Genomic DNA, 72,089 nt, shown 5'->3' on the forward strand with positions numbered 1-72,089 from the left:
AACAACAAAAAATCAATATGAACAAAAAAGATTGATACCCCCCTTGTCTTATTATAAATACTAGTATTAAATGATGTGAATACATTTGGAATTATTTCTACTAAGACAAGGGGAGTGTCAACCTTTTTTGTTTAGAAAGATAGATAGATAGATAGCTATACACACACAACATATATATACATTTTTCTTTTTGTAGCAGAAAGCATCGTTTAAAAGCAGGGCTTCCCAAATCTGTCCAAGGGACCCCAGAACCAGTCGGGTTTTCAGGATATCCACAAGCAATATGCATGTGATAAATTTGCATATCATGGAAACCCAGCATATGCAAATGTATCTCATGCATATTCATTGAGGATATCCTGAAAAACCAACTGGCTGTGGGGTCCCCAGGACAGGTTTGGGAAGCCCTGATGAAAAGGCTGCTAAACTGCCAAACTGGGAATACTTTCCTTTCAAAGGTATGGGTCTTGCAAGAAAATCATTATGGTGCCAACCACCTGATATTATATTTTAGTTTATATCTTTCTGTAGGGCATAAGACCTTTGATCACAATAGGTCATTAGAGCTGCTTGTTTGATTGTTCTGAACCTCCTAATTGGCCTTTCTTGTCTGTTTCAGACTGCAAATCCAAAGCAATTTCTCCCAGCTGTGACCATTCCAGAACTTGTGCAACCAATTACTGAGTCTGTCTAATTATCTGAAGCTGAATCACACGCAGTGACAGCAGTATAGCGGCAGTAGCTAGGCCAAATCACGTCATAGCACTGTTCTCTCCTATAGGAGACAGTTTGCCAGAATTTGAGCAGTTAATTACTGAATCAAACTGCTTATTGAAGCTGTCTAATTGGCAATTGGGCAGCAAAGCAAACAAATGTGTGCCAGAACAGCACACTGAGTCAGCCCTGTGTCCTGTGTACCATAATACTGCCTTCCCTCCCAAGGTCCAGGACTTTGAACTGGGGATCCCACCCAGTCTTGGGATAGTGTGCCCAACTGATTCGCTGGTGCTCCAGGTGAGGTCTGAAGCTCTGCACAAGGCACAGTCAGTATTACTGTGTAAGTGCCACAAGCTAACCAGTTGTACCACTGAGCCTTACCTGCGGTGTTCCTTCTGCTTGCTCATCTTCTGCCCTCCCAGGGAAACAGAACTCCTTGTCTGGGCTGTTGCTCTGGGAGGTTGCTCTACCAGGGAAATCAGTACCACTTGTCTGGACTGTTGCCCAAGGAACCTTGTCCACAGCTCCTGTTGCTGAATACACCAAGGGTGAAAAAGCTTCTGGGGAGTTCCCCTCTGCTGCTTGACCCCTTGGTGCAGGAACTCAGACCATATGGAGTTGGTTCCTAGAAGGGGGGGGGGCGGGGTTGTAGAGTCAATTCATCAGTATAGCCACCCAGAGCACTTCAGAACTTGGCTTTTACTCCACCTGGAATCTAGGCCCAAGGCCTTCATGGAAGCAGTCTACTTGTAGCTACAACACATTCCACATGTCTACACATCTGCTTAGGCAGAGACAAATACTGAAGAGCTGAGGGCAGGATCAAACTTTTATAGGGGGAGTGAGGTCAGCTTTGACCTTTTGTCTCTGCTTCCATCTGCTGGCCAGAGGACATATCCCACTTGTCTGGACTGGTCTGGCATGGATAATATGGAAAAGAAAAATGTAAGCCCTAGCTGAGGCTGGGAGAGCCACTGACTCAAAGGAGCACTTCTACAGATGGAATCCTACTATTCCATGAGGAGTCAATGCAACCAGGCCTGGTGTAAGGGTATTCAACACCATAGGTGAACCTTACAACTTACAAATTCATTATGTCTTCCCCTACATAATAATCTTAGATTCATTTACAATCTCCTCCTTTCCACAATCGACCACTTGTTACATGATTGAATCTAGTCTACTATATTTATGTTAGTTAAAACTATGTATTTCATAATGTGTTATTTAATTTATTTATTACCAAGTTCCTCATTTCCTGTTCTCTGTAAGACAAAAGTGTTAAGTCATTTCAATGTTATATGTAAACCGAAGTGATTAGTAACCTTGTTACCAGAACCTCGGTATATAAAAAAATGTTAAATAAATAAATAAATAAATAGCTTTTCACTTTCCTGGCCCTCCCCCCACAAAACACACATAATTAAAATTTATGCAAGATTAATAATAGATTTTACTTGAAAAATGCCTTATGAGGTAAAAATATGATTTACAACAACATGAATATTATACTTATATGCACTGATGTGATGACAACCAGAAAACCTTGCAAAACCAAAAAGACATTTGGAACTTATATGGCATTAGGCATATTATAACTCATCTTATAACTCATATTATAACTCATATTATAACTCATATTATAACTCATCTTATAACTCATATTATAACTCATCTTAATTCTACTGGACCTATCAGCCGCCTTTGATACGGTCAATCATTCCATTCTCACTTCCATTCTGGCTTCTATAGGTATCTCAGGCACTGCTCTCTCATGGTTTAAATCTTTTCTCTCCAACAGAGGCTTCAAGGTTAAGATACAGAACAAAGAATCTTCACGAATGGACGCATCCATAGGAGTCCCTCAGGGCTCCTCACTGTCACCTACACTCTTTAACATTTATCTTTTACCTATCTGCCAACTCCTCTCCAACCTTAACCTCAAACATTTTCTCTACGCCGACGACATCCAGATCGTGATACCCATTAAAGAATCTTACACAAAAACATTGGTTCACTGGGAAAACTGTCTCTTCGAAATTAAACATCTCCTGGCTAACCTAAACCTAGTTTTAAACTCCTCTAAAACAGAACTGCTTCTCATCTCCCCAGATAACAATGCCATCTCTAATCCTCCAACTATCCCAACTACTACACAGGTGAGAGATCTAGGAGTATTAATTGATAACCGGATGAACCTTAAAGCTTACATCAACAGAACCACCAAGGACTGTTTCCAACAACAGAACCACCAAGGACTGTTTCCAACAACAGAACCACCAAGGACTGTTTCCACAAACTCCAAGTTCTGAAAAGAATTAGACCACTCTTCCACACTCAGGACTTCAGAACCATTCTACAAGCTATCATTTTTTCTAAGATCGATTACTGTAACTCTATCCTACTGGGCCTACCTTCCTCCTATACTAGACCCCTCCAGATGTTACAAAACGCTGCGGCAAGATTACTGACAAACTCCAGGAGGAGGGACCATATATCTCCAATCCTAAAAGATCTCCACTGGTTGCCTGTTCACTTTAGAATCCTCTACAAATCTCTTTCCATAATATACAAAACCATCCATCAACACACCCCACTCGACTTACTATTCCCATTCCAAATTTATAACTCCGCCAGACCAACAAGAGACACACTCAGAGGATCTCTTCAAGTGCCCCCAGCCAGATCTACCAAACACATTACCTTGAGAGATCGGGCCTTTTCAACAGCCGGCCCCCTTCTATGGAACTCCATCCCACCGGACCTTAGACAGGAGCCCAGCCTCCCAACCTTCAGGAAGAGACTTAAGACCTGGCTGTTTAAAAAAGCTTTCCCGGACACCGATTAATTCTATTCAGCCAGATTCTACCACTTCCACATGTAAAAATGTTATTACTAATGTAAATACCTATACCTAATGTTATTCTCTCCCTTTTCTTCTCTCCTCCCAGTTCTTTTACCTTGTTATTTGTAACTGCTTCCTTCTACACAAATAGGTTATTGAATTGTTCACTGTACACCCCTGTTATATGTAAACCGGCATGATGTGTTTGCAACATGAATGCCGGTATATAAAAATTTTAAATAAATAAATAAATAAATCTTGGGTGTGGGCTTGGCTCTCAGAAAGCCAGGAGTAAACTGAATTACAATTGCAATATAGGAAATGTCCCATACCAAAACAGTTCTCACTGTCAGCATTCAAAAAATAACAACCCTATCTATAAAAAGGCAACACTGCAAATATTCACAAGACCCTAAAACATCAATTCACCTCCTATTAGAAAAACAGAACATAAGAACATAAGAAAATGCCATACTGGGACAGACCAAGGGTCCATCAAGCCCAGCATCCTGTTTCCAACAGTGGCCAATCCAGGCCATAAGAACCTGGCAAGTACCCAAAAACTAAGTCTATTCCATGTAACCATTGCTAATGGCAGTGGCTATTCTCTAAGTGAACTTAATAGCAGGTAATGGACTTCTCCTCCAAGAACTTATCCAATCCTTTTTTAAACACAGCTATATTAACTGCACTAACCACATCCTCTGGCAACAAATTCCAGAGTTTAACATACCAAGCTACTATAGATTCCTACATAGAAGCCACTCGCTAGGAGAATATCTCACCTTGGTCACACATGCAGAACATAAAACATATACAGAATAAAGAGACCATAATTTATGAATAGAAACAAACAAAAACTGAACTGGAAACTGCAAGGAACCAGACTCTATATGCAGGGAAACAATGGAAAAACAGAAACATCATCATTTCTCATAAACCATCAAATAATAAAATCAAGAAATATAAGAACATAAGACTTGTCATACTGGGTCAGACCAAAGGTCCATCAAGCTCACTATTCTGTTTCTAACAGTGACCAATCCAGATTACAGGTACCTGGCAGGATCCCAAGGGGTAGATTGATTCCCAGCTGCTTATCCCAAGAATAAACAGTGGATTTCTGCAACTCTACTATAATAATGATTAATGGACTTTTCCTCCAAGAACTTATCCAAACCTTTTTTTAAATGTAGCTACACTAATAGCTTTCACCACATCCTCTGGCAACAAATTCCAGTGCTTAATTATACATTGAGAAAAAAATATTTTCTCTTATGAGTTTTAAATGTATTACCCGGTAACTTCATTGTGTGTCCCCTGGTCTTTGTACTTTTTAAATGAGTAATCAACTGATTAACGTCTACTCGTTCCATTCCACTCATTATTTTATAGACCTCTATCATATCATCCCTCATACTAATAAAAAGAATATTTCAAAACAGGTGGCAAATAAAACATCCAATAATTAAAAACTCATAAAATCTTTAAAAATTTTCCAAACAGCAATAAAATATTTAAAACAGCAGACATCAAATAACAAGCAATAATTAAAATTAGTAAGGACAACCCCCCCCCCCCCCCCATACTGGAGAACTTTTGATTCCAGTCACCCTGAGATTGTTGTGAATAAGTTGGGGGTGGGAGGGTCTGCACAAACCTTCTCCTCTTTCTCTCTCTTATACACACAGTCTCTAACATACATATTCATTTTCACAAACACTCGCTCACTGAATCACTCACATGCTCAGTCACATACACTCCCTTACTCACCTTCTCACTGACTCACACACAGGCTCCCTCACACATATGCTCACTGATGCACATGCACAGCATCCAACGTTTATAGTAGATAATCCTACAGGTGGCATCAATGTATACCTTCATACTAAGTTTGGAGTTCAACAGTACTTCTAGACTGCTCACATAGCTCTTCAACAGAAGAATGACATCACCTAGAACAAACTGTATGGTAGAATTCTCAGCTCGCAAAGTACTTATCGACAATATCTCAATCTTGAGGAGATTTAAGCACAGATCATTGGCTCTTATCTATTCTGCAATGGACTGATGGCACTGATTACGGACCACAGCTCACAGTGCCTAATCAGGCCCTACAAGGCAATAGAATTGGAAAATCATCCACAGAACAGTAAAATGAATTTCCAAATGAGTGGATGATATTGCACAGTGGTCGCACATAAATATTTAAAAGTGTCACGGAGGGGTAAGAGCCCTGCAGAAACCTATGCCATAAAGATCTAGGGCTAGGACAAGAATTACCCCAATGAGCCATTTGAAATCTGGCTGTCAAAAAAAAGACCAGAACCAACTTACCACTGTATCAGCACCCCCAATCTCTAACAGTCTTTGAAGCAATATCTCAGGATCAATCATATCAAAGGCTTCTGAGAGATGAAGGCGCACAAGAACCAGTGGTACCTCTGGGTCTGCTCTAAATCCTGAGTGAATCTAAGATCTTCTTGACCTCCAAGTCAGCATTTAATTATGAATGTACAATATGCTTTATTAGTTTACTTATGGGCCGATACAGTACAGTGCACTCCAACGGAGCGCACTGTTAACTTGCCATTGGACACGCGTTTTCCCTTACCCCTTATTCAGTAAGGGGCCGAAAACGCGCGTCCAATCCGCTGAACCTAATAGCGCCCTCAACATGCAAATGCATGTTGATGGCCGTATTAGGTATTCCCACGCGATACAGAAAGTAAAATGTGCAGCCAAGCCGCACATTTTACTTTCAGAAATTAGCGTCTACCCAAAGGTAGGCGCTAATTTCTTCAGGCACCGGGAAAGTGCACAAAAAAGCAGTAAAAACTGCTTTTCTGTGCACCCTCCGACTTAATATCAATGCGATATTAAGCCGGAGGTCCCAAAGGGTAAAAAAAAAAAGAAAAATTTTTTTAAATGGGCTGGCGGCTGTCGGGTCGAAAACTGGACGCTCAATTTTGCCGGTGTCCGGTTTCTGAGCCCGTGGCTGTCAGCGGGCTTGAGAACTGACGCCGGCAAAATTGAGCATTGGCTGTCAAACCCGTTGACAGCCGCCGCTCCAGGCCAAAAGGAGGCGCTAGGGACGTGCTAGTGTCCCTAGTGCCTCCTTTTGCCCGTTTCTACCGCCGGGCCTCATTTAAATACTGAATCGCGTGCACAGGCGAGTGGCCTGTGCGCGCACCGGGAGAGCGGGTGTTTGCCCGCTCTCCAGCGGACTTTACTGAATCAGCCGATTAGAAATTACAAGGTGAATACAGGGCAAAGGGTCTCCAACTTTTATCCATGGAAGGGCGCACCATAGCCCTTTTTAACTCAACTGGCAACAGTCCTTCCCGTAGTAAGGTTTTGACAGTGTTAACAAGGGGCTCTCCTCCTTATTTTAAAAAACAGGAGAGGCAAGGATCTAAAATAACCAGGTTCCACTTTACCCAGTGCTCGTTGTATATCTTCCAGATTAATCATGAGTATGCTTTGTTTAACACAGGGTCTGACTACCTCGTCTGGATTTGTTTAAGTCCATCATGTGTACGTTCAGAAGTTTTTCCTAAAAAAAAATCTGGAGAAATAATTACCATTTAGAGATGGAGAAATATTATAAGTCATGGGTCCAGAGGGACTTGTTAGTTTTTTGACAAAGCTAAAGAGCTCTTTAGATCGATTACCAAAAGCTAGCATCATCACGAAGAAATAGGCGTGGGCTGCATACTCCACCCTGATTCCAATTACGATTTCCTCCAACGCTTTTCAAGACACCTATTAAATTTGCTTCATTTGTTGAAGCTCATCTGTAAACAAAAGTGTGTTCTGACAAGAGACCACTAATCCTGACCCTACAAGGAGCAACAGCATTCAGAGCCTATCTTAGACCTGATCCTGAACAATCTTCCATGGATTTTGAAGCATTGCCCAGACTATTCACTAAAGACCTAGTAACAATTTGACTGCTAGACTTCAGCTTGCTAAGAGGCCGTTGTCCATCAACTGGAAATGGAAAACCAATGATATGACCACCATCTTAATCAGCCAGTGATCAGGCCAGGGCACTAGAGAGACATTAATATTCTCTTCCCTTAGGCTATCTTGATTGGTAAGGCTATCAACAAGGTAAAAACAAAAATGTGCCCAGCCGCCTGCTTTGGAACAGAAATCATTCTAGGGATATTCTATTAGAGCCACTGCTGACAGTAATTCCCGTGTTTTTCTTTCATAAGCAAGCTCACTGAGAATGCTGAAAGCCTTCATGACTAACAGCTTGAGCGATCTAAAAATCCTGAATGTCTAGCTGAGAGGTGTCAGTGAAGCAGGCAAATTCCCAGTGGATCTCTTCTTCCTGGGTTGACAGACAGCTCCTTCAGCTGTTGGACAGAGCAGTTCCTGAACTGGATAATATCACCATAAATACAAAAAAGCAAACAGCCAACCCCTCCTTCCCCTCTTTTACCAGTCCTAGGCTGATGAAGAGATGAGTAGCCAGGTGGGAAAAATTTCACTAAAATTACTGGATCCCCACCAGATCCAGTTACTCATCCGCAATCAAACTGGGAAGATGACCGCAGATATGTGTTGTATTGATCTCACATTAATTCATGCAATAGTAGGCTGGGAAACACTTTCCAAACATCTGTGAAGTAAAATTCTCTCAGCCTAAACACTGAATGTCTGCTACAACCTAAGGGGCAGATTTTCAAAGGGTTACGCGCTTAACATATGTGCGTAACCCCCAAAAAGCTGCCCCAAGCTGCCCCTACGCACGCCGAGCCTATCTTGCATAGGCTCGTGGGGTGCGCGCAAGCCCCGGGATGCATGTATGTCCCGGGGCTTCGAAAAAGGGGTGGGAAGGGGCGGGTCCAGGGGCGGGACTGAAGCCTCCTTCGTTGCGGCCGTGCCGGGGAATGGTGTGCCAGCAGCCGGCTGGCGTAACTTCTGCAACAAAGGTCAGGATGGGGGTTTAGGTAGGGCTGGGAGGCGGGTTAGGTAGGGGAAGGGAGGGGAAGGTGAGGGGTGGCGGAGGGAACTGGGAAAGCCATCGGGGCTCTCTTAGGGCTTGGCGCGCGCAAGGTGCACAAGTGTGCACCCCCTTGTGCGCACTGACCCCGGATTTTATAACATATGCGCGGCAGCGTGCCCATGTTATAAAATCGGGCGTAGATTTGTTCGCACCAGGTTGCGCGAACAAATCTACGTCCGCGCATATCTTTTAAGGTCTGGCCCTAAGGTTTTTTGGGGGGTTTTTTGCTCCCAACTCTTTTTCTATCCTCCCTGACTTAAAATGGTCAAAAAGGGGGAACACTCAGCTTGAGTGCTAATCCTAAAAGAGCCAGATAATAACCCCCTGCCTGACATGAAGAAAGGGGGCAAAATTCACTAACAACCCTAAATAAAATAATAATTATAATTAAAAAAAAACACAGAAGTGCAGGACAGCCCCACAGCTCACTTACAGCAAACAAAACCATAAATAGCTCATGAACCTCAAACTTGTTTTCTGCCACCCTGTGCTTAGGTGAGAGTACTTGGTGGGTGCATGGAATCCAGCATTATAATTCAGAATGTAATCCAGCGCTGGAAACCCCCAGACGTCTTACAGGTGACCTCAAACAAGATAGTTCCAGTACCAGGGGACAGGGGCACCTTGTTATCTCTGAACTGACTGGGCTCCAAAAGAAGCAAACAGGAAAATAAACTGGCCTTTGGAGAAAAGGGAAGCCAGAAAAAGGGTTAACATGCTCAGCAGGTCACCCTTGTTCCAGTGGAATCCTTTAATCACATTTGAGAAGTGAAGTATCAGTCCCAGAGAGGGGGGTCTTTGTGCAGGAAAAGCTCCTGCTGGCTGCCCTGGCTGAGCCAGGGGTAATTTTCTCAGCGCTCATTAAATGTGGCCTTTGTTTTCTTGTCTGTATCAGATACGATTAAAGGAATTGGAGACTGCAGGCCAACTCCAGTGCCCGCAAGATCATTTAACCCCCCAATGACTACTATGGCCTAGGGCCATTCTCTAGGGGGAAGGGAAGGCAATTCCTGTGGATGGGGCTGGGAGGGAGAGGAAAGGGGACTGAGGAGTTTGGTGTCACAAGACCCAAGCCAAAGTTTAAAGAATACACCCCCACTGCCCCACCTCCCCCCCCAAAAAAAAGAACAGCCACAATAGTTGCCCTTTGGGGCAGTCCTCATCGTCACTTTTTCTAAGGTGGACCTTTACATTGGGTCTGTTTTTCCAAATCTCTTCTTCGTGCTTGTGTTGGGATCAAAACTGGGAACTTTGTGCAAGTGGAACCATCCCAAGGGAAGGAATAACAGTGCTTTCACCCATATTATCAGGGAGCTCCGTGCTACACGCTGAGAGCAGCTGGCAGGGTTGCTACCTGCTGCCTGCATCTTAGCAGGTGACCCCCTAGTATCAGTGTGGAATCTGGGCTGGAAGTTGAAGTTAGCTGATTTTTTTTAGGTACACCCCCCCCCCCTTATTCTTTTTTCAGCATTGGCTCAAAAACCACCGCTGATGAGGTTAGAAAGTAAAGACATCAAATTGCTTAACCCCGCACCCCAGTGGCTATTGAAGGCAGTCTTAGTGATTTTTGAGCAGTTTTTTTTCCAAGTGTGATCTTTTGTTGGGAGGAAGTTTTGTCCACCTTTCTGGATCCCTCTAACAAAGAGATCCCTGTGCCAGTCAAGAGAATTATGGACGCGGAGGAGTGGATGCCAACTGGGAAAACAGAGCCAGGAGGCGAGAGAGGAAACCAGAGGCTCCACCAAGCTGATGAAACCTTGATAGGTTGCCTATACTTACTGCATCTTATGAATTCCAGAAGGAAGCTTTTTTTGACACGATGCAAGTATGGAGGAGAGCATTGACAGTAAATGTGAGAGGCTTGAGATCATTCACCACGTTCCCTGGCTTGTGAAGGAGGGTTCGTTCTTGTTTGGAGACACTACCCCTGAGCTTCAGCAAAGGAAGTTGAAGGAGAGGATTGAAGGTTTTGGGATCAAGTAGTGGACCCCCAGATATTTCGCAAAGGAGATCTTCCAAGGGATAAGACAATGCATCCAGTGCCCTCTGAGTAGCCTTACATTCATCCCCGAGAAGAGGACCCCAGAAGGGGACTAAAGAACCACAGACACAAATCAGATTGGACTTGGTTTAATGCTGTGATTATGGCTGTGACAAGAAGAAAAGGTATTTGGTGCCGATTAATTTCTATTGAATAAGCTGAACAGTAAACTTTTATTTTCGAAACTCCAATATGTGTTTAGCCTATTTCTTAGCACTGGGAAATTGTAGAGACACTGAGTTTGAGCTTACACCCACAGATAAAAGACATACTAGCCCCCTTCCCCCAGCCTTTTTTGGACAGTCCAAGCTAGGGTTTGGTAGGTCTGGGCATGGAACAAGTGTGCCCCTGCCTTCATAATCACATCCAGAAGAAGGGGCTACATGAATATCTAGGGATCCAGGTTTCAACCACAGTATGGCTGCTTACATGATCTTAGGCATGGCTCTTAACTTCCCTGTGGCAATGAGATTAGTGAGCAGAGCAGAAAGTCAAGAAACAACCTTGAAGGGCGCCCAGGATCGGCTAAGTGAAGAATCAGATGCTGCTGCTTGTATTTGGGACTGTTGTTTTCACCACTGTTTCTCAGGTCTCCAGCAACACGGCCTCGTGGGTAGAAGACAGAATTTGGAAATCTGGAGGCAGAGCTTTGAATTCTACCTTCAGTACTTCCCCACTGGGAGCAGTGCCACCAGATACTTTCAGCAAGCCACACGTGGCGGTAAGTGTGCGTGTGTTCCAGAGTCACTGCAGCCTGCACCCACAATAGAAAAGACTGGAGAGTGAGTTTCACATTAATCTTGTAATAACTAATCCCAGCCAGAAATGTGGTTTCATGCCTGGATTAATTACTTCAGGACTAACCGATACTGAATTAAATATATGTGCACAGAGCTTTGGAGTCAAAAGGAAGCTAATCCATATTTAATCCTAGAGTATATCCCCAGTATAAATGGAACAGGGAGTGAAACCAGATTAATTAATCCAGAACTGAAAATAGGAGTTCTAATCCATAAGTAAACAGGCTTTTGTGTGTGAAAGCACTACTAACCCCATCTCTATACTTAAATCTCATCTCTTTCCCATTATGTTCTCAGGTTCACCGCTAACCGTTGTGAACTTTACATGGAACAACGATATATAAATAAATAGCTGGACTGCAAGTGGCACAGAATTGCAAGGTTTTTAAAAAAATATCCAATTATTCAGGTTTTGTTGATGATGTGGTTTTTTTTTACCCAGCAGTTTATTTTTTCATCTGCTTCTCTACTTGCTGCTTAATTGGAAGCAGCCTCTATTGGGCTATGGTACCATAAGCTTTCATTTGCAACAACCCCTAGGGTGTTTCCCCGACTACTTATAACTTCCCACCTAGCCCAGCCATTGCAGTGACAGTCCTCCCTCTGGAACCCAGCACGCGTGCACTCTAAGTCCGGTCTGTAGGTGTCCCCGTTGAGCAATAACTGAGACTCCGCCCCCTCCCCCCAGCCCCAGCCAGCCCAGGGGGCAGAAGACAGGTCTTCCACGGAGCAGTGCACAGCACCTGCCACTGAGCCAATGGGTCAGCCCACCAGAACCTTGTAATTAGTGATATTCAAGAATAACATAACTGATTTTTTTTCTATCCTAGTAATTAAGAACTTAATTTACTAAGGCTTTTCCCCCCATTCTGTGTCTATGGGATAAAAGCTTAGCAAATCAAGTCCTAAATGGAACTAACTGCTTTTTGTCATAATATTCTACTTTTTAGGACCTATGACTTACTTTTTTACCATCATACATCCATACTTTCTCTGGACAACTCTGAATCTTACAGACCAATCTGGGCTTTTCTGGAGAATAAATTGGCAATGGCCATGCAAAAGGATTTAATGTCAGTTCCTTCTTCATCTGCTATTTCTGAAAGTGACAACACATTTGAAGACAGACTAGTTCTATGTAGAAGTGTAGCACTTTAACAGTTTAAGGTCAAGTTTAACACCCAAAAGACTGGAAGTGAACTTGTTCCTTCTGTTCAGTGTACTCCACTCATGCATAATGCCCTGAGTGCTCTTTCCATGCCAAAGAAAGGCTACAATGAACCCTCAGAACGCAAGACTGAAAATAATAAATAATCCAGCAGCCAATGATAATTGAAAACCTTAATTTTATTATTCAATAACTTTATGCATAGTTAAAGGAGTTCGAACAATAACAACATGTAAGATAGGCTATTTACAAAGATAATTGATGATGTTACATCATAAAGAAGATGGGACAATGGTGAAAGAGACTAAACAGGAAAACAGGGCTCTCCACTTGTCCAAAAGAATGCACCACTTGCCATTCATTGGCCAGTGTTTCAGACATTCATACCGGGATTAGTAATTAAAAAGTAAAGTCTATTATGGTTGAAGTTCTCTGACCAGCTCCCTTGCAATCAGTCTTGCAGGGATCTTGTGGAGGTGCCATGTTAATAAGAGCATCACAAATGACATCAGACATCTTGGAATCCAGCTGTTCTATATGGTGTGTATGATGCCATTTGTGCCACTTTTGCCAAGATGGCTGATCCTTAAGACTCCATGGAACTGTAAGGGAAGCTGATTAAATAAATTCACAAATGTACAAAACACGTTGTCAGTTTAATACAGAGTACTGCTGCATGCCCTGTATGCTTTTTCAAATATTATACAGTGCATCTTGAGCAGATTTTTGTATGCACAGTTGTACTCAAACTAAAGGCTAGGGTCCATTGATAAATCACCTACAGGAACCAGATGGCTCATGAAACACTAGGACATTTGTTCTTCAGTTCTGTTTCTGGGCATTCTGAAATGTGTGGTCATCTTTTTGATGGGAAAAGGAGGATTACAAATTGCACAATACAAATGATTTATAGAATGAAATTAAAATGCCCTAATGAACATTGGAACTATCCAGTCACCCAAGGGTCATGGAAGATTTGAAGATAAATATTTAACTGGGACTAATCTGGACTGCTAAGTAGGACAACCAGACTAGAGATTTTCCATTATTTTTTGTTAAAATTTACAGCAAAAATTCAACTTAGATGAAAATTTTATTTTAGTAAACTTAGAGTGCTTTACTTTAGGAGTATAATGCTAGTAGGCAGAATTGTACACCCTTGTGAGGTGGGGTTGGTTTAGAAATCACTTTCACAAACAAAAAACTTCAGTAGATCATTTTTTGGCAATATATTATAGTACTGACTCTGTCTTCACAGTAGCTCATGCTGAATTAGAGCGGCTGAGCTTCTGGGAGGTTGTATTCCACTGGACCTAGTGGTGTCCTGCAGTGAGCAGACAGGTTTGGGAGTGCAGAAGACAGCAAGATAATAATAACAACAGTAATATTGTATTTATGTTTATAAAGCCCTTTGGACAAAAACACCACATAACACATAATTATTATTCCTCGGCTACTATCAGCATTACTTTTATTTCGGCTGGAAGGATGAAAGGCTGAGTTGATCACCTCAAGGTCTGAAATTGTGAACTCAGGATTAATACAGATTCTAAAGACAGAGATCTTAGGCAGCAGATCTAATCTTCCAGGTAGATTTCATTTTGTCTTTAATTTCCCAAAATATAAATGAAGAGATCCTGTGGGATCTCCACTAGATGGCCTTCATCAGAGACCGGGCTGGTCAGTATAGGAGGGAGCAAACCGCTTGCTACGTCACTCCTGTATGGTGACAGCAGTGGGAGGCTCTTAACTTGCTCAAGGGCAAGCGGCGTCACAGATCTGTGTGGCATTTTGAATTGGCAGTTGGAGGAGAAGGATCTGTTTTGCTCAAGTTGAGTTTCCTTTATTCTAGGTGTGCTAGGCCTCATGGCTTGGGTTTTACACTGAATGGGAAAGGGACAGTTATGTTGCTGGTACACAACCTGTCTAGTAAAGGTGTCCCAGGTTTTGAGTAAGAGACTTTTGGACTTGGTTTTTTTTTTTTGGAAGAGTTTCCTGTGAAATCAATGGTCTTTGGCTTGGGCTAGGGAATTTCGGGGAAGGCCAGGAGTAGAGAAGGCTTTGCCGCTCTCCATCTCACAACCCTGTGAATAGATCGGTGGTGAATCACTGCAGGGGAGTTCTGGTTTTTATATTTTTGTGGTATTTTGTTATGGGGAAAATTTTACCACTGAGGAGAACTGTGAGTAAGAAAGTTTTATTCCTCTGGAGACTCCACAGATTCTTCAGCCTGGGAGAAGAATTACATTTGGGAATTGTGGCATGTGTGATTCCTTCTGGACCTCCAGTATTTTTGGGAACAGAATTCCACCCACAACTAGCATATCCCTGCCCACCTGGTATCCTCACTTTTCTATGCCCTGGAGATATTCCTGCAGCCTTAATACAGAGGGACACCTGCATACACAAAGATGTTTGGAGAAATGAGATAATTACTGGCTGTCTCAAGAACAAGAATGTATATTACCAAATATTTGTTACTGAAAATCTGAAGCAGTAAACATTTGTTTTTGAACACCCAACTAGAGTGTCCTGCCTATTTATTTGGCCCTCACATCCCCTCTACATAAACAGGAGAGAGGGAGAGAGATACCACATGCACCTTGGGGTCTTGGATATATATATATCCTTCCCCCCCCCATCGGAAGAATCCTGATTCCCAGGCTATGGGACATTGAGTGGACAATGCCCCAGTGTCCCTGTGTGACCCCTGCCTTCCCAAATCAAAACCAGAAGAAGGGCTGCCTATATTTTTTAGTTGAAAGGTAGTTAATACCCTAACTGCAAAATAGCAGTTAAGCAGAGCTAGCGTTTTGATGTAAGGTGACCTGGTTTTGTGGTGAGTCACGTGAACTCCCTCCTTTCTCACAAGCACTTCCTGGAGATAAAATCCTTTTAGAAAGCACAAGTGAGCTTTTAGGGGAGCCTTACTATGCTCCTAGATGACAGTATAACGTGTTTGACCTCACCTCCCACATACACACAGTGAAACCGGAGAAGTTGTCAGTTATGAACCAATAAACCTACAGAAGACAATGCAGTGTCTTCATAAATGGTGATATACAGGCTAGTATGCGTATAAATAACTGCTTGTGTCATCAGGAATTCCTTAAGACAGCTTTTTTTGTCTTATCCCAGGACCCATACTAGTCATGCATGTTGTCAACTGGTCAGAACAGAAGGGGAAGATGAAGAAGAAAATGGTCATACAAAATCAGGAACCATAGTAATAATAAAAAAAGTCACACTCGGACCCTCATCTCTTCTCTTAGTTCTAGTCTTCCACCAAGATAATAATGGAGATCACAAGCATTAAGTCTTCTTGTCTGCAGGCCATGCAGAAGTGATGGCAATGTCATGTGCCGGGATATTGTAGCCAACAGGAATCCAGGCCTAAATTGATCTTCAGGGATTCAAGTGAAACTGAATAAAACATACGAGAGATATCAAGAATGTCTTGCCATGGGAGTTACATTGAAGTCATGCTCAACCATTAGGGGAGACCAATTTCATTATAAGCCCTTTGGTGCAACTACTGAGCATCCAGGGCAGAGTGATAGCTCCCCGGCAGTCTTGGTATACCAACAATGTTTGAAGATTTCTTTTCTTTTCATCTAGAAAACCATTTTTACCATGGCATGCATCTTAACCGTTGAATCTTTGCGATTTTACTAGGTGATTAAATTCTGCAAAGTCAGGGGAGATAAAATATCAATGAGATCGCATTGTTGGCTACAGATTTTAGAGCTCTGAGTTTCCTAGCTGGCACTGGACTTTCATGGCCTTGTCAGAGTTGTATAAACAGGTTGTTCCCAGTGTGTGGGGCTATGCGATTGAGCCACTGTTGGAGGATCAGATATGGTGGTGTAAAGTGGACGCTGCGAGGGCCCCATGTAAGAAAATGCTGAGTAGAGGCTTGAAGCTTGGCTGGTGTGACCATAGTAAGATCCAGAGGGCTGGTGATCAGAGTAGTCAAATTGGGGCCTGGAGATGGATGGGAAGGCTGATCCATAGTGTGGGAGACCCAGTGATGTGTAGGAGATTTGGGACGTGGAAGGCTGTTCAGAGTAGTGGCTGGGAGCTGAACTTTCGGTTTTTACTTGTGTTTTGGAGTCCACTGATGACGTAGACAAAGAGACACCCTGTTGCTTGGAAATCCAAGCTGAATGTCCACTGGCTGCTGCCAAAGCACTCCCAATGCCATAACCGGCTGCATAACCCCCAACATGACTAGGGTGACCTGCATGGCCATTGGGTGGCAAGTACTGATCAAACTCATTAACATCAAAAGTCTCCATGTTGGACATTACTTCATGGCTGATCTCCCCAATATCCACATTGCCAAAATCAATATGGGGTTTGCCCCCTTCCCCTAAGGCTCGGCCTTCCCGCTTGGACTCGGCTTTTCCTGCCTGGAGTTCTGTCTTTGGAGTGGTGGGTGGTGTTGGAGGTCCATGACTTTGACCTGCAAGTGGAAAATCATTTCAGTAGGGCTTGAGGACCAGATTGTACTTGAACAATGTTTTTAAATGGTGCCTTCATTCTGACTACCAAACAAAACAGTATAAGTTAGTTCCACAAAATAAGCATACCCTGAACATGGAAAATTAAACACCAGCAAGCAATGTCAGAGGCTCTGAGGGCCTGATACACTAAGGCTTGACTCTCATTCTGTGTCTGTGAGAGTAAAAACTTACGGCAGGATTTTAAATCCCCCCACACGCATAAATTCCGGCCTTTATGTATATGGCCAGGCCTTGCACGCGCTGAGCCTATTTTCAAAAAGGCCCGGCCACGCATGTAAAGGCCGGTACGTGCAAACGTGCCGACCTTCCTGCAAGGGGCGGGCCTGGGGGTGTGTTCGGGGCGGGGCGGGCCGGGACAGTGGCATTGATCGCTGTCCTGGAGCCTCGCACGTCAGCCAGCTGCCGGCGTGGACAACTTACTTCGCCTCGGGCTCTGAAGGAAGCTGGGAGAAAAAAAAATAAACGAAAAAAGGTAGGAATTAGGGGTTGAGGAGGAGAGGGGAAGGAAGGTTAGGGTAGGGGATAGGGAAGTTCCCTTCCAGTCCACTCCTTAATTGGAGCGGCACGTTTGCAGTCCACTCCTTAATTGGAGTGGACTGGGAGGGAACTGGGGAAGGCCGGGATGCATCGCTGTGCAAAATTTGCAGAACTGTAACCCCCCCTTGCGCACGCGGATTACAAAATCTGGCTCGCGCGTGCGGCCCAGCGATTTTATAACACGCAGGTGCATCCATGGACGCGCGTGTGCACCTTTCAAAATCTACCCATTGGTGGATCTGAACCAGTTTTCTGTTTCTTCCTGGAGTACAGATTGAGAACAGAGCCTGGAAGAAGAATCTGAACTGAATTCCTGTGCTACCCTGCAATGGATACTGGATACAGCTCCTGGGAGGACAAGAATAATCAGACATGGATTTCCGAATGCTTATTGGAATAGCCTTTGGGCTCAGAACTGAAACTTCATGACCTGCTTTTAGACACAATAACTTTCTTTCTTGGAGCCTGTCTGTCCCCCCCCACACACACATAAATACTCCATGGAGTTACCCACCTGTTGAGTGCTCGGGGTGTCCATCCGACATGGGAGACCCGGTTCCTGCGTGCCGGGGATCTAAATGGGTGTTTTTGTAATGCGCTTGAATTGTGGTGGCTCCTCCCTCATTCTCTGCCTGGCCCTCCCCCTCCCCTGTGGTGGCCTTGCCGTTCTTTCTTCTGCGGGGCTGGTACTTGTAGTCGGGATGGTCTTTCTTGTGCTGCATTCGCAGGCGCTCAGCTTCCTCAATGAAAGGGCGTTTGTCACTTTCGTTCAGTAGTCTGGGAGCAAGAAAAAAAAACAGAAGAAAGAATCCTTAAAATGACAGGCTGAAGTGTTAAAACTTAGCATGGTTAGTAGGGGGGCAGCAGGGAGTGTTTTAATCATGACAAAGTGTTACCCACCATTTCCTCATCATTTATCCCTCCGGTGATACGCTATAAAAATGGGAACTTTGGGTCACGTCCGTGTGCACTTGCACTATGATTTGCAGCTCACACAGCCACCGTCGTTGCTGGTGAAAAAATCTCTTCACAATCCCAATTATGTATGGAGGCTTTCACGGGCAAAAAAATCAGCTCAAGAAATGTAAGCTCCGGGGGCTCAGTGTCTTTGGTAAATTTGATGATGTCATGAGATGAAAAGGGATTCCAACCCATTCTTACCTCAACATTGCCCAGAATCATATAGAATAATGGTTCTTTGATTTTTAACCATATATCAAGAGAGTTTTTGCAAAAGCTATATGTAACCTGGAAATAAAGGTCAACAGACAAACAAATATAAGGTGATGGTTTTTTTTTATTGGTTAGCTTTTGGAACTGATATTCCCTTCATCAGGCCAAAACACAATGAGCAAGTCTTGCTGTGTTGCTCATTTTGTTTTGACCTGATGAAGGGAGTAAAACTCCCGAAAGCTAGTTAAGAAATATATATACTTAGTCCAATATAAAGGTATCATCTTATATATATATATATATATATTTTTTTTTTTTTTTGTTTGCTGATCTGAATTTCCATGCATTCAAGCGACTAACACGGCAACCACACTACTTTACTGCAGAAGCTGCAAATTTATTCTATACTCTATACGCCTTCTTCATTTCCTGTTGTGAACAGCGTGCCACCCAATACAATGGATTTTTCTTCCTCTGTATACAACAGGCTTGTGCAGTCCTGCATGGTACTTTTTTCATCTGTCAGAGTTGTTTTGGTCATGGCTGTGAGCGGGCTCTCTCTCTGCTTTGCAATGTGCGTACTTTGTGAGGTGCACATACCAAACTAAATTCTTGTAGCAGGTATTTATTTATTTCAAGTTTTTTTCTAGACCGACATTCGTTGGGGACATCATATCGGTTTACAGATAACCCTAACAATAGCAAGGAGCTTTACAGTAGACCCTCCACTGGGAAGAACGTGTTGGGACTTTAAAGCGGAATAGGCAGAAATAATCTTCTGCATGTGGGTTTCCTGTACTATTGTCTTGGTAGGTAAGGCAGAACAGGCAGCGCATTGTTCTTAATATGGGATCACTTTGAGTAGGCTGTAGGGCAAAAGGCCAGAGACTGTGTAGCCTGAGAAGTTCTGATATTTAGGTTATAACAAAGTACTGTTTTAAGGAATGAATTTCTGCAACAGTTGTTAAAGATGAGTGTGTGTTTATATCTATATTTACCAAAATAATTGTAAAAGTTCCTCTCTCCCCCACAAGTACACTTGTGTGTGGGTAGTAGAACTCTCTCTCAAAACCCATAAGGTATTTCATATCCCAGTCAAGCAAAGAAGTGCCATATACTTTGATGGAAGACCCAAGACCTAACCATAAGTATGAATATTTTCCCTGCAATCCATTCTTGGAATAAACTAAAAATGTCAATGGTAAATCTCCTCGGCCTACCCCTAGCCCATGGCCTGCACAGGCAGGGCCGCTGCAGCGGCAGTGCAGGGATTTTAATCCTCCACGGCAGGTCCCGGAGCTTTTTGTGTGGCTGCAAGGTGCTCTCTCCCCCTCCCCCCCTCTTTTAATCTCCCCCCCCCCATTCCCCTGTAAAATGAGCAGACAAAAAAAGTTGAAAATCCCCTTGAAACCAGACTAATGCTGGCCTGCGATCAAAAGTGGGAGTGTGTGTGGAGATTTACATTTCGCTCACTTTCTGGCATGTGGAGATTTAAGAGGAAGATAACGTGGGAAGGAAAGAACCCTGGACCGTTTCAGCAAGCAAAGTCCAGAGACAAAACATCCGGTGACTGATCCTTGCAGGGCAATGTCCTTCTAGTGGGTGACAGAAGAGCCAGCGCAACAGAAATGAAGCAGGAACACCGCAAGGAGCTCTAGAACAAGGGGGGGGGGGGGGGGGGTCATAATAACTCACCTGGTTCTGTGCTTCCTAATCAAGCCCTTGTTGATTTTAAACCAGAATTTCTCATTTGTTCTGTTGATGTGTCCTCTACTCTCTTTTACAAGGGCCTTTCCTGAACTGCAAGAGTGGTTAAAGGCCTTTTTAAAAAACAGATCTGTCCTATTTTGTTCCCTCCCTAGCTCCTCCACTCCCACCCATCCCAGTGCTTGTCTTTCATACATACACTTCTAGATGGTGGGGATCTTTGCTCAGTTAAAGCAGCCCTGTCCTCTGTGTTATAAAACTACATTCTGTTCTTTCAAAATGATTAAGGGGTGAAATCTTAATTTATTTGATTTTATTTGCCATCCTCTCCATCTCTTGGTTTCCTTGTACCAGCTTTGAGAGAGAGGTCTTTTTCAAATAGCTACACCCAAAGCGTAGCTCTGAGATTCACTTTACTATGGCCAGAATGCTGCAGTAGCCTCAACTTGGGTGGTAGGGAAAGTCATTTCCTTCTGTTTTCTGGTTTACTGTTTGTTTTTAAAAAATGCTTAACTTGCTGTGAAAGGAGGAATGGCTGGAGACTGAAAGCTATTTTTCAGTTTTAGATCTGTCTCACTTAGAAATTCACCCTCCCCACTGGCTGTTTTTCTTATATAGACTTTTAAAAAGCCTCATTCATTGCAGTTTTACTCAATTAAAAGTTGCCTCTTCCTCAGTTAATCCCACTTATAAGCCACCTAGTTTAGTTCTCCCCAATCATAGCCTTGCTGTTTTAATTCAAAGACTATGTGTGTGTGTGGAAGTGGGAGTCTGCATGTGAGAAACATCATGTGAGAGTGGCAGCCTCATTTGTGTGTGTGTGTATATGAGCCTGCATGTGAGAAAGAACATTTGAGAGTGGGAGCCTGTATATGAGAGAGAATATGTGAGAGTGGGAGCCTACATGTGTGTGTGTGTGAATGGGAGCTTGCATGTGAGAGAGAGCATGTGAGAGTGAGAGCCTGTGTGTGGGAGCCTGTATATGAGAGAGAATATGAGAGTGGGAGCCTACATGTGTGTGTGAATGGGAGCTTGCATGTGAGAGAGAGCATGTGAGAGTGAGAGCCTGTGGGGGGAGGTGGGGGATGGGAGCCTGCATGTGAGAATGGTAACTTGTGTAGGTGGGGGGAGGGGGGGAGTGGGAGCCTGCAAGTGGAAGAGAGCATGTGAGAGTGGGAGCCTCAGGGAGGAGAATGGAAATCTGTGTATGAGAGAAAGCATGTGAAAACTCCCACTTTCACCTGCAGCCTCCCATTCCCCACTACATACACAGGCTCCTACTCTTACCAGTGGTGTAGCAAGAATAGATTTTCAGGGGAGGAGGTCCCACCATTAACACGGGTGGGCAGTGGTCATAAAGGTCTGCGCCCTACTTGTTGTACTTTTATTGATAAATAATGCCTTGGGGTAAATTTTAAAAGATACGCGCGGGCGTCCATGTGCGCACGCTACCCGGCACGCATGTTATTAAATCGGGGGTCTGCACGCGCAAGGGGGTGCAGCGATGCGCGCGGCCTTCACCCGTTCCCCCTACTCTATCCTTCCTACCCCTTCCCCTAACCTTCCCACCCCCTAGCACTGTTCTAACCCTCCCCCTGACCTTTATCTTACCTCTTGAGCCTGGTCTCTGTGCCGGAGGCCTCTGGCCCCGCTCCACCCCCGGACCACTCAGCCCCTTTTCCGAAGCCCCGGGACTAAGACGTGTCCCGGGGCTTTATGCGCGTCACTGGGCCTTTATAAAATAGGCCTGGCGCGTGTAAGCCCCCTATGCATATACGCGCGTAGGGCTTTGAAAATCTGCCCCTTACAGTGCACCTAACATTGGATTTCTAAGTAGTCTGCAATAACCCTCACTCATCATGAGTGACACTTTAAAATATTTTACCTCCATGATTTCAAATATTTACCAACATTAAAAATGCCTTGTTAGAATGCATACTTCTGAACCCCACTCTGGGACACCCGTAGACAGTCCCTTTTTTTCTATGTTCACATTTACACCATGATATTGCCAGTACATGCATACTCTCAAGGTTTATAAAGTAATACATTGTGGGCCGGATTTTAAAAGGTACGCCCGATTTTATAACATGTGTGCGCAGCTGCGCGCATGTTATAAAATCCAGGGTCGGCGTGCGCAAGGGGGTGCACAATTGTGCAACTTGCTCGCGCCAAACCGCGCAGCCTTCCTCCACAGCCTCGGAGGGACCTTTCCTTCCGCCCCCCCACCTTCCCCTCCCTAACCCGCCCCCCCCAGCCCTACCTAAACCCCCCCTTACCTTTTTCCAATAAGTTGCGCCTGCCTCTGGGCAGGCTTAGGTTGCGTGCGCCGTCCAACGGCCGGCCCGCGATCCCGGGCACAGCGGCAAATGGCCGCTCTGCCTGGAGGCTCTGGCCCCACCCACGCCCCGCCCCTTTTTTCAAGCCCCAGGACATACACACGTCCCGGGGCTTTTGCGCGTCTCCGAGCCTATGCAAAATAGGCTCGGCACGCGCAGGAGGGGTTTTAAAGTGTTACGTGCGTATATTACGCACGTAACCTAGAACCTTGTCATACCATACCATAACAGCACTAACTCTTAGAACTCAAACCTTATGCATGAAAAGACATGGAAGACAAATATTACACCAGGCCTAAGAACACTAATTCCCCACTTACTGGGAAAGCAGAACAAGCCAGGCGGCTACAAATCCCTACAGAGAGAGAAACTACAGATGAATGTAAATACTGCACCTCAGTCATACATGCAGAACACAGACCAACTCTTACCTAATAGAGAATAAGGGACTACAGATTAGAAACAGAAGCTAACAGGTAAAACTGAAATGGAAAGCCCAAGAAATCAGAATCTGAGCAATGAAGAAAGAGCAAAATATAAAAATATAAAAAATGCATATTCCCAAAGATGGCATATTCCAATCACCAAAAATTCAAAATAATTTTTTTAAAATTTTACCTTTAATGTCTGATCTTATTGTTCTAATCAGTTAGTCCTGATTTCTTTTTTCCACTTTCCCCTTGTTGGTCTTTTCTTAATTCCTTATTCAGGGTCTTTTTTTATTTCTGTTTCTTCTCTCTCCTCCTGTGTTCTTCCCTTCCACACTCTCTCTTTCTCTCTCTCACACACACACACACACACACACACATAGGCTCTAACTCTCACACAGGCTTCCTCACACACACACACACACACACACAAAGCTCTCACTCAAGCTCCTTCACACACACACACACACACACATACACACAAAGGCTCTTACTCTCACATGCTCTCTCATGCACACAGGCTCTCACTCTCGCTCTCACATGCTCCCTCACAAACATGCACACACACACAGATACCCACACAGGCTCATGTGCTCTCTCTCACAAACAGGCTCTTACTTTTATATGCTCGCCCTCATACACACAGACTCCGTCTCACACACACCCACACACACCTGCTCTCATTCTCACATACTCTCATTCTCACAGGCACTCTCCAAATGGCAGATGAAATTTAATGTGGACAAGTGCAAGGTGTTGCATATAGGGAAAAATAACCCTAGCTGTAGTTACACGATGTTAGGTTCCATATTAGGAACTACCACCCAAGAAAGAGATCTAGGCGTCATAGTAGATAATACATTGAAATCGTCAGCTCAGTGTGCTGCAGCAGTCAAAAAAGCAAATAAAATGTTAGGAATTATTAGGAAGGGAATGGTTAATAAAACGGAAAATGTCATAATGCCTCTATATCGCTCCATGGTGAGACCACACCTTGAATACTGTGTACAATTCTGGTCGCCGTATCTCAAAAAAGATATAGTTGCAATGGAGAAGGTACAGAGAAGGGCAACCAAAATGATAAAGGGGATGGAACAGCTCCCCTATGAGGAAAGGCTGAAGAGGTTAGGGCTGTTCAGCTTGGAGAAGAGACGGCTGAGGGGGGATATCATAGAGGTCTTTAAGATCATGAGAGGTCTTGAACGAGTAGATGTGACTCGGTTATTTACACTTTCGAATAATAGAAGGACTAGGGGGCATTCCATGAAGTTAGCAAGTAGCACATTTAAGACTAATCGGAGAAAATTCTTTTTCACTCAACGCACAATAAATCTCTGGAATTTGTTGCCAGAGGATGTGGTTAGTGCAGTTAGTGTAGCTGGGTTCAAAAAAGGTTTGGATAAGTTCTTGGAAGAGAAGTCCATTAACTGCTATTAATCAAGTTTACTTAGGGAATAGTCACTGCTATTAATTGCATCAGTAGCATGGGATCTTCTAGGTGTTTGGGTAATTGCCAGGTTCTTGTGGCCTGGTTTGGCCTCTGTTGGAAACAGGATGCTGGGCTTGATGGACCCTTGGTTTGACCCAGCATGGCAATTTCTTATGTTCTTATGTTCTTATGTTCACATGCACAGGCTCTCTTTCTCACACACACATTCTCTCACTCACACACAAACAGAAACACAGGCTCTTATTCTCACATACTGCCTCTCACACACTCTCTGTCATACATTGGTTTCCTCACTCACACTCTCACTCTCACAGGCACTCACACACACAGGCTTTCACTCTCACAGGCACACATATACCCACACACATACACACAAAGGCTTTCATTCCCACATAGGCTTCCTCATACATACACAGGCTTTCACTCTCACGTGCTCTCACAGGCAGGCTCCCCCTTCCATACTCTATCAGGGCCTCCCCCTCTCTTCTGGGCTTTTCTTGCAGCAAGGCCTCCTCTTCTTGGGTCAGTGTAGGATGGGGTCTATAGCTGCCTGCTGCAGGGCTTCTTTTTCATGGGCCATCGTGAAATGGGGACCTTGGCAGCCTTGAAGCAGGGTCTCATCTACTCAGGCCACCATGGGATGGAGTTCACAATGGCCTTGTTGCTGAGTCTTTCTTCTCAGGCTGCCTGGCAGCAATGATTGGTTGGGACTGAATCCAAATTGGGTGAGCCATGACCCATCCAGGTCCACCTTTGGCTATGCCACATGTTGCTGCTTCTGACTACTTAGTCATTACCCAAAATATCTCATTTGACTTCTGCATACATAGTACTTGCATTCTCCGGAGCAAGACTCAAGCCAAGGGAACCTATCCCTAAATATTTCAGATGCTTATTGACTTGCTGTTCCTTTGTACTTATAAACCAACTCGTGTTCTTAGATCTGAAGGCAAAAACCTACTAGAAATTCTGTCTATTAAAGTAGCCAGCCTTGGCATTACCCGCAAAAAAGGCCTTCTCAGTTGCAGGACCCATTATTTGGAAAGCGATTCCAGAAAATATACACTTAATAGCTTGCAGCAAGACATTCAAAAAGGCACTTAAAACTTGCCTATTTATAATTGTGTTTAAAGAAAGCTAAAAATTGTAATGTATTTATTTCTATTTTTATTCTTTTTAATATTTTTACTAATACATTTAACTTTTTATCTCATTTATTTTATTGCTTTTTATTGTTTTATTGTTGTTACTTCCTCCTGTCTATATGATTCAATATTTTTTTATGATTTCTGATTTGTATGTCAATTTAAACTCCACTATGAACTAAGGAATATACAGAATATAAAAGTTTCTAAATAAATAAATAAAAGCCTGCTTAAAGAACAGAGTTTTTAACTGTTTCTTAAAAGTAAAAATGCTAACTTCATCCCATAGTTCTTTTGGAAGTGAGTTCCAGAGTAATGGGCCCGGCCTTTGTGAAGGTTCATGTCCATATCTTGGACAGGCATAACTGTCATGTCAAGGGAACATCTAACAGAGTGTGACCAAAAGTCCTTAGAACATGTGGAGGTCTATAAATCTTCCAAACTGTGCTGATACAAATTGGAGCATCAATGGTCAGAGCCTTGGGGATAAAAGTAAGAGTCAAAGTGTATTTTCCACTCTATTGTTAACCAATAGAGAGCCTGTAAACCTGGTATGATGTGGTCCCAAAGATTGGCTCCTGTCAAAATGTGCACAGCTGTATTTTGTTCAACCTGTAAGACTTTAATATGGTTATTGATAACCCAATATAAATTAAGTTACGGTAATAATGGTTTGATAGTACTAAAGCCTGCAGGATGGTCCTTAGCAGTGTGGACAGGAATTACTGAGCAGATGGACAGACCAGTTGGTCTTCATCTGCTTTCATCTCCTAAGTTATTATATTTTCTCTCTTATTTGAGTCTCTGTGTATTTCATACAGACAGAACTTTACAGGAACCTTTCGTATAAACTGTCTCTTAAATCATTACAGAGGCAGACAGACTCTGTAATGCTTTGAGCCTTATAGAGAAACTGTGTTCTAAAGAAAGTAGATTACAAACACTGGAAGACATAAAGGAATTATGCTTCTTTTATAACAAACTGTGCCTCAATAAGAACATAAGAAATTGCCATGCTGGGTCAGACCAAGGGTCCATCAAGCCCAGCATCCTGTTTCCAACAGAGGCCAAACCAGGCCACAAGAACCTGGCAAGTACCCAAACACCTAGAAGATCCCATGCTACTGATGCCAGTAATAGCAGAGAGCATTCCCTAAGTCAACTTGATTAATAGCAGTTAATGGACTTCTCCTCCAAGAACTTATCCAAACCTTTTTTAAACCCAGCTACTAGCCACATCCTCTGGCAACAAATTCAAGAGCTTAACTGTGCAATGAGTGGAAAAGAATTTTCTCCGAATAGTCTTAAATGTGCTACTTGCTAACTTCAAGGAGTGCCCCCTAGTCCTTCTTTTATCCAAAAGTGTAAATAACTGATTTACATCTATTCATTCAAGACCTCTCATGATTTTAAAGACCTCTATCATATCCCCCCTCAGCCGTCTCTTCTCCAAGCTGAACAGTCCTAACCTCTTCAGCCTTTCCTCATAGGGGAGCTGTTCCATCCCCTTTATCATTTTGGTTGCCCTTCTCTGTACCCTTCTCCATCTCAGCTATAATGAAATACAAAACTTCAGCAAATATGGCAACATTTATCAGCATGGTGCTTTACAGCATTAGAGTGAGAAGAAAGATTAAGGAAAGTGACAAATGGAAAACACAGAAAGCCTTCCAACAAACCTTGGGACAGGCCTGATGGGTCTATTTGGGAAACATGAGATGCTGCCACCCTCCTCAAATCTGGGAGTCAAACCCTGGGTACAGGTAAGAAACTTCTAAACCTCCTTTGCTAGGATCACAGCATCATTTTCATTATGTATTACATTAATTTAATGATACTATTGATTTATTATTTTTTTATTTAATGGCATTTCATAATTGCTTTCCTGAAAAAATCGCCCAAAGCGATGTATATATATTAAAACAATAAAAACAGTAAAACAGTTGATACAATCTCTCTTGATTTAAGTGCATTGTATATTTATGGTAAGGAGCCCTGAGCAGGGTGCCATATTAAAAGCCCAAATTACTCATATTATTATTGTTATTTATATTTGGTGTCAGTCTAGCTTCAGTTTTATCATGCTCCACCATTTTCTGTTCTAACCCCCAGTGGCAATCAGGGGTGTAGCTAGAACTGAATATTTTTTTTGGTGGGGAGGGAAAGGTTAACATGGGTGTGCACTATGATAGCTCCCCACCAGGCCCCCACCCCTTACCCCATCCTATATGGGTCTTTCCAGCAATGGCTACAAAATCCTTTAATTTCTGGCAACAGTCTGAGGTCAGTATTCAAACATAGCTGGCTAAATAAGTTGGCCGGATAAGACTTATCCAGCTAACTTACACGGGATATTAAGAGACATGGTTATGCTGTTGAATATTCCTGTAGTTGCCACTACTTAGCTGGCTAATGTTGCATAGGAGGTGGTTCCTCAGGCTGAGGTGGGGTTGACGCAACCTGTAGGTGAGGGCCTAAGGGTCCCCACCGTCAGCAGGTGGAGTGGCCTGAAGATGGAGGCCACTGGAGCTTCACCTATGCCAGCCCACGTTCCCCTCAGGTTGAGCCTCAAGGTAAAGTACAGGTAGTAGATGGTTCAGCCCAGAGACAGCAGCCAGCAGATGGCGTGGTCCTATCCTGGACAGGATATGGAACAGGAACTCAAGCACCAAGGAACAAGAAGGAACTGAAAGTGCTGAGCAAAGGGAGGCCGAAGCCTTAATAGTCCGTGTCCAGAGGATAGGGACCGAGGCGTCACAGTCAAGCTTGAATGGAAGCTGGTGGCACTTGGAAGGTGTAGCAAGCAACGTGGAACTCTGGACTCAAGAAAGTCTGAGGCGAAGTCATTCGTAGCAATGGTCAAGGCACGGAGAAGGTACCAAGGCACGGAGGCATGGTCAGATGTAGACATGGTCATGCTTGGAGAAGGCAGTCAATGTCAGGCGTAGCAGTGGTCAGGCTTGGAGAAGGCAGGCAAGGTCAGGTGTAGCGATGGTCAGAACCAGGAAGTCAATCAGCACACAGACGAGATGAACATGGAACAGGAACCAGGAACTTGGAGAAACAGGAACACGAAGCAAGGCTCACGGAGAAGCAACGAGTACGAGGAAACCTGGAACAGGAGACCAAGGAGACCTGTTGCAAAGGCAACGCTTCAGTGCGAGGCCTGAGCATTTAAGCCCTGAGGGAACTGACGTCAGCATCCGGGTCCGCGGCCAGGTTTCTGCCGTGGGCCCTTTAAAGGTGTCACTGGTGCGCGCACGCTAGGAAGGGGCACGGCGCCGCCGGTGGCGTCTCCGCAAATCCCGCGGAGAGGCCCGACAGATGGAGGCATCCTGGCTGGAGGTCTCAGGAAGAGGAGCAGGGCTGGAGGTGCTGGCGGAAGTCCGAGGTCGGGACTGGTGGTCCACCACTGCCAGCGACGAGGAGCTGGAGCCTGAAGCTTGTGCAGAGAGCCGGTTAAGTCTGAATATTGCAACTACGTTAGCCAGATAAGCAGTGCCACTCAGTTACACCCACTGCCCACCCACTATCTGGCTAACTACTTAGCTGGATAAATTATTTTTTTCAGCTAAGTGGCAACCCCTGAATGTAGCTGGATATTCAGCAGCCACTACTTTGCCAGATAAATGCTACTTATCCGGTTAAGTAGAGTTTGAATATCAGCCTTTCAGTATCTTTTGTCTTTTCATTCTCTCCTTATTCTGGCCGTCTCTGCTGTTTCTCACTCTTCCTCTGTGGTTATGGCAGCTACTTTATATAAGCTGCTTATGAGCAATTATGTAAATAGGCCAGGAATTCCTGAGAGAAGGGGGATAATTACCTGCCAAAAGTAAACATAAAGACCTTGATGACCTCAAACATTTACAGGACTAACTCAAGTGCAGTGTTGTTTCCCTGTTCAAGTTAGCCTTCTTAAAGGCCATGGGATCATAGACTGGCAGTGCTTCCAGTGCTTCCAGGTCCTCTTAATTGCTGCATCTTTAAGGGCACACTTTCTCTCTCCTCCCCCATTCACTCACTTTCTCTCTTTTACACACACACACACACACACACACACACACACACACACACACACACACACACACACACACACATGCAATCTTATAATCTCCCCCTTCCACCTCTTCCCACCCTAGCTCTCTCATCCTTCTCCCAATCCCAACACACTTCCTGTTCTCTAACCTCAGAAGTCTTCCCTTCCCCCCCCAACCTCAGAGCTCTCCCCCTTCCTTGCAGCCCCTCGGTCTGGGTGTAATGGATATGGTATCCATGAGCCCTTGGTGCTATGGCGTGGTTGGTGCAGCCTTGTAGACAAATCCACTAGGCCCATGCCGTCAGCTGGTGAATGCGCCCTACAGTGGGACAGGCTGGAACTTCGCCTATACCAGCTGCCTTCCCTGCAGGTAGAGCCCTTGTGTTTTTACAGCCAGCAGGACTTAGATGGGTCCCATGGGCAGTCAAGTGAAGGTCAGGGCAGGCAGCTGATAGTGGATACCAGAAGGCATTCCAGAGGTCTTGACAGGCAGCTGGCAGCAGATACCAGAAGACAGGTCAGAGGTCAGGGCAGGCAGTAGACAAGACAAGGTCAGATCCAAGGCTATAGTCAGATCTATAAAAACATAAGAACTTAAGATATGCCATACTGGGTCAGACCAAGGGTCCTTCAAGCCCAGTATTCTGTCTCCAACAGTGGCCAATCCAAGTTACAAGTACCTGGCAAGTACCCAAACATTAAATAGATCCCATGCTACCAATGCAGGCAACAAGCATTAGCTATCCTGTATTGATTAATAGCAGTTTATAGACTTCTCCTCCAGGAACTCATCCAAACCTTTTTTAAATCCAGCTACACTAACTGCCTTAACCATATCCTCTGGCAATGAATTCCAGAGCTTAATTGTATGTTGCGTGAAAAAGAATTGTCTCTGATTCGTTTTAAATGTGTTCTTGCTAACTTCATGGAGTGCCCCCTAGTCCTTGTATTATCCAAAAGGGTAAATAACCGCTTCACATTTACCTGTTCAAGTCCTTTCATGATTTTGTAGACTTCTATCATATCCTCCCTCAGCTGTCTCTTCTCCAAGCTGAACAGCCCTAACTTCTTTAGCCTTTCCTCATAGGGGAGCCATTCCATGGCCTTTATCATTTTTGTCGCCCTTCTCTGTAATTTCTTCAGTGCAGCTATATATTTTTTGAGATGCAGCAACCAGAATTGCACATAGTATTCAAGGTATAGTCTAACCATGGAGCGATACAGAGGCATTATGACATTCTCTGTTTTATTTACCATTCTCTTCCTTATAATGTTTGACATTCTGCTTTTATTTATTTATTTATTTATTTATTTATTTATTTATTTAACATTTTTCTTGACTGCCTATCACCATTTCTAGGCAGTTCATGGCACTCTGAGCTGACAAATTCACTGTAATAGCAACTATAACTCCCAGATCTTTTTCCTGGGTGGCAACTAATATGGAACCAAACAGCATCTAAATACAGCAAGGGCTATTTTACCCTATATACAACACCTTGCACCTGTTCACATTAAATTTCATCTGCCATTTGGATGCCCAATCTTCTAGTCTCGCAAGGTCCTCCTGCAATTTATCACAATCCACATGTGATTTAACTACTCTGAATAATTTTGTGTCATCTGCAAATTTGATCATCTCACTCGTCGTATTTCTTTCCAGATCATTTATAAATATACTATAAAGCATGGGTCCCAGTACAGATCCCTCTTTACCTTTTTTCACTGTGGAAACAAATTATTTAATCCTACTTTCTGTTTCCTGCTTTTAACCAATTTACAATCCACAAAAGGTCATTGCCTCCTATCCCGTGACTTTTTAGTTTTCTTAGAAGCCTCTCGAGAGGGACTTTGTCAAACACCTTCTGAAAATCCAAATACACTACATCTACCGGTTCACCTTTATCCACATATTTTTTCATCCCTTCAAAAACATGTAACAAGTTTGTGAGGCAAGACTTCCCTTGGGTAAATCCATGCTGACTGTGTTCCATTAAACCATGTCTTTCTATATGGCATTTCAGATGGTAATCAAGGAATGGTCAGGGTCCAAGCAGAGGTCAGAATCTGGTAGGGCAAGCCGAGGGAAGACAAGGAGAGACATAACAAAGACAAGAATCAAGACAAGGGCAAAAACAATGGTAGGCATAGCTGGGCAAGGCAGGCAAGGCAAGGTGGTCAGGAAGTCAGGAACAAGGCAGGAAGGCGAGAGCAAGACAGGAACACTGGAACACAGGGACAAAGACAGCACACACTGAGGCACAAGGCACATCAGGAGACCTGTTACTGAGGCGTCTGTTGTTCCTCTGAAGGAACCTTTAGTAGAGAGAGGCCAGTGATGTCATCAGAGGGCGCTGCTGCTGTCTTCCCGCTGTAGGCCCTTTAAGGGTCAGGCCACCGGGGGCGTAGTGCCTAAGGGAGGACTGGGGAGCTGCGGCATGGTGGCATCCTGTGCTGCGATTGGTGAGGTCGTGCTGCTGGCGGCGTCCAGTCCCACGGGGGATTGCCGGCGGCATAGGGTGAGTGAGACGGCTTGTGGGGATGTCCCATAAGCCACCAAACCTAATACTGGGTCTCATCAGGCTTTAACCCTCCCACTTGTTGCTGCTTCCTCGCCTGCATCAACCGGACCCCACCAGTCTCTAAATGTCCTCAGGCCTGGATTTGTCACTAGGCGCAGAAGGCCTGAGCTTAAGGGGGCAGATATCGGGGAAGCGGCAGGCAGAGAGAAAAAAATATACTGCCTCCGGTGGCGAAAAAGCTTCTGCTGCCCCTCTGATATGTCAGGCCCCGCAGCAGCTTGCCTCACAGCGGCAAGCCCACATCTTCAGCAGCAGTGGGGCAGCCTCCCTTTCAGCACAAGCAGCAGGTCATCTTAGGTGTTGCAATCACGCTCAGGTCCCGCCTCCACCTTCAGCAGCAGGAGAAATCACACGGCCTTGGGGCTTCCTATTTTTGCAGCTCCAGTGGAACTGGATGTTTTTCCCACACAAAACTCAGGAAGCATAAGAACTCTCCTCCGCAGGAAGCTACTCAAGAGAGGATGGATCGACTACGAGATGATAACTCTTGCCTATATACATAATGACTGGCGACAGTATCCAACAGCCAGGTCTTGCTGGCGACTCCAGCTGGACAAGCCAGCAGGGAAGTAGGAGTTCTTTCTGGTCTCCCATACCACATTGTGCTGGGACAGGATCACCCAGAGTTTGAGCCTCCCTGGGGCCAGCTGATGACTAATCAGACTAGTTCAACCTGCAGTGAGGCCTTCCCCTTGAGATGTCTGGACTTATATGTTCTAAGATGCCTAAACCATGATGAAAACACCAGGAAAAGAAGCCCGGTGCATGCCAGCATCTAGAGGCTCTCACCAATAGAGGCCTTGGACTAGAGGAGCCTTCTCAAGTATGTCCCAATCACTTAATTGTCCTACCAGAGGGAGATGGGGAGAGTAATTGGTATAATTTTAGAAGTACCCATTGAAATGATAAGTCGTATGAGTTTGCCCAGACCCATAGGGGAAGCAGTAAGCCAGTCCCTGGATTTAAGGACTGTAATTCAACTTCTCCCTTCTCCACAATGTAGAAAGAGGGGATGCCTTGAGTAGTTAAAGGGAATCAGGAAGCCAAATCCCTTCACTGGGAAGTAACTCTAGTAGAGGTTCTTTATTAATATTGCCCTATGTTAACTCCCTTTGCTAGGGGAGGATTGCCCCATGTTAACTCCCTTAAGGGGAGGCACCATTCTGTACCTTCCTTTTGAGGGTGCTGGAATAGCCATTCCCTTGTTAGGTAATAAAAGCAGTTCTCTCCCTGAGAACTTGGGGCAGTGCAGCCTGATTTTGGAAGTTAGAGGAGGTGTTGGAGCTTTTACCTATTTTTTTGATTTTTGGGCCTGCCTTTAGGACTCAGCACACCAACCTGGTGCTCTTGAAGGAGGACAGGGATCTACTCTTCCAGTCCACTCAGTGGCTGGTAAGCTTTTGCAATCCTGGGTTGGTTTTGGGCTGGTCTACAAGACCCCTGGGAGTTGCCTGGAGAGCATACATGGGGAAACCTTTCCCGGGGGGGGGGGGGGGGGGGGCGCAGGATGGTTAATAGACCTGGAAGGAAGAGTTTTGCTGCCCTTTCTCCTACCCTGAAAGAGGAACATCTGAGAGCTGCATGTTCCTGACTGGAAGTTTTTTCCATCAAAGATTCAAGAGAGAGAGATAAAGATTGGACATCTGGAGAACTGTATGATCAAAACTGAACTAAGTCTGTGGACCCCCATTTGGAGTCTTCGCTTCTGGGGAAAGAGAAAACTGGGACTCTGTGCAGAGACTGTGTCATCTTTTTGTCTGACCAACATGGAGGGGATTTTCTGTCCAAATAAAGTTTCCCATAGCCCAGCTGGGAATCTCATCTTTCCAAGCCCTGCAAAGTAGTGTTTTCCCTTTCCTAGAAAAAGACCCTTTGCATAGATAGAGACTGAGAACTGTAAAGACCACCTTGGATAAAGAACTGATGTGAACTGTGCCATTGATTCAACCAAGACACCAACAGTAAAGTTTAATTTTGAACAATTCATCTGAGTTTTCTGCATGGTTTATTTGGCCTACATCATTTGCAATGACAAAAGAAAGTATACTTCCCCTACGTGCTGGTTAAAGGGTCCATGTTGCCCCTGCAACTCAAGGCCTTGAAGGAAAAATTCCTTTCCCCCATCCGGTAAAGAATCCTGCCCTGAGGTGAAAGAGACTGTGCAAGAGACTCTATCAGGTCGATGCAATACCGTGCACTCAGGCTAGCGCACAAGCTAATCTGCGGTTGGACGCGCATTTTGGATGCACGTCCATAACCCCTTATACAATAAGGGGTTTAGCGCATCCAAAACGCACGTCCAAACCAGCTCATAGCTAATAGCATTTATCACATGTAAATGCCATGTTGATGAGGGTATTAGCGATTACCCCCAATGTAAAAAATAAATGTGCACCCGACGCACACATTTTTACCCTCAAATATTAACGCCAGCCCTGGAGCTGGTGTTTAGTCTTAAGGAGCCCCAAAAGTTAACAGAAAGGCAGCAAATACTGTCAATATGAAGTTGGAGGAACCAAAAAAAGGAGTAACATAAAAAAAAAAAAAATAATGTCTTGCCAGTGGTCAGGTTAGAGAAACGGATGCTCAGTTAACGAGTGTCTATTTTCCTAACACATGGCTGTGCACAGATTAGGAAAATGGATGCTCATAAAATTGAGTAACCGTTTTCCTAATCTGCGCATGACCACTTTTCCTGGGCACCCAATTCCTTGGACGTGTTAGGGATGCACAATTTATCCCTCGCGCGTCCTTTTTAGTGCGGCGGCTCATTTGCCTATTGCATCAAGCGCTCAGGAGAGGTGATTGTGCGCACGTTAAAAAAAGTGCATCCAGTTTGGACGCCCATTTTTAGTGCAGTGGTATTGCATCGGCCTGTATAAGTGGAGCCAGCCTCAAGAACTATACATTCTTTTATGGCCCTGTTGGTAATTAACTGCTACCCCAAAACAGGATTATAATAATAAAAGTTTTCTGAAAAGCAAGACTGGAGTCCAAATTGCTCTGTCCTCCGGAAAACTAAGGCCTGCTCCCATGGTGTTACCTTCTCATTAGCTGCTAACAAAATGCCCAAGAAATTTGCAAGAGAGAATTACTTGAGAGATTACATATTTCTTCATCTAAAAGGCATGATTGAGAACAGGGCTTAGGCAGTTTGATGATATCAAGGAAAAGAAGATACTGTAGCTTGTGATTTCTGAAGTGGACCTCTAGCACATGGAATCCAGAAAAGAGGATTTTGTATAACCTATCTGTGCCAGAGACGGAGAAGTGAACTGCATATATTTTTATATCTATCTTTTGGAACATGTTGTATATAATGGCTACTGCAGTTTGTGGGAACGTAAAACAACATGTGAAGCATTTTTTTTGCAAAGGGGAATCACAGAAAAAGTGTTTCCTTATCACTGGAGTTCCAATTTATCACTTTCATGGCCTACACTGAGAGAAGACTGTGCCTGTACTCAATGCCATACCTGAGTACTGGTCACACTTCATTGACCTTCATAAGGACACTGAGAGGATGGAAGTGGCTCAGAGAAGAGCCATTAAAATGATGCAGGGCCTGTAGCACAGACCCTACAGAGAGGCTTAGGACACTCAAAGTCAGCAGAATACAGAGAAATTCAAAATATAGGAGTCACTAAATGCATAGCATTACCGACCCTTCCCTCCCCTCTCCCTCACATCCCCCACCATAAACACCTTCCATTCTCTCCCCTCTTACCCACTGGCATAATCAGTTTCCTTTACCCTCTCCTCCTCATCCATCTAGCATAATCACCTTTCCTTCCATTTTCTCAGCTCCCTACCCTCCTGGCATAATTATTTTTCACTCCCTTCCATCACCCCTCCCATCCCCTTGGGATAATCACCTTCTCCTTACCTTTTCCCCTTTTCCCTGGCATAATCACCATTCAATCCCTTCCCTCTCCACTCACCCCCTAGTTACCTTCCCTTTCCTCTCACCCCCCCCCCCCCATGCCCCTGGCATGATCCCCCTCCCCAAGTGGCTCCCTTCCAGGCATCTTTTCCCTGCAGCATCAGTCCCTTCCTGGTTTCACCCCCTTTATCATTTATGGCTGTCCCTATGGACAAGTGCAAGGTGTTGCATATAGGGAAAAATAACCCTTGCTGTAGTTACACGATGTTAGGTTCCATATTAGGAGCTACCACCCAGGAAAAAGATCTAGGCATCATAGTGGATAATACTTTAAAATCGTCAGCTCAGTGTGCTGCAGCAGTCAAAAAAGCAAATAGAATGTTAAGAATTATTAGGAATGGAATGGTTAATAAAACAGAAAATGTCATAATGCCTCTATATCGCTCCATGGTGAGACCGCACCTTGAATACTGTGTACAATTCTGGTCGCCGCATCTCAAAAAAGATATAGTTGCGATGGAGAAGGTACAGAGAAGGGCGACCAAAATGATAAGGGGAATGGAACAGCTCCCCTATGAGGAAAGACTGAGGAGATTAGGGCAGTTCAGCTTGGAAAAGAGACGGCTGAGGGGGGATATGATAGAGGTCTTTAAAATCATGAGAGGGCTTGAACAAGTAGATGTGAATCGGTTATTTACACTTTCGGATAATAGGAGGACTAGGGGGCCTTCCATGAAGTTAGCAAGTAGCACATATAAGACTAATCAGAAAAAAAATCTTTTTTCACTCAACGCACAATTAAGCTCTGGAATTTGTTGCCAGAGGATGTGGTTAGTGCAGTTAATGTAGCTGGGTTCAAAAAAGGTTTGGATAAGTTCTTGGAGAAGTCCATTAACTGCTATTAATCAAGTTTACTTAGGGAATACCCATTGCTATTAATTTCATCAGTAGCATGGGATCTTCTTGGTGTTTAGGTAATTGCCAGGTTCTTGTGGCCTGGTTTGGCCTCTGTTGGAAACAGGATGCTCGGCTTGATGGACCCTTGATCTGACCCAGCATGGCAATTTCTTATGTTCTTATGGCAGGTGTAGAAACAGCAGCAATAGAAAAGAAATCCAGTGCAGGGCCATGTGTGTTTTGGCAGGCCGAGCAGTGCCCTTGCCTCTCACAAGGGTTTCCTGGGTTACAGGAGGCATGTGCAGGAGAAGAAAGTGGGGTGCTGGGGTGCCTGCCCGAGCACACATCCTGGCTGTAACTCCGCACTGGATATCCTTTCTATTGAACTCTGCTAGTACTTTTTCTCTTCTGCTAGCAACCAGAAAAAAAAAACGGCCGGACTGGTTACAAACCGACCAATTGGCAATCTTAATGCTAAGAAGTCACCGAATTCCTAGAAGGCCCTAACCGCAGGTCACTGCTCAAAATGTAATCACTGGATGAAAGAAAAAGAGGGATATGATATAAACATTCAAATATCTGATAAACTTCAGTAAATCACAGAAGGTGACATTTTCCATAGAAAAGGAAGTACAAGGACAACGGGTCATGATCTGACGTGACAGAGAGGAAGGGTCAGAGGAAACATGAGAAAATGCTTTTTTACTGGGGAGGGTATAGATGCCTGGAATAGCCTATCAAAGAGGTAATAGCATGACAGAATATAAGCATGCTTAAGCAGAAACAGAGCACAGAAGTTCGGGCAGATGTGGGTGGTGGTGGTAGGGGGCCGGTAACAGGTAGAAGAAATGAGCTTTTGCTCAGTCGCATGAAACCTTAGAGGGCCGAAGGAGGGAGAATAGAAGCTAAGGGGCAGAGAGTAGTGGTATAGCTTCACTAGGCTTCCAAAAAGGCTGGAGTAACCTGCACGGAACGGCCATGGTTACAACACTAACATCAAAGGTGCAGTTGCATCAGGTTTCTAAGAAGTTGGGTAGCTTGCACAGAGAAGCCATTGTTATAACCCGACCATTAGGTTAAAAAAAAAATGTTAAACTCCCGATGCAGTAAGCTAATGCTATGCTAAGGCACTGGGAGTTTAAAAAGTGCGCTGACTGACTAATGTGCGCACAAAACCGAGTTAAAATGTGCAATCGGCACAGGCTGCTGGTACATTTTGATGTGGGCAAGCGGGGGAAGTCTCTCAGACACGATTTATGTGCAGAAAACATGATTTGTGAACATAAAATATGGCTTTGTGTGCGCAAAGCATGTTTTCTGTGCATAAATCCTGCTTACAGGTCCCAGAATAAGAACTTCGGCTTCAGCCGCCAGACTGACACCTCTGACCAGGAGTAACATTTCCAGAGCTAAGAAAACCTGCGTTAAGCTCTGCATTGGGGGATTAACAGTTAGTGCTTTCATTTGCATGCGATTTCCATGCGAGGGCGCTAAGCAGGATGCACAGTTTCACATGCGTACTTTTTTTGTGCACGAAACTCCTTGCTGCATCCTGAGTAACATTTGTGCACAAAAAATGTGCCTACAACTGTGGATAAAATTGGGTGCTCTGCTGAGTGCACCTTTTTATAAAGGCATTCGTTTTGGGCCTGATTTACTAAGGTTTTCTGCCTTTCTGTGACTATGGGAAAAATGGTTAGTCAATGAGGCCATGGTAGCTGTTGGGAGAGCCCAATATAAAAAGCTGAGCATTAAAGCTGTGCACTGACATTCATTGCACAGATTCCTAACATAAAAGCTAATTTTTTTAAGACTCCATGCAGTAAGCTAATGATATGCTAATACTTCAGGAGTTGAAAAACAGTACAAATCAGAAAATGTGCTAAAAAAAAAACCCCAGCTTAGGGTCACTCCCTACATCACATTTTGTGTGCAGAAGACATGGTTTATGTTAACAAATCATATTTTCCACACATAAAATATGATTTATGCACTCAAAAAAAGTTTTCAGCGTGGAGAACATGCTTTTTGTGCACAAAGCAGTCTGCCCTTAGACTAACAATAGCGCCGGAAACTTTACTCCACCTCGGACTAGGAGTTAAGATTCCAGCGCTAAGAAAACCCAACGCAAGCCAACGCACCTCCCTGCATTGGGGAAAAGTAGCCAACGCCAACATTAACATGGGATTTTCATGAGAGGGCGCTAATCTGTACGCACATTGTTGTGTGCCAAACCGCGGCATCAGGATTAATGTTTGAGCACAAAAAAATGTGCGCCCAATTCCCGGTTAAACCCTGCGCTCTGCCACATGCACCTTCTTAAACCAGCCCCACAGGTTGGTGGGAAAACCCCGGGGGGGGGGGGGGGGGGGCTGGGTGTTGGATTGAGCATGGGCCTTGTAGGACCCAAAGAGGAAGAGGACAAGGCCTGAAATGGCTTTACCAGCGGAGGAGGCAGAGGCAGCAGCGTCATGGAATTTAAATACGCTTGGGGATGGATGTAGCACGCAGGACTAGGGACAGGGTTGGGAGGACTAGGGACAGGGTTGGGTGAACAATGCTGGTGTTGGAATGTACAATATATGATCATCTAACAAAGTGACAGCGAACCAGTGAGGAAGAATCTGAACTGGGTAGACTGGGTGGGCCAGTCGGTCTTTATCTGTCATCACTGTTTATGTTATCCTGTTTTTACTGCACAGAATTTGGAAATCCAGAGCAGGAAAGGAAGAGGACCTGCTACAGTTCTTGCTCTCACTCAGTTGCTGTAAGTATCCCAGCTGCCTTTACCTGTCAGAATCCTGCCATCCTGGCTGCTTTATTTTGAGCATTAGCTTTACCTTTTCCTACTCCCTCATTACCATATTTTGTTAGCTGATCGTAACCAAAGATGGATATAAAACAATCTTGTAAAAATCCAGGGAATTTTCTTCTGGGGGAGAGCTCTCTTGGACGGGGATTGTAGCCCGAGGAACCCTGAAAACTGAAATAAAAAAAAAGCCTCTCAAGTCCAATGTTCCATCTAACGTTTTGTGGACTATGCATGCAAAAAAAAAAAAGTCTTCATTTGCCACGCAGTGCACAGATTTATGTGCAGGGGTCTCTGAAACGCACTGCTCTTTTCCTTTTCTCGTGCCGTGCAGTGTTTTCCTGTACGCTCTCGATTCACGACCTCTTTCACACACGCACGGCTCACAAGGCACCTGAATCAAGTCCTCCATCCTGCCTGGGGTTTTGCCACGTTTGCTGTGAATTTCCAGGAACTTGCTCTCATGATGCGCAGTGATAGGATCCCACGAAGCCCACTGTCGTGGAATCCCTGGATCGTGGGCGGTGGGAAGCAGGAGGAGGGTAGGGGGCGGGCAGGGGAAGAGAAGGGGGGTTACGACTGTGACTCTCGATTGTGAGTTTTCATCCCTTCTCTAACTGTTACCGTGGAACAAAAAACTTCACTTGAACAAAGATTCTCTGGACCAGGTGTGTCGCCTTTGCTGCCCGATTCCTACTGCACTTTAATTAAACCCAAAATCAAATGATTTGTTGTAACTGTAATTTTGCTGAGAGAGAGACAGCCATTGGTGAAAATGAGTAGTTTTAGCATAGTGCAGTGCTCATGAGCAGGGACTGAGTGGAAAAGCAGATTTGAATGGTGCCTTTCACACAGACAGAATCCCAATGCATTTTACAGTTCTTGCTTGTCAGGTCATGCCGCCACCTTGGGAGTGGATGTTCGTATCAAGGCTTCCACACTACCGGGCAACAGACGGAAGGAATGATTTCGTTAACGTTAACATCCAGATACAACTAGATTAGCCGAGGCATGGGGAGGTAAGGAGGGCCAATATTCAATTTGGACTTGACTGAACAAATGGAAAGATTTGAAAATCCCCACTGGCCGACTGCCTCTGAGGTATTCGGCTAAGAAGATAATAAAATTTAGCTGGAGACGTTCCGGGATGGAGTTAGCTGAATGACTTATCTGGCTAACTCGGCTTGAGTCATAGGGCAGTTCTAAAGTTAGCCGGCTTAAGATAGTGGGTATATTCAGCTGCGCTGCCATGCCGCTGAATATCCTGACAAAATTAGCTGGATAACTTTATCTAGCTAACTTTGCTGGCCAGACAGCGGCTAAAAATGGACCCCAAGGTGAATTTTCCAAGGACACACTGAGAGTCAGTGACACAGCAAGGTTTATACAATATACAGAAGGACTGCCAAATACCAGCTCTGCCAAAAATAAAATAAAAAAAACATTGCACATCCACAACAAAGAAGTGCCTGCCCCAGAACTGTAGTGGAACAGCAAAAGAAGATAGAGAAGTTTTTGGTAGGAGACAAATGATGGCAGTGAGACTATAGAGGACCATTCCAGATCAGAGTCCAAAGGAATTTATAATCATCTCTAGGACTGATTTGGAATTTCACTGCATGCTACAGGATTCATGAGAGGTGATAAAAACTTGGCAAAAGCAGCACAAAGACGAGAGATGTTCACCTGCAGGGAGTGGCAGAGATGAGACAGGGACCTTCACTAGTCTCCTGTAGCAAGTCAGTTGCTGTTTGACTATGGGCAAAATTCGGGGAAGGGACAAACAAGCTTCTTCCTTTTACACTAAAGCAAAATGCAAGCCCCTCCCATCCCAAAAAAACTCTTACAGAATACATTATTATAGTATATGGCTTTTTCTTTTAACTTCTTCTGAAGCAGATATTAATATAGGAGAGGAAAGTGAATTTTGCTAGTAAGAGAGAACCATTAGAATAATCCCCTGAAATATTTTTCAGACATGATCAGCATGTGGATCAGCATGTGGGACTAGTTCTCCAGAAAACCCTGGGATATTGACCATTAATTCATGAATGGAACATTAGGATTTGTATTGTAATGATAATACTTAACAGAAAGATATACATGAAATATGATTTATGATTGCCTCATCTTTCAACCTTTTAGATATTCCTTGTGTTCAGAAAACTCTCTGTGCCTGCTCAACCTGTGCCTCTAATCAAGTATCTACAGTAACTCCCAGACCCATCACCCCAGCTGTTCTGAGTTTCCTGGGACTATTACTTCTAGAGAGCTGAAAAGGAATAAGACCCAGGTATCAAGGTGGGAGATTTTGCTTGTTTGGCTTTGATCAGCCTCCAGGCCCTGTCCTTCGGTTGTCTTGCCACAGCCCCACACCCCTGTCTCCTGAGTCCTTGTGGTACCTGATTGCACAGAAAGGGCCACACAGGAGCGTTACACTGCAGAAAATACGCACACAGGCAGGGAAAAGAGGGAAAGTAAAATCAATCTTGGTTTGATTTTTCCCACTGCTCTGTCCCACCAGAGTGTGACCTTAGTGGTGGAGAGGGATGAGAGACTCTTTAAGATTGTCTGTCATAGCACCACCAGGGGCTGCTCTAGGATTGCTACAGATTGCATCTTTCTCCCCCAAGGCTGAACACATCAATTCTGCAATACTCCGAGCCTTGGCTTATGGCTTGGGAATCACAAGGTCATTTCCAAGCTTGGATATCCCAGGTGAGAGGCCATGGTGTTAGCCATCAAATCACCAGATAGACACTGGGATAGAGTCATTTTTTTCCCCCTTCTGACTGCTTCTTGGGTTGAGGGGTAATCAGATGGCAAGGGAACCATGTTACAGTATTCAATACCAACTGTGTTCCCCCCAATTCAATAACTTATAATTAGATGCATATTTTTGACCGTCTAATTATAATTGGGGGGAACATAGTTGGTATTGAATACTGTATGTTGGAGTAATCAGCGATTCCCATTATACACGTCGTTCTCAGCATTATTAACGTGTATTAGTAGAAGAGAACCATGTTTCCATGTATATCTTCCTCCTGTCAGGCAAAGCAGAGATGGAGGAGCCTGTGGAAGGTCAGCTTCTAAGATTCATGAATTTTCAGATCACATCAACAGTGTTCTGGGTTTTAAGATTATTTTTTCATTTGCTGAAGGAAAATATTTCTGGAATTTTCCAGCTGAAGAAAATTTAAAGAATTGATTATGAAATACAAAATCTGCACTGAAAGGTGATATGTTGTGCAAGATAAAACAAGAGAAGGCAGAGAGAGAGAGAAAAAATTGACAGGGAAAGAGTTAAAAAAAGTTGATAATTCTGAGGCAGGGAAAGAAAAGAGATAGCAAAAGGGCAAGAGGAAAGAGAGCAAGGTAAGAGTTAGAAAGAAACTGAAAAATGAGACTGTAGATGAGAGGGATTTTAGCAAAAGAAAGAGAGAAAAAAGAACCTACAAGAGATAAAGTGACGACACTGATGGAGTTGCAGGAGACAGAAGAGAGAGAGAGAGAAAATGAGATGGGGAAGGAGAAAGAGGAAAGAGAGAATGCCAATAACGTTTCTTGATTCTGAAACCAAGAAGGGAGCAGAAAGAGGGAGGATGGAGAAAAAGGGAAAAGAGAAAGGAGACGAGGGAAAAGGAGAGAGAAAGCGGGAAGAGAAGTCAGGAAGAGAGGGAGGGAGAGAGAGAAGGGAGATGGTCTGCATTCGGGTTCCCCGTCAGGGGCACACACACACACACAGATTTGCCCTTCCCTTCCGATGCCCGGCGTGCTCACCTCCAGAGCTTGCCCAGGGTCTTGCTGAGCTCGGCGTTGTGCAGGTGGGGGTACTGGTCTGCCAGCTTGCGGCGCGCCGCCTGGGCCCACACCATGAAGGCGTTCATGGGCCGCTTGACGTGCGGCTTGGACTTGCTGCTGCCACTGGCACGCACGGGCATGGGCACCAGCGTCCAGTCGTAGCCACTCAGTACCTGGCTGACCGCCTCACGGATGCACACGGGGAACTTCTCGTCCTCAGGCTCCGGCTCCCGCTGCTCCTTCTTCACCTTACCCGGGCTGGGGTGGCCGCAGGGCCCGTCCGGGCTCAGCGGGGCGTCGCGGGGGTCCTCGGAGCTGCCGGGGCTCAGTTCCACCTCGGAGAGGCTCTGCTCGTCAGCCATGGTCCCAAACTGTACAGGCTCCTCTCTGCCCCCCTCCTGCGGAGACCCGCCCGAGGAACTAGAGGAGAAAAAAAAAACGTGATATATATATATATAAGTTACCAAGTTGACTACTTCATGGAGCTTGCTGAATCTTGCTAGTGGTTAAAAGTAGGGGATTAGGAATGAGTTTTTCATTCATCCATGCCCAGGGTTGAAAAAGTTACTTTTTAAAACTATAGTGCCCGGAGGACTGGGTGTTATTATGAGATAGCTGCCCCTGTTGCCAGATACCCCCGGTTGAAGACATGGTTCGCTAGTGTTACAGCAATTACAATGATTTGATTCAGCTCTGCTGCCAAAAGCGCCAGCCTGATTTAGGGGATGGCTTTTTTTTTTTTTTTTTCCCTTAAAACTTCATCGAAAATTGTTTTTTCAAAACCTGCCACATCAGCAGGTAAGGTTCAGCGAGTTGTTACAGTCAGTTTATGCCTGGTAAATCTGGCCTCTGGCATTTCCCACTGATGTACTGGAGGGGCTCTCGGGATCCCCTCGTTACATGACTTTATGAAAAGAGAAAACATCTCGCCGAGAGGAGCAGAGCTGGCGAGAGCCCCTGGATAAGAAGCTGGTAGCAGGTAACTGCCATTTTCTCAGTAAAGGTAGCCGCATTATACAGCTGCTTTTCTCTGTTTTGCAACGCCTTTAGATTTTAGTACAGGAATTATTTACTCAAAATTAAAAAAAAAAAAAAAAAGGAAACTCCAACTAGTTCACTTTCCTTTTTAATTACTCTGCACCCCACTGCTAAAGAATACCCCTGACTGTGATTTTTAAATCCTAGGCACAAGTTTTACATGAAAAATGAATCAAAATTCTGAAGGGACGCTCTGAAGTAGGAGAAACCAAGACAGATCAGACTCCTTGAGATACTGGAACAGTCTCTATAGTCCATCGATCCGTGTTTTATGGCTTTGGACCAGGTGAAATTCTGCAAGTAGACCCTGGCAAAGCCCTAGAGATGGACATTTTATGACAAAGCGTCACCAATGATAATACAGTGTAGTCACCAGCATAGTCTCACTAAATAATCTGTGACATAGTTTACTGACCCGGTAAAGGTTACAACACTACCTGCCAGGCAAACTGAGGAGAAGTAACAGAAAATCCACCCCATTAAATTGGATATGCATGTTTAAGGAACAAAAAAATATTTCTTCTTAAGATTATTATTGTTATTATATCATTTATTAAATTTGATTATACTGCCTTTCTCCAAACTAGAAGCTGGTGATAGTTTTTATCAAGCTATGTAAAAAAAAAGGCAAAGGAATGACATCGTTAAGCATAAAATCAGGAAAGACCAAAATAATTTGTGCCCGTTATGTAATGAAAATATTTAACAAAAACTTTTCTGTCTCATCCAGGAAGAGCCCAGAGCTTGGCTCACAACTCTTAAAAACACCCCCTCAACTGATCCCGGTTTCTCTGAAGTTCCCTAGAATATTTCCTGCTTTCAAACCACCTTTTTTTAAAAGAAGCCAACAGATTTCTAAACCTGGAAAGAAAGAAGACGAAAAACAACAGCAACAACGAAAAAAAAAACAAACTCACTTGCAAAAATAAACCCAATAAAAGAGTTCATTCATCTGCAGTCACAGGACGGTAAATTTGTATCATGAAGGGTTAATCAGGAGACAATCACCTATTAACACTCCAGGGGAGACAGTCATTTCTGTGCAAAAGTGGCGAGGAAAAGAGGCAAGAGACAGAGAAATGGAGGGGGAATAGAAAGGAAAACAAATAGAAAAGAAGAGAGAAATGGAAGAGAGTGGGAGAGAAAAAGAAAAGGGAGAAAATGAAATGGGGAAACGGAAAGAAGGTAACAGGCAGACATGGAAAAGGTAAAGAGAGGGAGACAAGGGCAGGACAAAAAAAAAAAAACAAGAGTAAAAGAAAGAAGGAAGGAGGCCAGGTAAAGGAGGGATAAACATACCGATTGTAAGTGGTGCAGTGGGCGCAATAAGCCCTGAGATCCTGTGATTACAGTAATTTTCCTTCCCAATAGCTCCTCTGTTCTCTGAGCTCTATGGATCAGTGTTTGACTGAATAGCCCTGCTGTAAAAGTGCCATTCCTCCACTGATGGGGTTTCTAAAACCTCACTGCTTCAATTTCTCCTCCTCGCATTGGTCCACTCTGCACACCAAGGGGTGGAGCTGGCTTCTTTGCCCAAACTGTGCTCATTAATGCAGGGAGCACACAAATCAACTTCATCATTTCAGATTCAGCACTGGTCAGAAAACAGCAGATATCTCTGGAAGCTGTGATGGACAGAGTAAATAAGACAAGATTTCACCTTCCCTCATGCCTGAATCCAGTAGGACAGTTTCAAAGCAGTCCAACTATGATGCCTGTAACTGGTGAAAAATGAATAGTGTAGGATAATACTAGCAATAGCAAGGGCAGGTGTTGTGCAAGCTTTCCTCTCCTTATAGCTCTGCCAATGAGCTTTAGTTCTGACCTGCAGCACCCCCTGCTATTCCAGTACAGGACCTCCCCCACACAGCTCTCCCAATGCCCCTCAAACCTGACCTGCAGCACCCTCTCCCCCCTGGCTATTTGAGTACTGAGACAGCCCCCCCCCCCCCGACCCCACAGTTCTGCCAATACCCTTCAATCCTGCCCTGCAGCATCCTCTTCTATTCCAGTACCGAGACCCCTCCCACACACACATACACAGCTCTGCCAATGCCCCTCAGTCCTGCCCTGCAGCATCCTCTTCTATTCCAGTACCGAGACCCCTCCCACACACACATACACAGCTCTGCCAATGCCCCTCAGTCCTGCCCTGCAGCATCCCCTTCTATTCCAGTACCGAGACCCCTCCCACACACACATACACAGCTCTGCCAATGCCCCTCAGCCCCGCCCTGCAGCATCCCCTTCTATTCCAGTACCAAGACCCCTCCCACACACACATACAGAGCTCTGCCAATGCCCCTCAGTCCCGCCCTGCAGCATCCCCTTCTATTCCAGTACCGAGACCCCTCCCACACACACATACACAGCTCTGCCAATGCCCCTCAGTCCCGCCCTGCAGCATCCCCTTCTATTGCACTACCGAGACCCCTCCCACACACACACATACACAGCTCTGCCAATGCCCCTCAGTCCCCGCCCTGCAGCATCCCCTTCTATTCCACTACCGAGACCCCTCCCACACACACACATACACAGCTCTGCCAATGCCCCTCAGTCCCGCCCTGCAGCATCCCCTTCTATTCCAGTACCAAGACCCCTCCCACACACACATACACAGCTCTGCCAATGCCCCTCAGTCCCGCCCTGCAGCATCCCCTTCTATTCCAGTACCGAGACCCCCTCCCACACAGACATACACAGCTCTGCCAATGCCCCTCAGTCCCGCCCTGCAGCATCCCCTTCTATTCCAGTACCGAGACCCCTCCCACACACACATACACAGCTCTGCCAATGCCCCTCAGTCCCGCCCTGCAGCATCCCCTTCTATTCCACTACCGAGACCCCTCCCACACACACATACACAGCTCTGCCAATGCCCCTCAGTCCCGCCCTGCAGCATCCCCTTCTATTCCAGTACCGAGACCCCTCCCACACACACATACACAGCTCTGCCAATGCCCCTCAGTCCCGCCCTGCAGCATCCCCCTTCTATTCCAGTACCGAGACCCCTCCCACACACACATACACAGCTCTGCCAATGCCCCTCAGTCCCGCCCTGCAGCATCCCCTTCTATTCCACTACCGAGACCCCTCCCACACACACACATACACAGCTCTGCCAATGCCCCTCAGTCCCGCCCTGCAGCATCCCCTTCTATTCCACTACCGAGACCCCTCCCACACACACACATACACAGCTCTGCCAATGCCCCTCAGCCCCGCCCTGCAGCATCCCCTTCTATTCCAGTACCAAGACCCCTCCCACACACACACACACAGCTCTGCCAATGCCCCTCAGTCTCGCCCTGCAGCATCCCCTTCTATTCCAGTACCGAGACCCCTCCCACACACACATACACGGCCCTGCCAATGCCCCTCAGTCCCGCCCTGCAGCATCCCCTTCTATTCCAGTACCGAGACCCCTCCCACACACACATACACGGCCCTGCCAATGCCCCTCAGTCCCGCCCTGCAGCATCCCCTTCTATTCCAGTACCGAGACCCCTCCCACACACACATACACAGCTCTGCCAATGCCCCTCAGTCCCGCCCTGCAGCATCCCCTTCTATTCCAGTACCGAGACCCCTCCCACACACACATACACAGCTCTGCCAATGCCCCTCAGTCTCGCCCTGCAGCACCCCCTTCTATTCCAGTACCGAGACCCCTCCCACACACACATACATGGCTCTGCCAATGCCCCTCAGTCCTGCCCTGCAGCATCCCCTTCTATTCCAGCACCGAGACCCTTCCCACACACACAGACACAGCCCTGCCAATGCTCCACAGTCCCGCCCTGCAGCATCCCCTTCTATTCCAGTACCGAGACCCCTCCCACACACACACACACAGCCCTGCCAATGCCCCTCAGTCCCGTCCTGCAGCATCCCCTTCTATTCCAGTACCGAGACCCCTCCCACACACACATACACAGCTCTGCCAATGCACCTCAGTCCCGCCCTGCAGCATCCCCTTCTATTCCAGTACCGAGACCCCTCCCACACACACATACACAGCTCTACCAATGCCCCTCAGTCCCGCCCTGCAGCATCCCCTTCTATTCCAGTACCGAGACCCCTCCCACACACACATACACAGCTCTGCCAATTCCTCTCAGTCCCGCCCTGCAGCATCCCCTTCTATTCCAGTACCAAGACCCCTCCCACCCACACATACACAGCTCTGCCAATGCCCCTCAGTCCCGCCCTGCAGCATCCCCTTCTATTCCAGTACAGAGACCCCTCCCACACACACATACACAGCTCTGCCAATGCCCCTCAAACCTGCCCTGCAGCATCCCCTTCTATTCCAGTACCGAGACCCCTCCCACACACACATACACAGCTCTGCCAATGCCCCTCAGCCCTGCCCTGCAGCATCCCCCTTCTATTCCAGTACCGAGACCCCTCCCACACACACATACACAGCTCTGCCAATGCCCCTCAGTCCCGCCCTGCAGCATCCCCTTCTATTCCAGTACCGAGACCCCTCCCACACACACATACACAGCTCTGCCAATGCCCCTCAGTCCCGCCCTGCAGCATCCCCTTCTATTCCAGTACCGAGACCCCTCCCACACACACATACACGGCTCTGCCAATGCCCCTCAGTCCCGCCCTGCAGCATCCCCTTCTATTCCAGTACAGAGACCCCTCCCACACACACATACACAGCTCTGCCAATGCCCCTCAGTCTCACCCTGCAGCATCCCCTTCTATTCCAGTACCGAGACCCCTCCCACACACACATACACAGCTCTGCCAATGCCCCTCAGTCCTGCCCTGCAGCATCCCCTTCTATTCCAGTACAGAGACCCCTCCCACACACACATACACAGCTCTGCCAATGCCCCTCAAACCTGCCCTGCAGCATCCCCTTCTATTCCAGTACCGAGACCCCTCCCACACACACATACACAGCTCTGCCAATGCCCCTCAGCCCTGCCCTGCAGCATCCCCTTCTATTCCAGTACCGAGACCCCTCCCACACACACATACACAGCTCTGCCAATGCCCCTCAGTCCCGCCCTGCAGCATCCCCTTCTATTCCAGTACCGAGACCCCTCCCACACACACATACACAGCTCTGCCAATGCCCCTCAGTCCCGCCCTGCAGCATCCCCTTCTATTCCAGTACCGAGAACCCTCCCACACACACATACACAGCCCTGCCAATGCCCCTCAGTCCCGCCCTGCAGCATCCCCTTCTATTCCAGTACCGAGACCCCTCCCACACACACATACACAGCTCTGCCAATGCCCCTCAGCCCTGCCCTGCAGCATCCCCTTCTATTCCAGTACCGAGACCCCTCCCACACACACATACACAGCCCTGCCAATGCCCCTCAGTCCCGCCCTGCAGCATCCCCTTCTATTCCAGTACCGAGACCCCTCCCACACACACATACACAGCCCTGCCAATGCCCCTCAGTCCCGCCCTGCAGCATCCCCTTCTATTCCAGTACCGAGACCCCTCCCACACACACATACACAGCTCTGCCAATGCCCCTCAGTCCCGCCCTGCAGCATCCCCTTCTATTCCAGTACCGAGACCCCTCCCACACACACATACACAGCTCTGCCAATGCCCCTCAGTCCCGCCCTGCAGCATCCCCTTCTATTCCAGTACCGAGACCCCTCCCACACACACATACACAGCTCTGCCAATGCCCCTCAGTCCCGCCCTGCAGCATCCCCTTCTATTCCAGTACCGAGACCCCTCCCACCCACACATACACAGCTCTACCAATGCCCCTCAGTCCCGCCCTGCAGCATCCCCTTCTATTCCAGTACCGAGACCCCTCCCACACACACATACACAGCTCTGCCAATGCCCCTCAGTCCCGCCCTGCAGCATCCCCTTCTATTCCAGTACCGAGACCCCTCCCACACACACATACACAGCTCTGCCAATGCCCCTCAGTCCCGCCCTGCAGCATCCCCTTCTATTCCAGTACCGAGACCCCTCCCACCCACACATACACAACTCTGCCAATGCCCCTCAGTCCCGCCCTGCAGCATCCCCTTCTATTCCAGTACCGAGACCCCTCCCACACACACATACAGAGCTCTGCCAATGCCCCTCAGTCCCGCCCTGCAGCATCCCCTTCTATTCCAGTACCGAGACCCCTCCCACACACACATACATGGCTCTGCCAATGCCCCTCAGCCCCGCCCTGCAGCATCCCCTTCTATTCCAGTACCAAGACCCCTCCCACACACACATACAGAGCTCTGCCAATGCCCCTCAGTCCCGTCCTGCAGCATCCCCTTCTATTCCAGTACCGAGACCCCTCCCACACACACATACACAGCTCTGCCAATGCCCCTCAGTCCCGCCCTGCAGCATCCCCTTCTATTCCAGTACCGAGACCCCTCCCACACACACATACATGGCTCTGCCAATGCCCCTCAGCCCCGCCCTGCAGCATCCCCTTCTATTCCAGTACCAAGACCCCTCCCACACACACACACACAGCTCTGCCAATGCCCCTCAGTCCCGCCCTGCAGCATCTCCTTCTATTCCAGTACCGAGACCCCTCCCACCCACACATACACAGCTCTGCCAATGCCCCTCAGTCCCGCCCTGCAGCATCCCCTTCTATTCCAGTACCGAGACCCCTCCCACACACACATACACAGCTCTGCCAATGCCCCTCAGTCCTGCCCTGCAGCATCCCCTTCTATTCCAGTACCGAGACCCCTCCCACACACACATACACAGCTCTGCCAATGCCCCTCAGTCCCGCCCTGCAGCATCCCCTTCTATTCCAGTACAGAGACCCCTCCCACACACACATACACAGCTCTGCCAATGCCCCTCAGTCCTGCCCTGCAGCATCCCCTTCTATTCCAGTACCGAGACCCTTCCCACACACACAGACACAGCCCTGCCAATGCCCCACAGTCCCGCCCTGCAGCATCCCCTTCTATTCCAGTACCGAGACCCCTCCCACACACACACACACAGCCCTGCCAATGCCCCTCAGTCCCGTCCTACAGCATCCCCTTCTATTCCAGTACCGAGACCCCTCCCACACACACATACACAGCTCTGCCAATGCCCCTCAGTCCCGCCCTGCAGCATCCCCTTCTATTCCAGTACCGAGACCCCTCCCACACACACATACACAGCTCTGCCAATGCACCTCAGTCCCGCCCTGCAGCATCCCCTTCTATTCCAGTACCGAGACCCCTCCCACACACACATACACAGCTCTGCCAATGCACCTCAGTCCCGCCCTGCAGCATCCCCTTCTATTCCAGTACCGAGACCCCTCCCACACACACATACACAGCTCTGCCAATGCACCTCAGTCCCGCCCTGGAGCATCCCCTTCTATTCCAGTACCGAGACCCCTCCCACACACACATACACAGCTCTGCCAATGCACCTCAGTCCCGCCCTGCAGCATCCCCTTCTATTCCAGTACCGAGACCCCTCCCACACACACATACACAGCTCTGCCAATGCCCCTCAGTCTCACCCTGCAGCATCCCCTTCTATTCCAGTACCGAGACCCCTCCCACACACACATACACAGCTCTGTGGCAGGCAGCGCTGTCCGTCAGAACGTGAGCTCATGTCCGGTGTTTTGTTTTTGGAGCTAGCTGTCAGGTTGTAAACGGCGCGTCATCTTAAGACGAGTTAATTTTCTTTTTCCTAAAAAGTTTTTCTAGTTTCATTTGTTCATATGTATCTACAAATTACTTCAGAATAGTTATATACATTTTTGAATAAAATTAGTGTTCTGTGTGGATACAGTGAACTGGCATATGAATGAAACCTAAGGTGGGCGTCTCTGATACCACTTGGGGCCCAGTGCATGGCGAGAGGCGTGGATGTAAATTAGTGAACACCATTACTCTGGTTCCAAGTTCTATAGGAGTTGTGTGAAAGATATTTTTAAATTCGAACAATTTTAGATGGCTTTCCCCTTGATCTGAGTTATTTTTTCATCTAATATGTACAAGTTCAAGTTAAACAAACAGTTATGCGAAATACAATATACTAAAAATAAATCTTTTACACTGAAGAGTTTTCCACTGCCTCTCCCAGGCTTCTTGTAAATTGAAAAGATGCTGTATGCATGGAGCAGCCTCTCAGTGGAGAGGATGGAGGCCAAAATAGTAAAAGAATTAAAGAAAGCCTGGAATAGGCCCAGAGGATCCCTATATACAAGGATGTGAGAGTAAAGCAGGAAATCAAGGGGGGGTATTCAGCACTGTACCAAGAAGGAAATTGGACAGACTAGATAGATCTTACAGACTTTATCTGCCATCAAATTCTATGTTTCTATGAGAAGTTTTTTCTCTTGTACCCAGATTAGCGTCTAACTCCTGTATATCTATACGTTTTCTTTAATTCTTGCTTACCTGGACATGTGTATTAATAATCCTATATTGTTAAATTATTAACTAAGCATATCTAGATCTGAACCTGCCCTTTTCCTATTCCTGTGTCTCTAATACAGTCTCATGGACATTTCTATTTCTTCTCCAAAAACAAGCAGGATGGCAGTCCTCTCACATGGATGACATCATCAGATGGAGTCCGACACAGAAAACTTCTGTCAAAGTTTCTAGAACTTTGATTAAGCCTCATTGCTCTGGCATGGAATATACCAGGAGTCCATGCAGGGTCCCTTTCAGTCTTTTCTTTTCCGTGGAGTCTGTTGTCTTGTAGTCGGGTGAAAGTCTCACTTTGGCAACTTTTTGGCCTATTTTTTCAATTTCAAATTTTTTCACAATTCTTTTTTGCTGCCTCTCATGGTCGATGAGGGGTCCCCCAGTTCTTCCATTAGTGTCCTAGATAGGTTTTCAACATTTATCGGTAAGTTTACTTTCATTATTGATACCCCAGGGGCAGTGGTGCGCTCAGTGTCCTTCGGCCACTGACAGCCACCACCATCGATTTCGATCTGACGACCCTATTATTTTGTGAAGAAATGTCAACTTCAGATTTTAAGCAGTGCCCCAGGTGTATGAGGACCATGTCTATTACGAACCTCCATGATAAATGTGTCCTCTGCCTTGAGGCATCTCACAATGTCAGGGATTGCAGTTGACCCCGAAGGGACCTAAGGTCATGCTCGACAAGATGGAGTGTCTCTTCGGGATAGTGAAGACCGATCTAACGGCATTGGCAGCATTGGCATCGAAGTATCTCGGAGCCACACCAATGGACACCAAGCCTTTGACATTGGCGGGGCCTTTATTTCCATCAAGGTTGTTGTCTAAAAAGGGAAGTCGGTGATTGGCCATCGTCAGATTCTTCCAGGTTGAGAACATCAAGTTTGTCAGCCTCAGTACCAGGGAAGGACCATTCCAAGCATCAAGAGAAGCCAAATAAACATCACATCAGTCCCAGTCAATGCACAGTGCCAGGCACAAGGATTCACCAGCTTATGCTGTGATGCTCTTGAAGCGACCCCATGGTGAGGAAATCCAGTTCTCCGTCAATGCCAGAGGTATACAACAGACTTCATCAGTCCCGATGCCAGCCACCGATCCTCCTCTTGGTTCCAAAGAGGATCTGGTTAAACCTCCTGCATCCCAGCCTGTTTTGTCATTGGTGTTGTTTGAGGAGGAATTGGAGAGGCATGTGCATCTTGTTGTCAAGAAAGTGAAGCACAACTTCAGAGTCACAGAACCAATGGCACCAACACAAATACCATTGCTCCTTGAGCCGCTGCTGGAATCCCTGCAGGCGCTTATTGGCATCTTACTAACCCAATTGATGTTGGCTCCCAGGGCAGCATCAATGCCCTGAAGGGCATCACCCCTCCACTTGGTGATCCAGTCGTCGTTGCCAGTTCCTCGAAGGAGGAAGCTCCCCTAAGGCTGGAGAAGACACCAGGGCCTGAGGCCCCATGTCCAGTTCCACTGGCTGAGGCCTCCGTCCCTTGTCGATTACAGTGGGGATGAGGGCACCTATGACCCCTGGGGGAATGACTCATCCATGGATTTGACAAATCTTCCAATGGTTTTCCCTCAGCTCCATCTCCCCAGAGGAGTGGAGGAAGTCCCCACCAGAGGACCATGTTTGGTTGATGGCTGAGGCCATCCCCTTTCATTTGATGACTGAAGAAGATACCAGGCACAAAATACTTGATTTCCTCCAGTGCACGGAGCCTCCCAAGGAGATTGTGGCAGTCCCAGTACAAGAGATCCTTGTGGAGTTACTGTTGAGGTTGTGGGAACACCCCTTCACAGTGTCTCCAGTGAACAGGAAGTCGTTTGTGGTATATCTTGTCTAAAAGGCTCTTGAATTTGACAAGCGTCAGCTACCTCACCAATTGGTGGTCATCGAATCCACTCTCAAGAAGATCAAGTGCTCTTGGACCTATTCCTCTGTTCCCCCAAGGAAGGATAATCGAGTGATGGATGCCCTTGGGAGGAAGGTGTTCTAGGGCACTATACTTATTGTCTGCATGTCTGCCTACCAGTTCTACATGAGCCAATATATGTGGGACATCTGGAAGCAGGTGCAGGATGTTGCCAAGCAACTGCCTCAGCAGCAGCAAGATACACTCCTATCACTGGTGCGTAAGGGTCTGAAGTACAGAAACGCAAGGTCCACTTGACCTACAATGTTTTCAAGATAGCATAGAGGTCCTGTGCAGTTGGATCTCAGACCAGAGGTGCAACAGTGACTTGCAGACGTGCCATACATAAGAGAGAATCTCTTCAGAGATAAAGTTAAGGATGCGGTGGCCCAAATCTTGGACCAACATGCAACCCTTCAGCAGCTCTCCACCAGCACTCCTGACCTGCCCTCCTCATCCAGTAGGTGGTGAGGTTAGAGCCGAGGAAGTCCTTCTTCCATCCAAGGAAGTACTATCCTCCACCCTCCTCATTTCTGTCAGTCTCACCAGGGCTCCTGTGGCTGTTCCAGGCAAGAAAGAGCCCCAAAGCCCCAGCCAGTGCCTCAGTCAGCTCCAGGGATGGGATTTTGACTGAATAATAGAGAGCATAGCCTGGTCGCTTGTACCTGAGGCAACGGATCTGCTGGTCGAAGGAAGACTGCAGTTCTTTGCGAATCAGTGGTCCAGAGTATCCTCAGACCACTGGTAGCAAAAAGACTTGCTTGAAGCTTTGTGAGAACAAAGGGACTATGATCCTCATAAGCCCCTCATTGGCCAAGATAGGTCTGGTTTCCATTCCTCAGGGAGATGTCCATCTGGAAACCAATCATGCTGGGGAATTCCCCAAATCTCATCCACATGATCGATGCAGGTTGCGATATCCCAACCTCTAGTCCCTGTCACTTATAGCTTGGATGTTGAGAGGTTAATATTGCAACTGCTGAATCTCTTGGAAGATGTGTCTCAGGTCCCGATGGCTTCCAGAAAGCCTTCCATTAGAAAGTCCTATGGATTGAAGTGGAGAAGGTTTTCCGTGTGGTGTGAGCAGAAGGTCCTAGATCCATTTTCCTGCTCCCCACAAAACTGCATGATTACCTTCTACACCTGTTGGAAGCTGGTTTGAAGACCAACTCCATTAGAGTTCATCTAAGCACAATACCAAGGTGGGGGAGATAGTACACCCATCTCTGTACAGCCTATAGTTGTACATTTTATGCGGGGGCTGCTTCAGTTGAAGCCTCTCTTAAGGCCTCCTGCTGTATCTTGGGACCTCAATGGGATGTTAGCTCAACTGATGAAAGCTCCCTTTGAACCGCTGCACTCCTGTGACTTGAAGTACCTGATCTGGAAGATCATATTTTTAGTGGCAGTCACTTCAGCACGCAGAATCAGCAAGCTCCAGGCCTTAGTAACTTATACATCTTACACTATGTTTTTCCATGATAGGGTGGTCTTATGTACACACCCTAAGTTTCTGCTTAAGGTGGTGTCAGACTTCCATCTTAACTAATCAATTGGCCTGCCAACATTCTTTCCTAGGCCCCTTTCACAGCAAGGCAAACAAGCCCAGCACAGCTTGGACTGCAAAAGAGCCTTAACCTTCTATCTGGAGCTGACAGAAGCCCATAGACAGCAACAATCTGTCCTTCAGAACCTATTTGAAGTGTAGAATCCAACTCTATTCCTGTCTAGGGCCCATTGTTTATGTTCAAGCTGCTCCCCTCCTTGTTACCAAAAAATCTGCTTGTTGTTGTTGTGCCCGTTGGCACTTATTTTGGTGTTTTGTTGGTCCCCTTTTGGGGCAGCCTATAGCTAGGGATTCACCATCCTGCTTGTTCCCAGAGAAAGCAGAGTTGCTTACCTGTAACAGTTGTTCTCCGAGGACAGCAGGATATCAATCTTCACAAAACCCACCCGCCGCCCTGTGGAGTTGGGTTTCCACTATGTGGATTTCTTCTCCCTTATTATTTTCTTCTCTTAAATTCTGTATTATAAGAGCGAAGGGGACCTTGTTTGGAGGTGTGGTATAATGCATGCCAGAGCATGCTCAATGAGGCTCAAAAGTCTAGAAACTTTGACATACGTTTTCCATGCCAGGCTCCATCCAATGATGTCACCCATGTGTAAGGACTAACATCCTGCTATCCTTGGAGAACATCTGTTGCAGCTTTGCAAATATCCAGCAAAGAAACCAACCTGAGCTCTACTCTGGATGCTGCCTGAGCCTTAGTAGAATGTGCTCTAAACCAGAGGTTCCCAAACCTGTCCTGGAGGACCTTCATCCAGTCAGGTTTTCAAGATATCCATAATAAATATAAAATGTGCATGCTATGGAGGGAGTGCATACAAATTTATCATACATATTCATTGTGGATAACCTGAAAACCTGACTTGTTAGAAGTCCTCCAGGACAATTTTGAGAATCACTACTCTAAACTGTTTAGGTAACGACCTACCGCTATCTACATATGCTACTGTAATAGTTTTCTTAATCCAGTGCAAAGCCTTAGTTGCCACCTCACGTTTCCAAACTCCACTGAATAAAGCAAAGAGATGATCAGATTTTCTGAAGTCATTTGTGACTTTGAGATACCACAAAAACATTCTTCGCACATCTAAACAGTGCAGTAACCTGTAATTTGCCTCATTCGCATGTTTATTAAACAAAGGCAAACAAATCATTTGAGTCAAATGAATGGCAGAAGCCACCTTTGGAAGAAAGGAAGGCACTGTATGAATTTTGACCATAGCCCTTGTCAACTTCAAAAAGGGTTCTTTGCACAACAATGCCTGCAGCTCCTTCTGGTTGAGCAAATAGCCTCTAGAAATATTGCTTTCAAAGTAAGCAGCCTTAGCAAAATGTCCCTAATAGGCTCAAATTGTGAACCAGACAAAAAGGTCAAAATTAAGTTCAGATCCCAAAATGGAACTGGAATTCTCACCGGAGGCCTAATATACATCTCGCCCTTCAGGAAATGCGACACATCTGGGTGAAGGACAAAGGCTTACCCAATAAACAACCCTTATACTATGCAATAGCCACATTCTGCAACTTCAAAGAATTAAGCACCAATCCCTTAGAGAGTTCTTCCTGCAAAAATTCCAGAATTACCAGAAACGATAGCTTCCTAGGACACAATTGCCTACTGGTACATCATTGCTCAAATACTCTCCAGATCTGCACATACAATAGGAAGTGGAGGATTTTCTGGCCTTCAAAAGAGTATTGACAACTTCTTGGGAATAACCTTTTTTAACTAGATGAGATCTCTTAAGGGCCAAGCTATAAGACAAAACCAATCCAGATCCTCATGCAGGACCAGACCTTGAGATAGCAGCTCTCTCTGAGGAGAGAATCGCAATGGCTTGCTGTGCAAGAACCACACTAGATCTGCATACTAAGTATGCCTCAGCCAAACTGGAGCCACTAGCATCACCAGACCTGGATGCCCTGATATCATCTGAATTACTTTCCCTATCAGGGGCCACAGAGGGAACACACACAGAGCTGCCTCTCTCAGCCAACAGAACTAAGGTATCCAGTCTGGGTGAACAACTTTCTCTTCTTCATCTGAAAAATCTGTTCACTATCACATTTCTGAAAGTCGCCATCAAATTCATCAGCGGAAACCTGGCTATTTGGTCGAATGCAGTCTGAGACAAGGACTACATTCCTGGGTATATTGCATGTTGGCTAAGAAAGAACACTTGTACATTCTCTATTCCTGCTATATAAGTGGTCTATATCATCCTTAGATTGCTTTCTGCCCAAAAGATCATGGAGATTACTACCCTTAACCAATTAACCTTGATGCTTTTGACACAACTGCAACATCACTTTCTGCTTTGAAACCTGGGGGTGGGGAATTGGATTCTTACAACAGTCTGGGGTACTGATACACAGACATTAGGGAAAAAGCACAGGATTATTTCTATGACTAAGTCCAAAAGCAAAGCACGTTCAAGCAGCATTGACTGAATTATCAAGAAGGCTACTCATCCCATAAAAATGTTGCTAGCAGTAATTTTGCTATGGTTTGACAGTTGCTTGGTTTTGATTGTAAAATTACTAACCTTAACATAAGGCTTGGGGGTAATCTGCACAGAATGGCAGTTACTTCCATAAGAAACTTGCTGGGCAGACAGGATGGACCATTTGGTCTTTTTCTGCTGTCATTATTATGTTATCATGTTACCTCTACCTCCTCTTCTATCTGCAGACTTTTGGTATCTCTTTGATGATTTACATATATCACCACCATGGAACTGTTGGACATTATCTTCCTGACCCATTAAAAGCATGCCAAAGTGCAGCAGAGCCAGTCAAATAGCCCTGGTTTCCAAACAATTGATAGGCCACTTTAATTCTTCCTACAACCACTGGCCCTTAGCAAGTTGCCCCAGACATAAGCTCCCCCATTCTACTAGATTGGCATCCATTGTCATCATCACCCAGATTGGGAACTCGAGATCCACTTCTAATATCAAATTCTTCAAATTCAGCCACCATCGTAAGATCATCCTGACCTTGGTAGTCTGATTGAGTGATCCTGAGACTGCAGATCTCATCTGGAGATCAAGGGTCTATGTAGAGTTCTCATCTTGACTCTTGTCCAGGGAATCAAATCCAATGCCACCGTCATGGAACCAAGGAGTTGCAGATAGCGCCACACTGTCGAAATCCTGACTGACAACAATGAAAGAACCGATTGATGCAGCTTTCAAATCCTTTGTTCCATCAGATGCACCCGACCTTCCTTTATATCAATTAGAACTCCCTGATACTCCAGGATCTGAGAGGACTCCAAACTGTTCTTGGAAAAGTTGACCGCTAAGTTCCTGCAAAACGTACACCATCTTGTGCTCAACTGGGAGTCTTCTCCTTCTTCTCTTCTGCTTTATTTAGCATACTCAAGGACTGAGCAATCAAAAAGGCCAGTTCCTCCTTATTGTAAAGACGCATCAAAACATACCATTCTCCCCTTCAGGAGGATATTCTCTTTCCTCTAGTTCCTCTGCATCTGGCACTTTCTAAAACCCATCGAGATAATCTTCCAATTCAGAAAAACTCTCCTCTACTAAATGCTTTTCTTCCTCTCCCCTGGACCTCTTTCTGCTCAGGCTGTCTGTATCTGAAGGGGCTGGAAGACCAGGACCCGATCTTGGAACCAAAGTCTATACCATGCTGAATGCCTGCTGCAAATATTTAAAGAATTCTCTGGACACTGATGCCCAGGCTAAAAAAAAGAGGTTTCCACTGTTGAGGGAAAGGAAACTAACCCTTTAAAAGATGAAAGGGATTCTCCTGGAGGTCCCCCAGACACCTGCCCTTCGGGACTGAGTAAAAAACTCCTTCACTACTACGCAGACCAAATCGACCGCCATTCCCGCATCAGAAAAAATGGATCCCATCAGGAACAAACTGCCCGGACGGCTCTGATAATGCAGAAAGACACCCCTCCCCAGGGAGCCATTATCATCGCACCGCAGCTCTCCCCCTGATGTAGAACATCATAGCTGCTCCCCCTTATGGAAGCTCCCGCCCTGCACAGCCTGTGCAGAGCACAGTCTTCTTCTCGTGCTCTGCAGCCATCGCCATGCTTGACCTGCACAAAGCTCTATCTGCACCTCATCCCAGCTCTCCTGCAGCTGCCAAAAGGATCTGATCTTCAAGCTCCTGAGCTGCTCTTGTCTCACAGCTCAGAAATATGTTTTTTGTTGTTTATTGCAAAAGATAAAAAGAATCTAAATCAGGAGAGTAGGATAGATAGAACCGATCCCAGCCAGACAACCCTGGAAAAACCTGGTCCAGGCCCTGAGTCCAGGCTTTCACCTCAGGAGCTGCTGCCTCTGTCATTTTTTTTTTTAAAGACCTCTGTATCCTGGGCTGTGCTCATCTGAGGGAGTAAGAGCTAGTCTTTCACTTCTTGAGCTGAATCTTTAGACTCCTATCCAAATCAACCAGGCCTCAGTCTTCCAAAGCACAGCATGCACTCTACCATCTGTTGAAGACAGAGAACACAAGCAGTCTGAGGTCAACACGTCAGCGAGCCTGCTATTCTCCGTCTCCATCTGCTGGTCAGGGTGCATAACCCACTCGTCTAAACTGCTCTGACTGGATGAAGAGGAAGGAACAAATTTAATGAACCCAAACCCATTACATTTATATCATAGCAATATGAGCCAGCTGGGTGCAAATAATATATACCAAATGTTGGCAATCTATGTGGCATAAAAACACATTCTGCCTAACACGCCACTTCGGAAAAACATATAAGAAGTGCCATGCTGGGTCAAACCAAGGTCCATTGAGCCCTCATCCTATCGCAAACAGTGCCAGTCTGGGTCACAAGTACCTGGCAGATCCCATAATGTAGATCTAATTCCTGTTTCTCACTCTCAGGAATAGCTTTCTTTAGTCTACCTGGCTAATAATGTGTAATGGACTTTTCCTCCAGGAACCTGTCCAAAACTCTTTAAAACTCTGCTTTGCTAGTTGCCTTGGCTTGTCTTCTTCCCTCTTTGGCCCTCTAAAGTTTCTTATGACTGAGCAAATACTCAAGCTTTCTTCCTTTATTTTAGCTATTTCCCCTTTTTGTTTTTGTCTCTCCTTTATATATGTATGAGTGGCCACCTCCTCCTTGGTCCAAACTATGAATTACCCCTATGTTGGGGTGAGGAATATCACTTGAGAAGTTATATTTACTAATATGATTTATCTTGGGGTTCATATCCTGAATGGGGGATAAGACAGGGTCCCGGTCACCCCGATATCACAATTCTGTGCCCTTCCCAAACTGCCTCTCACTTGTGGCACCACAGACCAGATGCAATCATCACACCAGAATAAAACAGTAATTAACCCTTTTAACTAGTGTACGCAGACAGTAAATCCAACCAGAACATTAAATGGGGGAAAAGTACATTAGTGAAGTATAATATAAACTTGTAGTTTTCTTATTTTATATCAAGCAATACAAAAATAGCACTGGATATGTCCTCTTAGCCAGCACAACAAACAAACTCATATGGATAGTAAAAAAAAAAAATAATAGGGAGTGCTAATAGAGAAAGGTGGAGGGGAAAGGCAGTAAAGTATACAACTTTCAAAAATTGTCTTTACTCTGAGTAATCAAAAAGGTGGTGGTGGTGGAACAGATCTGCCCCAATGTCACCAGTTTGTAAAGGGTGCACCCTGTCCCAAACACAAAACTGTGGAAAAAAAAAACAATCAAGGAAATGAAGAAGTCCCTCTTGATGGTGGAGCTGGCTAGATGACAAACCAAATAGATGAGCACTGCAGTGTGGGGAAGGTCTCTCTCTTCTGGGGAGCTTCCTCAAATGCTTTACTTGGTACTAAACAGAAACTGACCTGGTTTCAGTCTTTACAGAAAGACCAAGGTCCATCAGTTTTTCTTTCCTAATAAAGGTTTATGCTTGACTTTGGCTGAAAAGCTGAAGCAGTTAAGATGAGACACTGAATTTGGGGTCAGAAAGCATGGAAATAAACCTCCCTCCTCTGCTAAAATACTCTTTGTGCAATGTTTCAATTACTTAACTCAGTCTTTTAGAGGGTGATCCATCTATGTGCTCCTGGGCCTGGATACTTCTGGAAGGAAGTCTCTCAACTCTTAGCTCCTCTGTCCCTTGTTGTTGGGATTTTACATGTAACTCAGCTATGAAGCAAGAACAACTGTCTGTCTCTCAATTTCCTCAGAGCGCAGACTTCTGTCTCTTCCTCTTGATAATTAGCTCTTCAGGAGAAGAAATGATTGCAGGGTTGCCAGATGCAATCCTCTCTTCCTGGCTCCAACTCCTGGCTGCCCCGCCCCTCACACACAGACAGAGCCAGTCAAATTGTGCCTTTTCTACCTTAAATGGTCTCCCAGCATTCCTTTGGCTTCCTCCTCTGCTGGCTATGTAGTGCTGTTCCCTGGGCTGGCTAAACAGTACAGCCCTTTTCTCAACTTGTTAACACTATGAGTGCTGGATGCTGGTTCTTGCAGAACATTTATCATTCACAGGAGAGCATACAGGGGTTTTTGATGTATTTTTATATTCCTTCACCTTGGCTATGGCGGCTTGCAGTCTCTGCAGGGTTGAAACCCCCTTTTTGACAGGTCCAAAACACATCCCTCAGATCCAGACGCAGTTCAGTCCACATTATAAGGCTCCAACACATGATAAGCTCGTGGGGCATCGTGCTCGTGCTGCATCCAAACAACGTACCGGTCTCCTTCTAAACGTTAGAAGGAGACCGGTATGTTGTTTGGATGCAGCCCTGAGTCGCCGATTTCAGTGCACATACTGTTCAATTACAGCAATTTGAAGAGGAATACGCTTTTTTTAAAAAAAGCTCCCGTTCTCAGCTTCAGAGAGAGACCAGAATTTCCTTGCTAGCATAACGCTAAACTCTTTGATAAACCTGATGGTATGAAACAACAATTATACATGCACAAGAGATATTGCATACAGCCCCTGAGGCAGCCCAATTTCATGGGCGAAACTCAGCCTGAGTCGGGCTTTTTTATTTGATGAGAAAGTCTCCAAAATAAAGATTCTAAATGGACATTTGGCATCTTATCTATTAAGAAAACATTCAATACTGTTGGATATATCCCTAGGGGTTAACTTTTACTATTCAAGGTGTCACCTCCCAGAACAAGACTATGGAGGAAGCATTCAACATCTTGGCTACGGCGAGATTGCCTACCCCACCTTTGGAAAAACAGCCAGCACACTCCAATCCGTCAGGTCTACCAAAATGGCAGCGAGCAGGGAAAGGAGGTGCGTCGCCTCACAAGGAACTCGAGTGGCACCGGGCTGCACTCTCTGGCATTGCTACCCTGAGCATAGAGACTCCTTTACTCCTGTCCTGACCCTAGCAGGAGATTGGAGCGACTTGCATAAGAGGCACCCGTTTCTTCCAGAAGCTTGCAGCTTGACCACAGGGCTGGTTAGAGTGCAAATGGACCTTTGATTGCTCAGCAAAGTTTGCTCAGTGACTCAAGTTTTTCAGTGAACTGGGGGTATATGTTTATAACTAGTACCTCCGAGTCCTGCTTAGGCAGAACGGGTGCTTTTCGCTATTAGGCAGTGAGGTTGTTTAATAATCAATGGGATACTGGAAATACCGGAGGGGGGGGGGGGGATATGCTCCTTCCTCTCATTGTTAGGGGTCTATACACTATTGGTGGACAGGGACTCTTTAGGGGTTTTTTAGGGAGGATGGCTGGGTGGAGGGGGAGGATCAGAGGGAGGAGAAAAGGGGTTACAAGGGACAAGTACTGTCAGGGAAAGATGCTCCTTATCATTATGGGAAACCTGGTGGCATGGATATACTAACCCATGCCAAAAAACTGATAGAATGGGGAGTAGGGCCCAGCATGGGGTGGTAAGGGTAGAGATAGGGAAGACTCATGGCAAATATAAAATATGTATCGCTGAATGTGAAGGGTTTGAACGCCCTGTATAAATGCCAAATGCTGTTTCAGGAGCTCAATAGAATACAAGCCACAGTGGTGTTTGTGCAGGAGAACACCTGCGGCGCAGGGACGAGCATTTAATGGCTTCCGCTCAATATCCAATGCAACTGTTCGTGCCAGCGACCCTGAATAAAAGATATAGTGGGGTAGGGATTCTATTCTCTCAGCATGTCCTGGTACAAGTGATAGAGATAGTTACTTTGACCCGAATGGTCAGTAGCTGATAGTTTAAGTAGAAATCAATAATACCAAATTGTTACTTGTGAACCTTTATTGCCCAAATATAGTCCAGTATGCACTATTAGAAGAGATAATTGGACGGCTGGAGAAAGATTGGGGAGGTAATAAAGTCATGGCAGGAGATTTTAATATTTCTTACTCCCCGCAATTGGATACCTCCTCAAGGGCTGCAGATGGGCGTGGGAGAAATAGAAAGGCACTTAAAAGGATGATAAAGAAGTGGCAACTGGTTGACATTTGGTGTTTAAAATATCCTTTTAGTAGGAACTATACTTTCTACTCCCATCCACACGATTCATATACAAGGATAGATTATTTCTTGATAACAAAAGATCTGAATGTATAACATGGTCGGACCATGCTCCTGTGTGGTGGGAGATGTCCCCGCAAGCTAGGGACTCAGGTAGAAAGTTCTGGAAGCTAAATGATTATCTTATAAAAGAAAAGAGCTTCATGGAGCGCATCTGGGAAGCCATAGAGGACTATTTGAGCTTAAATGATGTTGAGGGTTTCTCGCCAATCTCGGTATGGGAAGGGCTGAAGGCTGTAATTCAGGGTCAGTTCATAGGCCTGGGATTATTCGATAAGAAGCAGATAGAGGGGAAAAGGTCCCTTTTGCTACAAGAACTCCGCAGGCTGTAGCAGAGACATAAATCCTTCCCAGGCTCTATATCGGTTGGTCGTTTAACTCAAAAACGGGAAGAGATAGAGTCTTTAGATTCCGAACAGACAGCTCATGGTTTGGATATACTTGAACAACAATTCTATGAGTTTGGCAACAAAAGCAGTAGATTATTAGCAAATAAAGTGAAAACTAAAAAATCGAAAGCGTTAATTTACCAAATTAAAGGGAAATCTGGAAACATGATAATAGACCCCAAGGTCATTCGAGCACGGTTCCAGCAATTTTATGAGGACCTATATTCCCCAGATACTAACGCCATGGATAAAGATATCTCCACATATCTGGAAGGGATAGAATTACTGAAATTGACAGAGGGTGAGCAGGAACGATTGGGGAAACCAGTCTCACAGTTAGAAATAGATTGGGCCATAAAAGATTTAAAGCTGGGAAAGTCACCAGAGATCTATGGTTACACCCCCTTATTTTATAAGAAATTCCATGTTCTGCTCCGAAACCCTTTAGCCAAAATGTTTAACAAACTCTGGGAGGGAGGGCGACTCCTCCCATTTGGGAATGTGGCCAGGATTACTATCCTGCCTAAGCAAGGAAAGGATCCTACCATCTGTGACTCATACAGGCCAGTCTCGCTTATTTATGTAGATAAATATCTTAACGAAGATTTTGGTGCTCCATCTTCGGGGGTCATTGGTAAATTAATACACACCAACCAAGCTGGTTTTATGCCAGGGAGAGCAATGGCCAATAACATCTGGAAAGTTCTGGACCTGATTCATGTCTCTAAGACCTCTGGTGACCCAGCTTTGTTCCTGACCATCGACGCTGAAAAGGCCTTTGATCGGGTCTACTGGGTCTTTTTATTTGCAGTCATGGAGAAAATGGGATTGGGTGGCCCTTTTCTGGATTGAGTTCAGGAGCTCTATAGAGACTCTCTGCGTGTCTAAAAATCAACAATTGTTATTCTAAGAATTTCCTCATCCATCGAGGAATGCTGCAAGGATGCCCCTTTACTCTTTGCAGTAGGTGTGGAACCCATGGCGGCAGCTGTCCACCAGGCGGAGCAAGTGAGAGGGATATCAGTGGGATGAAGGCAGTACAAGGTATCACTATATGCAGATGACCTCATTTTTTCCAAGGCCTAGCCATTGACATCTATGCCAGAGTTTATGGAACATCTGGATAAGTATGGCAGAGTTTCAGGATTTTGGGTAAATTATGATAAATCCAAGATCCTGCCTATAAACCTCTCCCAGGAGCTGCAGTTAGTCTTAAGGGAGAAATGCCCTTTTCGCTGGACAATAGGCCCTATACGGTACTTGGGGGTCTATGCCTAGACTTCAAGCTCCTAGACTTCAAGCCTTGAAGTCTAGGCATAGACTTCAAGCTCCTAGACTTCAAGGAGCTGATTCAGCATAATTATGGCCCATTGATCCAGTCTTTAACCAAAGATCTAGACACCTGGAGCAGGTTTAATATGTCATGGTTTGGTAGGATCTCAGCTATTAAAATGAATCTATTACCTAAAATTGGATACCTCTTTCAGGTCTTACCCTGCCTACTCCCGGTTCATGAGCTGCAGGCTCTTCAATGCAAAGTTTTTTCTTTCATATAGCACAGAAGGCCCCCAAGGGTGAGGGAGGTTTGGGGATCCCCTACTTATTGAAATAGTATGTGGCTTCTCAGCTTTAAAATGTTATATAAAGTCATAACTTGGGCTCTCTGAAGCAATGGGTAACAACAGAACAAACTTTACTAGGCCTGACTCCATTGCATGCAATATTCTGGCTACGATCAGAGCCGGTCCAGGAATGGGCTCGGGAATCTCTGTGCTTACGCTTTACGGTCTCTGTTTGAAAATGTTGGAAATCTTCTCTCGTGGGCCATTAGATATTTACGGGAGTTCCCTGTGGGAGCTGATCATGACGTCTTTCATTGATGGGATGCTAGAGGACTATATAGTTTGGGGCAACTATGGACCAATGGAAGGGTTGTCCCATTCCCCGATTTACAGAGCTCCTTTGGGTTACCCGATAAAGATTTCTTGGCTTATACACAATTAAGGCACTTCCTATCTACAAAGGAAGTTAAGGAAGATCTGCAACGGGGGCGTTCAATATTTGAAGGGTATTGCATACTAGCTGGAAAGGTAGGGAAAGTTATCATGAAAATATATCAGCTGCTAAATACTGGGGATTACAGAGGAGCTAGACATATTTTAGCCTGGGAGGTGGATATGGGCATCCATTGGTCAAAAGAACAATAGGAAGAGTGTTTTTGCAGCCTAAGTAAAGTCTCTTGTCAGCGGCAATGATGGAAAACAGGTACACAGTACTCTATAGGTGGCATTTCTCCCCGGCTAAGATAGCACACTGGCTTCCCATGGCCACTCCCTTGTGCTGGCGGCAATGTTCAAATAAGGGGACCTATAGCCATATGTGGTTGAGTTGCCCCAAAATTCAACAATTTTGGGAAGATTGCCAGAAGCTTGCAGAAGAGATTTTAGGAGTCAAAGTCCCTCTGCTTTTGGAGATTTGGTGCTAGGCATGCCATTTCCGGGCCTCAGTTATGAGAGACAATGCTTCTTTGCGTTTCAGGTGACAGTAGCCCGGATGTTGGTGGCAGCGTAGTGGAAGGAGGCGGAGGCGCCTGGTAGAGCCCAAGTGGTACAGAAATTACATCAAGTACAGTATCTAGAGAAATTGACTGCCATAAGATGGGACAGTATGCCCAAGCATTATAAAATCTGGTCCGTATTGGCCAACAATGAACGCCGGACACGCATATAATTGGAGCCCTTATTAATCATGCTCTTATTTAGATGAGTAATGTCCTATTCTATGTGAAATCATAACTTTTAGCGAAATCTTAAATGTTAATGCCAGACAGACTAAAGAGGGAACTGGGAGAAGTAGGGAAGGGGAAGGGGAGGGGAAGGAGTGGTATTATAAAAAATTGGGGTAAAGAATTATGAGCATTGTAGGATGCAGCAGAGGCTCCGGAAATTATGTTAGTGAGCAATTGTTTGATGGCAATGTATCCTGTTTTGGATGTCTGTTATTGTACCAGTACCCTTAATAAAACTGTTATTAAAAAAAAAAAAAAAAGGAAAGAAACTTCAGGTACCTTTTCTGGCTCAGGATAGGTTTCTTTAAGAGACAGGTTGAGTGAGCTGGATTTTCATTTCAACTTTTCTTATTTTTAACAGGCTCTTTCTTTATCTTTATTTCATTTGATTATGGCCTCAAACATTTTGTAAATTCACTTGTATGGTAAATAAAGACTGTACTCACTGTGGCTTGGTTCTTTTGGCGCTTCTTTTTCTAACAAAGCTTTTGTTTGTGCTTTATCTCTATTCTTTCATTTTGCTTTTATTTTTCTTTTTAGCAACACATTCCACTTCTCCTTTTCCACACTTTTTTGCTGCAGCTTTTCTTGCTCACAGCTCTGCTCAGTACATTCCATCTCAATGTCTGCATTTTCCGTCCCTCTTTGCTTCAGAGTCTCTGGCAGATCTATTTTTTTGCTTCTGTTTTCCATCATTTTCTTTCAGATTCTTTAACCCTTCATGTGATCATCGTCCTTTAAATTCAAAAAAACTTTTAAATACTTATCGAGCTGTTGGGCGTTGGGACCCAGCGCATCCCTGGCTGCTTCTGTCCTGCTCCTGGATGCAAGGCCATGGTTAGACCAAGCCAGTAAGTCTCACGCACATGACCTACAGCACCCCCGGCTATTTCAATACGGAGATGCCACAAACAGTTTGGGTGGCCACCGACGTAGCCCCAGAATACATTATATCCCCTTGTTTAAAAAGCCAGCCTTCCTCTGCCTTCCCACCCTGGCAGTCAGATCAGAGGCAGTGATGGCAGGCTAGCAGTGTGAGGCCACAGTAAGCACATGCTCCCAGTCTCTTTGGCCACAGCTCCTCTCCCTTCTCTATGCATCCTGAGTACAAAGGAAGCACACATTACCAGGGAAGAGGGGGCAGGGAGCACACGATCAGCCTAACCCTGTCCTACTGGCCTGGCACTGCTCTGCCCATGGTACTGTGTCCTAAGAAAGTGAGAGGAGCCTGAAGGAGAGGAGGATAATGGAAAGAACCTAGAAGAGTCAGAAAGGGGAGGGGTGTGATAGAGAGGAGCCTGTCTGAGGGTAAATGGAGGGAGTTTGAGGGGTGAATCTGACATCGGTGCCATGCAAACACAATTACTAATCATATAGATAGACATAGCTTAATGTGGAAGAGTCAACATGGTTTTAGCAAAGGGAAGTCTTGCCTTACAAATCTATTGGACTTTATTGAAGGTGTAAATAAACCTGTAGCTAAAGGAGAGTTGGTTGATACAGTGTATTTGGATTTTCAGAAGGCATTTGACAAAGTCTCCCATGATAGATTCCTCAGGAATTTACAAAAGTCATGGAATAGGAGGCAGTGTACTATTATGGATTGGTAACCGATTAAAAGACAGGAAACAGGGTAGGACTAAATGGTCAGTTTTCCAAATGGATAAAGGTCACTAGTGGAGTGCTCCAGATGACACAAAGGACCTTGTGAGAGTAGGAGACTGAGCAACTGAATAACAAATAAAATTTAATGTGGAAAAATGCAAAGTGATGCACATAGGGAGAAATAATCCCAACTACAGGTACATAATGTGGGGTTCCTTATTAGGAGGCACCACCCAGGAAAAGGAGTTTGGAGGCCTTGTGGGCAATACATTGAAATCCTGTGTGATGGCAGCGGTTAAAAAAAACAAACAGAATGTCAGGAATGATCCGAAAAGGAATGGAGAATAAAACAGAGAATATCATATTACCTCTGTATCAAGCCATGGTGCGACCACATCTTGAGTACTGTGTGCAGGTCTGGTTGCCTCACCTCAAACAATGCATTGTGGATCTAGAAAAGGTAAAAGGAAGGGCAACCAAAATGATAACGGGAATAAAATTGCTTTTCTATGATATGAGGCTACACAGGTTTAGAGCTTTTCAGCTTCGAAAAGAGACAGTCGAGAGGGGATATGATTGAAGATTTAAAAAATCATGAGTAGGATGGAATACTTATTTACCATTTCAAAGAATACTAAACCAAGGGGACACTCCATGAAACTAACAAGTAGCAGATTTAAAACAAATCATAGACAGTTCTTTTTCACAGCGCACAATCAAGCTGTGGAATCTGTTGCCGGAGAACATGGTCAAGGCGACGAGCATAGCGGGGTTTAACAGAGGTTTGGACAGGTTTCTGAAGGAAAAGTCCATAACACATTATTAGACAAGTAGACAAAAGTAAGACTGCCATCCTTAGTAACAGGAAATAAATCTACTTCATGGGATCTGCTGGATACTTGTGACTCAGACTCACCACTGTCTGAGATAGGATGCTGGGTTTCATGGACTCTTGGCCTGACCCAGGATGGCAGTTCTTATGTGCTATGGTTTTAAAAGAGATTTGGACAAATTCATGGAGGAACCCATTATTAGCCAGGTAGACTAAGGAAAACTGTCACTATTCCTGGGAGTGAGTTACAAGAAATAAATTTAAATTCTGGGATCTGCCATGTACTTGTGACTTGGGCCATTCACTGTCAAAGTCAGGATGCTGGGCTTGATGGGCCTTGGACTGACACATCATGACATACTTGTGTTCTTATAGCCTGGAAGGAGTAAAATAGGGAGCGGCAGGGGAGCTGATGAGCGTGAGAGGAGGGGAGGAAGGAGGAGAGGGGTGATAGTGTACCATATCTGCCCATTCTATGTCATATGTGAAGTTCAGTTGAATTTCTATTGTTTGTGTATGGCCAGGTCGACAAGTTCTTGCTTAAGCAGAGCATAGAACCAATTTCTTAAAAATACAGGGCTGTCCTGTAAAAAGAAGGACACCTGGCTATCCCAAATACAAGTTTCCCAATACACTTCAATCTGGACCTGCAGTCTCCTGCCTCCCCTGATATTCTTTTACTGGGGCCCCCCACACAAAATTCTGCCAAGGCACCTCAGTCCTGAACCGCAGCACCCTTGCTCTTCCAGTACTGAAGCCACAGACACACAGCTCTATCAATGCACCTCTATCCTGACCTGCAGCCTCCCCCTGCTACTGCTGTGCAGGGACCCCACACACAGCTCGGCCAGTGCCCCTCAATCCTGAGCTGCAAATGTTTTATTCTTGAGGAACTGGAAGCAGAGGGTCCTTATGAAAGTCAACAGTTGTCAAGCAGAGATGAAGTGCATAAGAGACAGAGCAGTGCTGTGGATGGCTGCACAGCTCCATGCCTCGGGCGCTGTCTTCTGGCCCTACTGGGGTGGACGTTGCCTCTTCACACTGGGATGATTGTTCCTCGGTGCAGCTCCCGCTCTCTTAGCAAGATGAAAAGGCTTGAGGGAGCCCCTGCAGCACAGCAGA

General features: G+C 45.5%; 1 protein-coding gene across 1 annotated transcript; it reads right to left on the reverse strand.

The window, feature by feature from the left end:
- Positions 1 to 14,521: 14,521 nt before the first annotated feature.
- On the reverse strand, positions 14,522 to 46,373 carry SOX10 (SRY-box transcription factor 10). The gene is made up of 4 exons (XM_029590148.1): positions 46,245 to 46,373; positions 43,887 to 44,327; positions 18,169 to 18,431; positions 14,522 to 17,056 (listed from the first exon to the last, which is right to left on the reverse strand). Exons 2-4 carry the CDS (start codon positions 44,267 to 44,269, stop codon positions 16,368 to 16,370), a joined length of 1,335 nt encoding a protein of 444 aa, XP_029446008.1. The 5' UTR covers positions 44,270 to 44,327; positions 46,245 to 46,373; the 3' UTR covers positions 14,522 to 16,367.
- Between the last annotated feature and the right edge of the window lie 25,716 nt (positions 46,374 to 72,089).

The sequence above is a fragment of the Rhinatrema bivittatum genome, chromosome 2, assembly GCF_901001135.1.
Source record: "Rhinatrema bivittatum chromosome 2, aRhiBiv1.1, whole genome shotgun sequence".
Classification (NCBI taxonomy): domain Eukaryota; kingdom Metazoa; phylum Chordata; class Amphibia; order Gymnophiona; family Rhinatrematidae; genus Rhinatrema; species Rhinatrema bivittatum.

Bases quoted from the DNA above. Each gene is read 5' to 3' on its own strand.
- SOX10 (XM_029590148.1), bottom strand. From the start codon at position 44,269: ATGGCTGACGAGCAGAGCCTCTCCGAGGTGGAACTGAGCCCCGGCAGC. The intron at 18,432-43,886 runs GTGAGCACGCCG...TCTTGCTCCCAG, and splicing joins ACCCTGGGCAAGCTCTGGAG to ACTACTGAACGAAAGTGACA. The intron at 17,057-18,168 runs GTGGGTAACTCC...TTCCACTTGCAG, and splicing joins ACACCCCGAGCACTCAACAG to GTCAAAGTCATGGACCTCCA.